Source organism: Cupressus sempervirens, chromosome 3, assembly GCF_028749045.1.
Source record: "Cupressus sempervirens isolate cs-2001-9-10 chromosome 3, ASM2874904v1, whole genome shotgun sequence".
Lineage (NCBI taxonomy): Eukaryota > Viridiplantae > Streptophyta > Pinopsida > Cupressales > Cupressaceae > Cupressus > Cupressus sempervirens.
The window spans coordinates 1,101,651,800-1,101,723,888 of record NC_143120.1 but is presented as its reverse complement, the minus strand read 5'-3'; the positions used below and the strand labels follow the sequence as shown (position 1 = coordinate 1,101,723,888).

At 36.3% G+C, this 72,089-nt stretch overlaps 1 protein-coding gene and 1 long non-coding RNA gene across 2 annotated transcripts; both read right to left on the bottom strand.

The window, feature by feature from the left end:
* Positions 1-16,070: 16,070 nt before the first annotated feature.
* On the bottom strand, positions 16,071-17,341 carry LOC149570639 (uncharacterized). The gene is made up of 3 exons (XR_016362988.1): positions 17,201-17,341; positions 16,846-16,991; positions 16,071-16,677 (listed from the first exon to the last, which is right to left on the bottom strand). It is a non-coding gene; the product is annotated as an uncharacterized LOC149570639 (long non-coding RNA).
* Positions 17,342-65,213: 47,872 nt separating this feature from the next.
* Positions 65,214-69,555, bottom strand: LOC149570638 (cysteine-rich receptor-like protein kinase 42). Its single transcript, XM_089823200.1, has 7 exons — positions 68,030-69,555; positions 67,792-67,932; positions 66,755-66,894; positions 66,452-66,665; positions 66,110-66,344; positions 65,847-65,997; positions 65,214-65,758 (listed from the first exon to the last, which is right to left on the bottom strand). Exons 1-7 carry the CDS (start codon positions 69,471-69,473, stop codon positions 65,447-65,449), a joined length of 2,637 nt encoding a protein of 878 aa, XP_089679326.1. The 5' UTR covers positions 69,474-69,555; the 3' UTR covers positions 65,214-65,446.
* Between the last annotated feature and the right edge of the window lie 2,534 nt (positions 69,556-72,089).

Sequence of the window (72,089 nt, the reverse complement as noted above, 5' to 3'; positions counted from 1 at the left end):
AATGGAGTTGCTGAGAGGAAGAACGGTTCTATATCAGAGGCAGCAAGAGCTATGCTACATGACTAGGACATGCCCCGTTACTTATGGGCAGAGACGTGTAATACAACAGTCTACATTTAGAATAGAGTTCCACGCAAGGTACTATGGAAGATGACACCAGAGGAGGCTTTCATAGGGAAGAAGCCAGATGTTGGTCACTTTAGGATATTCAGGAGTTTGGCATATTGTCATATTCCTAGAGATACACGTACAAAGTTAGATCAGATTGTAGAGAGGGGGTACTTTGTTGGGTACGGTGAAACCTCAAAGGCATATAGGATTTTCATTCCGGGGACTAAAAGAATTATTGTCAGACGAGATGTCAAGTTCATGAAGGACAAGGCATTCAGGAGATCTAGAGATTTGCCAACAGATGATCAGAGTGAGTAGCCAACAGAAGCTCCAAGACCGAGTCAAGGGCAACAAAGCTCAAGTACAGTTACCAATACGAGTGTAAACTCAGGTAGTGAAGATTCACAGAGTATGGAGCAACAGGTGCAACAAGAAATGCATCTAGAGGACTCAGAGGTTGACATTTCATCCTCTACAGTTGGCAGCATGAACCATGAGGTTCTAGATACACAAAGGGATACTCAGGAGTTTGTGGGAGCTACTAGGAAGAGTACGAGACAGCAAAGACAACCAGCTAAGTTCAATGACTATGTGGCATTAGTTAGTCAGTTGGTAGATAGTGAGCCTTCTAGCTATCGAGAAGTTGCAGAACATCAGGTATGGCAAGATGCTATGGTTGAGGAATATTCCTCAATAATATAGAATGATGTGTGGGAGGTAGTTCTTAGACCAACAGATAGAGCAGTTGTTGGATCACGCTGGATCTATAAGATAAAGCATGGTGCAGATGGTACCATCGAGAAATACAAGGCAAGGTTCGTGACAAAGGGGTTCTCTCAAAAGGAGGGAATAGACTATAAGGAGACATTTGCTCCAATTGCTAGGTATACTTCTATACGAGCTGTAATCTCACTTGCAGCACAAATGGGATGGCAGATTCATCAAATGGATGTCAAGACAACATTTCTTAATGGTGATTTAAAGGAGGAGGTATACATAAAACAATCAGAAGGCTTTGTAGCACATAGCAAAGAGACCTACGTGTGCAGATTGAAGAAAGCATTGTATAGACTCAAGCAGGCTCCTAGAGCATGGTATGAGTGCATTGATACATACTTGCAAAAAATGGGCTTTGTGAAGAGTGAAGCGGATGCTAACCTCTACTACTTGATGGTTGGGGGTGAGATTCTCATTATTGTTCTTTATGTGGATGACTTGTTTCTTACAGGTTCACTAGGGCTCATAGTGGATTGCAAGAGGAACCTTGCAGAAGAGTTCGAGATGAAGAATTTGGGACTTATGCACTACTTTCTAGGCATGGAAGTGTGGCAGACAGATGGGGAGATTTTTCTTGGTCAAGGGAAATATTGCATTGAAATCTTGAAGAAATTCGGGATGGAGGATTGCAAAGCCATGTCTACACCCATGATCACAAATTGGAGGAAGGTAGATACATCTAGGGAGAAGGGAGAAGGATGTAGATCCCACTTTATATAGACAGTTGATTGATTCGCTTATGTATTTGGTCAACACTAGGCCAGATATAGCATTTGCAATTAACTCTCTTAGTCAGTTCATGGTTGAACCAAAGAGAATGCATTGGATAGTGGCCAAGCATGTATTGCGTTACTTGCGTGGTACAGTTGAGTATGGGATCAGATATGTTCAAAGTGAAGGTATCAAGTTGATAGGTTATACTGATGTAGATTGGGCAGGAAGTACAAAGGAAGTACAACGGACAAAAGGAGCACTTCAGGGTGTTGTTTAAGCTTGGGATTAGGAGTTGTTTCTTGGTTCAATAGGAAGCAGAAGGCTGTGGCTCTAAGCTCAGCAGAAGCAGAATACATAGCAGCTAGCATGGCGACATGTGAGGCTATATGGCTTTGAAAGTTGTTAGTAGCTTTGTTTGGTCATAAGGTTGAGACTACTGTGATACATTGTGATAATCAGAGTTGCATTGAGTTGTTTGAGAATCCAGTGTTTCATGATAAGTCTAAACATATAGATATCAGATATCACTTCATCAGAGATTGTGTACAATGGGGAGTTATTCAGCTACAGTACATACCTACAAAGGAGCAGGTAACAAACATTCTGACTAAGGCATTGGGGAAGGCAAAATTTATCTTCTTTAGAGATAACTTAGGTGTCATGCAAAATAGCTTCCTCGCTAAGAGGGAGTGTTAGTTTAGTTAGCTTTGGACAACTGTTCGTCCATTTGTTATTATTTAGCAAGTATTTTTTTTGCTAACTAATTGGTTAGGTTAGAGACAAATATTTGTTAAATAATTGACCACTTTTGGAAACAACTAGAAACCAACTTAGTTAGGGTTGTTAAGTTGTTTTAATCTCGACCGTCGATTGTAAATCGATCTTGGCCGTTGGTTTACCAACAGGAGTAGTATAAAAGGAGGTCAGGGGGTATTTGGAAGAACAAGAGATGAAGTTTGGAGAACCGTTTGCAGTGTTAGCAAACAATCTTGCAGTGTTAGCAAGGGCGCAGTGTTAACGTGGGAATAGCAGTGGGGAATATCAATGGGAGAAATTAGGAGGTTGTCGGAGTTTTGCCTGTAAGAGGCAAGAAATTTTGTATCTCTTGATTTGCTTAAGTGTAATATAATTCCTCATCTATAGAACTAGTTTTCCCTTAGGGATTTTTTCAAGGACAATTTGTCCAAAAATATTGTGTTCATTGTGTTGCGCATTTCTTTCCGTATTTTATAAGTGAAGTTGCAGTTGTGTTATTTTTCAATATTAGCTGAGAATTTGTTTTCAGCAGTTTAATAATCGTTTAAGATAGGAGATTAATAATCAGTGACTACAATAGTTAATTTTCACAATAGTTTCTATTTGATGCTTTTACATTTCTACATACTCATTTTGGAAAAATAAAGAGTAACTCTCAAATTTCTATTGCTACTTTTTTGGGCTACTATTTTGGCACACATCAATATATGTACAAATGTAGAAAATGGGTTATTTTATTGGATATCCGTAACTATGAAGAATTAGAAGGTGTAAGTTGGAGGGAAGGTTGTAGTTGAAATTTCAAGTGCTCTAGAAAAAGAATTAGGTGAGAATATTTTACAGTTTGAAAGTTATTGTAGTTTTAAGTTGCTTAGAGACCTCATAGAAATGCTAGAGTAAGATTTGAGATACCAAATGACATTAACCTCAAAAAATGGGGGCTAATTGTAAGTGTTTTTTAGGGCTATAAAGCATCTCAGAGAGCTTTTTAGAAATATAAATGATTCATCAATCATAGTCCCAAATCAAAAGTTATGCCTCCTAGAAGTTGGACTGCTTTTTCTAGATCCTTCTTTTTTTGCATCGACTTCTAATTTGAATTCTAGAACCTTTGTTTTGGTGCCATATGCCAAATATCAAAATGTAAATTCCATTCCTAACCCTAAATCTAAAACGAGTTATTTAAGTCCCATCCTTGAGGTGTAAAGACCATTTTTTGTGGCATTTGGGAGAAGGTATTGTGAGAAGGGTTTTTCTCCATAATCTGATAATTTTGTAGCCCACAAGACATGTAGTTAGATCCGTTTTCACTAAAATGCATGGAGTAGCTTCTTATTTCAAATAATAAAAATTGTCATTTTTTGTTTTGTTAATTTTTTTCTCAATTTGTGACCTCATCAATTACAATTATGTTTCAAGGGTTATTAAGTCCTCAAATAACTACTTTGTATTGTTAGAATAAGAGTATTTCCACTAGGAGTGTTGGGACCCCATAGTGTATCTTAAGTTTCATTAGAGACAATTTATTGAATACAAACTTTATAAATCTAGAATTCAAGCTCAAAAAAAATTCAACAAGGGGGTTATGTTAGGATTGTTTACAAGATCTTGTATAACCTTATCAAAATACTTGACTATGTTTATTTTTGTCCATGCAAAAAGCTAAAAGTCGAGGAATGGAATCTGATCCGATCATGTGCAACCATATCCAAATAGAACAATAGAATATGTTGTTTGAAATGAAGGTTGATTAACTGATTGCAGACTAGCATATGTATATTTCTAAAAATATAAGTAAAAATAAGCTAAGAGAGATCTTTCTTTAGACGTCTATTCGATTTTGTGAAAATTTGATAAAATCTAAATCCTATAACAAAAAATTAAATTCTATTCTAGAGTCACAAAACATTATTTTTAGTTACAATTTAGATTTTCATTGCACTAATAATCTAATATGGAATTCACAAAATGGTTTAAATTTTTTTGTCCACACAAACAATAACTCTGTGATTGTTGGTTTGATACATTTAACTACATGCAAATCAAGAGTTTCTCTAGTGAGATACGAAGGATCAAAGTTAAAGTTATTGTCGATTCTCATGAATGGGGAAACTCTTCCAATTTAAGAATAAGTCCATGAACATCAGAATAACAAATGCTTTGGGCTGTCCCATAATTGTAAAAGAGGAAAGATAAAGAGAGAAATTTATTTTATATGTCAAAGATCAATAATTTTTTAGATGAGCACGCAAATGTTTCTAAGAAAAGGACGTTCATGACGAAATAGCTATAGGTTTTTATGATTAAGTGAGAGATGCACGATTTAAGAGGGAAAGTCACATCTTTCCATTTTTGGAGAAACATCATTATATTGTAAAGAGAACCATGCAAGAATATAAGGAAAGAAGAAGATACATGATAATAATTTCACAATCATAGGAAAATGAAAAACACATCGACCTCTTTATTAAAGTGTGACACAAGTTTGTACTTGTACCCAATAATTTATCCACTATACAAACTGCACAATTGTGATAGATGCCATTTAAATAAATGAAATAGAAAACCCAAAAATGATTTCAATAAATTTCATAAAATACATCATGAAAAGAACTTTATACTAAACCATAACCTATACAAATTGTAAAAATGAATAACAATTGAAATCTCATATAGAAAGATAGAGGGATCATTGTAGAGAAACATGTTTCCCAATTTTTGAATTCATCCATAGAAATGCATTACCCTCATTCAAACAAGCTAATGTGTCATTTTCTTCCTTGTCCTAGTGATAGCTCTAATCATTTTAGACTCTAGCTATAATGAAGTAATCTCTACATTAATCACCTACAATGACTTTTCAAATTCATTTGTAGTTGTCTACCGTACCAAACATTTCTCTTTTATGTCAAGTGACATTAAACATTATTTTGTGTCAAAAAAGTTAAATTGTTTACAACCCAAGTTGATGTCACAAGCTTCTTTTGTTTGTGTTCTATTAGTTCATACCAAATTCTCATTATTTTTTAACATAATTTTTCAAAAAACAATTTCAATATTTAGCCGATAGACTAGGTACTTATATGAGGATCCTGTTCAGGTCAGAAAAGGAGGACGTGGTGGTTCAAGTCGGAATTCGGACCTGACACAGAGGTGCTTGCAGAGGGATCGTTATCCGGCAGGGCCTCATGGGCAGCAGCCGATGCAGAAGAGATTTAAGCTGTTCGGATTTTTTACTGCTGCCATTGTGGTAATTAGCCGATAGACACAGAGGTGCTTCGCATTCAACATCAGCGGCCAGGAGTCCATCACCCGGGCAGATAGGTGATCCAAGTGAAGAATGTTCAGAGTTGTTGGAAAAGTAATTTCTCCCATCTTCGTACCTGCTAATGTGAATCTCCTGAAGGCTGGTTAGATGTGCAAAACATGGCAGCTCTTGAAGCTCCGGACAATCCCATATCCACAACTGTGCAAAGTTACCCAATAGTCCTTTCAAGATCCCACAACCAGTTACCTTGAGGCAAAAGAGCTTTCCGCATCCATTAATTGCAACCTTTTCCAGGCTACTTGAACTACGTATAACTGGCAACTCCTCAAGCTCCAAACACTCACTGATGTATAGCTCTGTCAGCTCTATATGATTATTCATTCCTGCAATCCTTTGCAAATGTTTGCAACTTTGGACAGTGAGCTTCGTGAGTTTAATTGGTAGTGTTATGTTTTGCAGCTTATCACACGAGACAATGTTAATACTCTCGAAGTGGCTAGCTCGGGCAAGGCTTGGAATTCCCTCAACATCCGGACACTCTCTAAGGTAGAGCTCTGCAAGCTCTTCAAGTCCTACAATCTTTTGCAGATTTCTGCGTGTCCGCGCTTGGACTTCCCTGAGTGTTGCTGGTAGTATTATGTGGTGTATATTGCGGCATTCAACAATATATGTCTTATATAGGCAGTTCAATCCAGAAAGATGCAAATCACCCTGAAGCTCAGGAGGATTTATTATATTCAGCTCTACAAGTTCTTTCAGACCAGATAATCCTGCTACATTTTTCAATCCTATGCAACCTTTCAATGTGAGGTCAGTGAGGCTTGATGGCAACGTTATGATCTACATCTTCTCTGATTTAGTAATGGCACTTTTCTTCAAACAGGTCATGCCTGAGAGACACAACTCAAGCTCAAGCTCCTTACACTCAGCAATTTCCAATTCTACAAGCTTGGTAAGAAAATATATTCCTGATACCCTTTTCAGACTTGCAATTGCTGATTTTTCTAGCCGGCTAAGATGTGCAACACTCAACTAGCATTCAACTCAAGAAGCTTCAGAGTCATTGGCAAAGTTATTGAGTCTCCTTAAGGCATGTCACACGCTCAAAACATGGCAACTCTTCAAGCATTTGACAATGCTTGATGGACAATTTATCCAGATCAAAGTTGCCAGATAATCTTCTCAAATTTCTACAATCTGTCAACTCAAGGTAATTGAGCTTCATACATCCATTAATTGTAATTGTCTCGAGGCAACTTGCACCACAAATAACTGGCAGTTCTTCTCAAATTTCTACAATCTGTCAACTCAAGATAATTGAGCTTCATGCATCCACTAACTGTAATTGTCTCGAGGCAACTTGCACCGCAAATAACTGGCAGTTCCCTAAGCTCAGGACAGGCACTAATGTTTACCATTTCAATCTTTCGGAAATCAATGTTCGCACTTGACATGGTTTCCAGATTTTTACATCCCGCCAGCTCAAAACATTCAACCTTGAGAGACGAATCCATTGTTACTCTCTTCAGGAAGTTCAAACCCACCAGATGCAACTCAAGCTGAAACACATCTCAGGCAGAAAACCATCATTGCATTCTTGATATATTGTCGATTGTGCACAGAGACTTCCATCATTGCAGATTGATATTGATCCAATTTTCAGATCAATTATAAACACAATCTCTTGCTGGACCATCCAAAGATGAGATGAAAGAGTTATAAACCTTCAATCCACACTGAAAACAACCCTTATGACACTTACGACATACTCAAATATTTAACACCAACGAATCATGTCTAGGAACCAATATTTCTCAGTTAGACGATGAAAACAAATGATATGGACAACATATGAGGTATAAAAAATTATTCAAGCATGAAATCGAACCATAAATATCCTCAACTACTTAAGATGTGAAGGATTTACTTTCCATTTGCACGTCATTGTCCCAACATAGAGCAAGGTTGGCTCTACGTGAGCATGGCTTCCCAATCAAAGATGTCATAAAGTCACACCGATATACTATAGGATTTCCCAAACAGAGCACAGGCTTGCCCAAACATTCTTAAGTAGAATTTGGGCCAATTTTGTATAACATAGGGTTGCCTAAGCATGGTCCAAGTCCACCCAAATATAAATTACAATAAATTAAGGTTTAATTTAAGCCTAAAAAGAATGTTCCTACATTCATGTTACCAAAATCGCATAAGCACATGGAATTAATTTAGTTCTATCAATATTAGGATCTAATGTTGAGTTTGTGTAGTCCAATCCATAATCATGAGTGAAAAAATATGAAAAAAAGAGTATGATTGATCTTGTTTCATTATCTTCTTGAAAAAAATGGTTATATATATATATATATATATATAGACACACACACACACCCACACCATTTGACTACATGGAATCAAAAGATTTTCTCCCATGTCCTATGCACATGTGTGTGCAACATGTAGGGAAGGAATAACACATCTTAGCACAAAGAATACGCATCATCCAATCACGAAGATATCACAACATCCAAGAACTAAGAATACAAGGCATTCAAGTATGCATCAAGAAAATATCAATGCATTTTTCAGGTGCTACCCAATTTATAAGGGTTAGATGTGTGTGTGTGTGTGAGTGAGTGAGTGAGTGAGAGAGAGAGAGAGAGAGTGTGTGTAGCTTGCAAGTATGTAGTCCTCTCCAAGGGATGAGGAGACAACTGGTACTAAATTAATATTCTATTGGCTAGATCTTCCCAAGTTATCATTAATATTTACAAATATACAAGGCATAAAAGGAGCATCCATTATTTTGATTAGTTACTCTATTCATTAGTTTTCACTTCTTACCGTAACTTCTGAACGATGTTATCCTATTGGCTCCTTTAAACTCTAACCTTTTTTAAATGTCACCCTCATAAACTTCTCTATTACCTGGACCCATTACGTCCTTTGTAGCATAAGATCAACACAACAAAATATTATTCAAAGCATTCAAAGCAATACTTTTTTTGGTGGGGTGGCAAAAGTGGACAAGCCACTATATAATTTTATAAAAATAAACCAGATTCAAAGGCTCGTTAGGGAAAGAAAACCCTAACTCATCACCAATACAATATATATACAATGAAAGAAACCTCCAAATGACTCAAAAAGGAGGATAATGGCCCAAGGCCCAATATTTGTTTCCTGAAACATCCTGAATGAAGTTTATAGCAGAATAGTCCACAAAACCTACATGCCATATTTTCCTTACAATTAATCCGTATAGGAAAATGGCATCAAATGCCCATATACTGGATAGTTCATTACAAAAAAAACATTAGATTACTTTATGTGTCAAAAACTGGCGCCACCCTTGCAAGAAATTCTTTATAATCCAGACATGGAGAGACTCTATGCTGAACAAACTCTACTTCTTTCACGTCCAATACTCACAACAAACATCTATTCAAAATATAATTTTATTCAACATTCATTATTATGTGTTGGTGTAAATAAGTATTTACTTATTACACTTACTTAAGTTTTACTTAGGTTAATGCATTATTTAATTATTTTGCATTATTTAATTATTATTTTAGGTGAGACACTTAGGAGTTTGTTTACTCTCATTGAGTTACGCAACTCTAATTATGCACATGGTGTCTACAACACAGGAGTATGCATCATTCACTGAGTTGTCATGATGACAACACAGTTATCCGCACTCTTCATTTAGCACATGTTGTCTACACCACTGATTTGCGTGCTACACCGTTGTAGGCTTATCCTCACATCATCGCACTTAATCCCATGCTCAATGGAGGATAATCCATATCTGGTGGACATGTGCCTGGTTGTATGACATATCATGATGCTGACTTCTATGCATTCTAGAAGCTCTCCTGAGGCCTTTATATTCAGGCACTCCTAGTGTACTCTGAATCCAGTTATTGAATGAATATCGTCATTCTAATCATATTCTGTCTATTTTGGTCTACTGTGTGCTTGTGTTGAGTTCTTTAGTTCTTGGGTGAATTCTGGCCTAAGCCAAATTCTTACATGGTATCAGAGCTGAGGGAGATTCTCATCACGAAGCCGTTCGAGACCGTTCATGCTTCAGCACCTCGACTCGCATATGGAGGATCTGCAGAAATTGGGAGCATCTAGAGCCAGATCTGACCTCTGTTGCATCCGGAGTGTCGATTCGGTGAAGATCGACTATAAATTTGCATATCTTTGGTGAAAGTTGATCGTGAAGCAAAAAAAATTTGCAAATCGAAACCCGGAGGCCCCGATTTGCAGTTCGGGTATGATCATCGATCTGATTATTTAATTATTTTTCAGATCTGACTTAATTCTCTCTCTGCAATTTTTTGGGTATTTTCGAATTATTATTTTCGGAATTATTAATTACCCTAGGAGAGAAAAGTTTTTTGGCCGAACTGAGCAGTTGCACCCCAGTTCGGCTCTGTTATTTTTGGCGGATATATTATTTAACTGCAGGGTATATTCAATTCATTAGCGGGCACCTCTGAAATAAAATACGGTTTAAACCCGCGAGCCGTACACAAATTTTGTCGTGCACTACCGGAAACATTTCCTCTACATAGCAAACAGTACCAATCTCCCGGCGAATTACCCTTCCATCGGCAGGCATCGCTTTTGGTTTGGCACTTGCGAACTCTTCTCTAAAACTAGTCCGTCGAACCTTGACCCCATGAATGTGGGATTAACCACAATTACTCCGGTGTCGCTAAACTCATATTCCGACAACGCAGTGTTGGAATATTCTGGGTCATCTAGTCTTCTCTGCCGTAGTGTGAAGTCACCAATCCGGATCCGCCACGCGTCGTAGACTGTCACACAATCAACAGACCACGCAGCCCAATTCGTAGGCAATACGTGGCATTACGTGTTTCAGCTTCACTGTAACCCATCCGCCAGCACAGTCCCAGTCAGCGCTAAGCTGTCGCCAAACCAGTAGCTAGCAAACTGATACGTCAGCGTCCAAATCATCGGTGACTGTAGAGACACGTCAATCCACGTCACCTGGACACGTCAATATTTTCCGTACATTATGTACGGATCCGTACAGTACGGAATCCACGTAAGCTGCCATGTCATCCGAGGGCAAGTTTTTGTTGACATCATCATTTTACTTTGCTAAATTTGACGCCCGTCTGGACATCATTTCAGGGAAAACTTGAACTGCTGCGACGATCATATGACCGTCAAATTTACCCTCACATTTCACTGATGCAGCCTCTCTCCAAATTGATTTTGGTTTTTGCAGTCCGACTTCAAGAGGCCATAACTCGCACATACGGACTCCAAATCAGGTGCAATTTTTTTTGAAATTGGGTAAAATTTTCTAAATTTTTTAGTGGTGCAGCTATTTTTTAGTTTTGGTGCACGGATTGTTCAGAATTTTCGTTTTTTGGTGACTGTACCTAGATAATACTGTATTTTGCAACTTCAAGAGCTCCGTACGGGCACATCTGCAGTCGAAAACAGGTTCCGTTTTTTTTTGAAAGTGCGTATTTTTTCGTCTACTTTCCAGATCTGGCATCAGATTGTAGGGTTGTGTGAACAAAATTGTCACTTTCAGCAATAGGGCCTTTCTTTGCTTTGTAATGCTTCAGTATTGTAGCACATTGTAAAGTTTCAGATTTGTACTCCATTAAGAGGTTGTAACAAAAAAAATCATAAGTCCATGAAGGCCAAAATTGGCAAGTGGCCCATTGTAATCGCACTATTGATAAAGTGCCCAAAGCATCTATTTTGGGGGGGTTTCTTGATTTAGTGAAAAGGGGAGGTGTTCTTGGTGTTGTGTTCTCTCTTTTCTGCAATTTTCTTTCATTTTCTGCATTATGGGCAATTTTAAGTTTTCTAAGTTAACTCCTCATAACTATGCTTCGTGGTCAATCAAAATGTCGTATCACTTAATGCATAATGGAGTTTCACAATATGTAGACGGTACTCTTCCTAAACTAGCAGGCAATAATGTTTTTGCAAGTGATATTTCAAATTGGGTAGCCATGGATAGGAAAGACCTAGATGATATATGTTTGGGGCTAGATGATATAATCATGTATCAAATTAAGAAATGTACTACATCCAAGGAAGCTTGGGATACCCTCGAAAGCCTATATGGTAAAGTGTCTGAAAAGGATGTGTTCAAAATTGAAGATGAGCTTGTATCCATAGATCCTAAGTTGTATGACTCAATACAGGACTTCATCATTAAGGTGAATGAATTAAGGACAAAGCTTACTGATTGTGGGAACTCTATCAAAGATGACAGACTGATCTATCTCATCCATAACAAACTGCCATCTGAATATTCCACATTTGTATCTTCATTTAACACCTCAAAGACTACCTTAGGGTCTGCCTACAAGAATGTCACTTTTGATGAATATGCAAAATTGTTGGATGATGAAGAAAAGAAGTTGAAATCAATGGGGATTCTCAAATCACCTCAGTCCAAAGCATTGGTGACCAATGAGGGTTCTCAACATTCAGCTGGACAATCTTCTAACAAAGGAAAGGGTAAGAAGAAATGGAAGAGTAAATCTGAGCATGCAGAAAAGACAACACCACAATCAAATCAACAAGGCAAGTCCTCGAATTCCAACAAGAAGGGGGACAACAATAAGGAGAAGAAGTGTGCCTATTGCAAGAAATCGGGTCATGAAGAGCATGAGTGTTATCTCAAAAAGATTGATGAGTTAACCAACATCATGAAGAAACATAATGTTCCATTGCCTAATGCTTATAAGGATAAAGGATCGTCTTCAAATTCAACGGGCAAAGGGCAAGCACTCATGGCTAATTCCAACTCTTCAAAAGAATGGATATTTGACTCAGGTGCCTCATATCACATGGGTTCTTCAAAGGAGGATTTTTTTTCAATGAAGCATTCAAGGGTACCGCACATCTTCATGGGGAATGATAGCAAAATGGAAGTTGAAGGAAAAGAAAATGTGGAAATGGAAAATGGAGAGTTTCAAGAGGTTCTCTATGTTCCAAACCTAAGTTCGAATCTCCTATCAATATACCAAGTCACTCACTTTGGAGATGGACATAGAGTTGAGTTCCTTCCTGACTCAGTTCAAGTGCACAGTCTTAAAGATGATTCCTTGGTTGCAGTGGGGAAAGTGAATGATCACAAGAGGTTGTACTCTTTCTCGCATTTTGTACCCAAGTCTCTTTCAAAGGCCTTGTTATCACAATCCAATTCCAGCATGCAATTATGGCATGAGCAGTATGGTCATCTTGACTACCGCTACCTTCAACAACTTTGCACATACCAAATGGTGAAAGGCCTACCTCAAATCAACTTTTCTAAGGGTGAGTGTTCAATAGATTCAGTGGATATGCATCCAGAGGGGAAGTTACAAAGAGGGAAGTCTTCTAGAGCAACTGGTGTTCTACAAATGGTTCACATGGTATTAGCTGGTCCTTTTGCATTCAGACAGGGTCGCTACATACTTACCTTAGTTGTGATGACTTTTCAAGGGTCACTTGGGTCTATTTTCTGCATAGTAAGAATGAAGTGTTGGACAAGTTTCTAGACTTCAAGGCTCATGTAGAACGAAAATCCATAAAGGCCATCAAAGTACTCCGAATGGACAATGGAAACATGGATGTGAACAGAAGACTTAAGGACTTTTGCAGACATGAGGGCATTGATCTTCAGGCTCCTTCAAAATTCAATCCGCATAAGACAGATGTTGCAGCATTGAGGATCCAAACTCTTAAGTCTGTGGCAAGTTGCATGATTCATGCCAAGTCTCTAGATCCATAATTAGAAGTCGCAGCAATCTCCAGTGCCACTCACATTCTTAATTGTTCTCCTCATCCAGCCTTAGATGGCAAAACTCCTTTTGAGGCATGGTGCGGTAGAAAACCTATTGTGACACACTTCAGAGTCTTCGGTTGTCCTGCATGGGCAAAGAGATCTTCCAGGGGATGCAAGGCACAGTTATCTCGGCCTTGTACCTTCATTGGTTATGAAGACGGTGTGAAGGCATACAAACTTCTAGATCCTGAGACACATAAGATATTTGTGGAGAAGGATGTACATTTTGAGGAAAGTTCACCCAGCTTGTCCTCTACTCCTCTTCGCAGATCATACAGTGTGGATACTGATAGTGACACCCGCAGTAGTGCTTCAACAGATTCAGACAGGTGGGGTTCTGTCGACAGATACAGTGAGAGGTCACTTCCTCAGTTCAGTCCGCATGCATACATCGCCACAGTGATAGGTCCAGAACAGCAGGGTACTTCCAGTCTTCCAGATACAGGTTCAGTGACAGATTTGGGGGACAGTATTGATGATCTGCCTCTTCTTCTTGATGCAGAATTACCTTCTTCAGTTGTCACGAGAGCTCCATCTAACTCTCTTGTTCATTCTCTACATGATCGATCCTTACAGGTTGAAGTGATTGTGGATACTTATAATCAGCAGTTGCAACAGGGTTCTTCATCAGTTGCAGAGATAGACAGTTCTTTGGGACAGGTTCTTCAGTCAGTTGAGCAAGTTTCAGAGACATCACTTATCCATGGGATTCTTTCCACACATAGCGGAAGCATCTCATTTGTACCCTTGGCATTGTTTCTTCTTAAGGGGAGGAACACCATTATGCAGTCTTGGATCAGCTTCTTTATCGGAGTAGTCACTGTTCAACATTCTTCTTTGGGGGGGGGGGGGGGGGGGAGCCCATCCTATCTCTCTACCTCTTCTTATCATTCTCTTATGTATATACTGGATATATGTCATAATGGGGGGGTCTTGATTACTCCATCCATCGATGCATCCTTATTCATCTCTCTTTTTGGGGGAGGGTTTTTCCCACGAGGTTTTCCCTCTTTCCCCGCTTTATTGGAGATTGCATATCATTATGTACATGGGTACCTAACATGGCCTAGTAGCCGGGACCCATATTGCATTTCATCTTAGATTTTGTAAGCTTAAGGGCATTCCCCTAAGTTGCACTTAAGGGGGGTGTTGGTGTAAATAAGTATTTACTTATTACACTTACTTAAGTTTTACTTAGGTTAATGCATTATTTAATTATTATTTTAGGTGAGATACTTAGGAGTTTGTGTACTCTCATTGAGTTATGCAACTCTAATTATGCACATGGTGTCTACAACATAGGAGTATGCATCATTCACTGAGTTGTCATGATGACAACACAGTTATCCGTACTCGTCATTTAGCACATGTTGTCTACACCGCTGATTTGCGTGCTACACCATTGTAGGCTTATCCTCACATCATCGCACTTAATCCCGTGCTCAATGGAGGATAATCCATATCTGGTGGACATGTGCCTGGTTGTATGACATATCATGATGCTGACTTCTATGCATTCTAGAAGCTCTCCTAAGGCCTTTATATTCAGGCACTCCTAGTGTACTCTGAATCCAGTTATTGAATGAATATCGTCATTCTGATCATACTCTGTCTATTTTGGTCTACTGTGTGCTTGTGTTGAGTTCTTTAGTTCTTGGGTGAATTCTGGCCTAAGCCAAATTCTTACATTATGCAATTTTTATAGTATATTTGGGATCCACCATAAGAAGGGATCAAACTTTTCAAACAGTACTGGTAACAAACATCTATTCAAAATATAACTTTATTCAACATTCATTACTATGCAATCTGTATAGTATATTTGGGATCCACAGTAAGAAGGGATCAAACTTTTCAAACAGCCTCCCAAGTGCCCTATTTTCTGGATAATTCTCAAAAGTTACTACAGTCACATGCAGCACTAGCAAGAACGATATCGTTCAGCCCACTTAGGATTTCAAAAATCAGGTCACTATTTAAAGAAGCAACAACACCATTGATTAGGACTGCCTGATTAGCCCGCATTGAAAACTTAATGGTTTTGAATGAAGTTTGCAGTTTTTTGTACAGAAGCTCTAATTATGAGATTGTCAAACTGGAAGCAATAGTTTATTTATGGCTCGTTCGTTATAATTTGAAATGCTCTTTTTCCCATTTAAATATTTCTGCGATGCCACTTGTAAAGGGTTCACATCCATTGCATTAAGATGAGAAGGTTTTAAAATACCTGACTGCCTTGAAAAGCAGGTTGTATGAAAAGAAAGTGGTATGAAAATGGTTGCATACAGATGATCAAGAATAACACATTAAATATTAAAAGCTACAACCTATTACCCCTGCAGACCCCACCTATACGTACTTGTGAACAACATTCCTACTTTAAAGCCTAATCAAAAATTGCGTACATTGAAATCCTCATTTGTAAGCTGCAATAATGCTATTGTGCAGATCTAGATATGCATGCTAAAGCACCTAACTGAAAAACTCGTAAGATTATGTTGACAGCTAACAAGCCCAAGATCTCAAGCACCAAGAAGGACAATTATCAATATGTGAACAAGAGTAGGCCAGAATGATGTGATGGCCATGTAGACAAATTGATAATTTATGGCAATAGCCATTCATGTAAACTACTCATAAATCAAAATGAGTTTCTGTGCTGTTTCACGGCCTGTTTTTTTAAAGAATACTTTTGGCTGGCTGATTTTTTAACCCAAAGTTTTTAGCAGCCATGTCCTGGACGAAGCTGTACACTGGATTCAGTCCAGAAAAAAATCGTGGCCACCATCATTGGATGGAGACATAGCAAGGATAAGCATATCTGAACAAACTGATACATTCTAGCTGGACCCAATTGCTCTTTTATTAAGGAGAAATTAGATACAGTTTCAGGAAATATTGAAGCATCTTCTTGTGACCGAATCATGGATGTTGATATTGCTTTGACTCCTCCTGATTCAATAACACCCATTACGGAGTCCACTACCCATGCTCAAATTACATTTCCAAATAGTGTTTTATTTTGTTAATTAGATTGCAGAGACAGAGAGAAGTTGCATATGCAAAACAACAACGTGGATGCCATGAAAAGTTGCAATCGCCTATAAGCCAGAGAGATAATGATTAGCAGCTACATCCCAGTTCCAGATGATTTTCCTCCTACGCCCAATACTTGTCTTCTTAGGGAAATTCATAAGATTTCTCAGAACCCCTAGAATTTTTGCAACACTTAGCGGGCATATATTTATTTCCGAAACATGGACTAAATGATTGTGATGCTTCCAATATAGAGTGATGTACGCTAAAAATATTGCTAAACAAAAATCACAGAAACTGAAAATTAGAAAGCATTTAAGCAGTTATTTGTAGTAATTTTTACCAAATTTGAAGCTTCCATCTAAGATTTACCAGCACCATCTACAGGGCGGGAGAATGGAGAGGAAGTGTAGGAGTACTTGATCTCAAAGGGAAACAGCTTTGTCCTAAATGGTTGTCCGCAGCTAGAAAACAAGAGTCGCAGCTTGCCTGCAAGCACAGATAAATAAATCGCACATCAGACCACGCATAGCATGACATGGAAACCCCCTGCAAAGATTTTTCATTTTTTACTTCCTATGTTTAGGAGAATCGTAAGAATATAATTAGTTTTCCCCTATTTCAACTCAATTTGTTCATCTATTCTGCCAAGCATTTGAGAGGTTTTCCTATGACTCTCGTAGTGATCGGCCCCGTACTTGTAGGTCCTTGATTAGCGATCCATCACTAGCCACGACAAACAGCACGCTGTGCATCAGCGAACAGGTTTTCCCAACTTCAATAGAGAAGGGCGGGATGGCTGCATCGCTGCAAGCAAACTGGTGTCCTGACAACTCCATCGCAAGCAGCACGGTGGTGTTCAGGGCAGAAAAGGAAGACGCGGTGGTTCAAGTTGGAACTCAGACCTGACACCGAGGTGCTTGCAGAGGGATCGTTATCCGGCAGGGCCTCATGGGCAGCAACAGATGCAGAGGAGATTTGAGCAGTTCGGGTTTTTTTCTGCTGCCATTGTGGTAATTACCCGATAGACAGTGGACACAGAGGTGCTTCGCATCCAACATCAGCGGCCAGGAGTCCATCACCCGGGCAGACAGGTGATCCAAGTGAAGAATGTTCAGAGTTGTTGGAAAAGTAATTTCTCGCAGCTTTGCACCTGATAATGTGAATCTCCTGAAGGCAGGTTAGATGTGCAAAACATGGCAGCTCTTGAAGCTCCGGACAATCCCATATCCACAACTGTGCAAAGTTACCCAATAGTCCTTTCAAGATCCCACAACCAGTTACCTTGAGGCAAAAGAGCTTTCCGCATCCATTAATTGCAACCTTTTCCAGGCTACTTGAACTACGTATAACTGGCAACTCCTCAAGCTCCAAACACTCACTGATGTATAGCTCTGTCAGCTCTATATGATTATTCATTCCTGCAATCCTTTGCAAATACCTGATAATGTGAATCTCCTGAAGGCAGGTTAGATGTGCAAAACATGGCATATCTTGAAGCTCCGGACAATCCCATATCCACAACTGTGCAAAGTTACCCAACAGTCCTTTCAAGACCCCACAACCAGTTACCTTGAGTCAAAAGAGCTTTCCGCATCCATCAATTGCAACCTTTTCCAGGCTACTTGAACTACATATAACTGGTAACTGCTCAAGCTCCAAACACTCTCTGATGTATAGCTCTGTCAGCTCTATATGATTATTCATTCCAGCAATCCTTTGCAAATGTTTGCAACTTTGGACAGTGAGTTTCGTGAGTTTAATTGGTAGTGTTACACTGTTATGTTTTGCAGCTTGTCACACGAGACAATGTTAATCCTCTCGAAGTGGCTAGCTCGGGCAAGGCTTGGAATTCCCTCAACTTCCGGACACACTCTAATATAGAGCTCTGTAAGCTCTTCAAGTCCTACAATCTTTTGCAGATTTCTGCACGTCCGTGCTTGGACTTCCCTGAGTGTTGCTCGTAGTATCATGTGGTGTATATTGCGGCATTCAACAATATATGTCTTATATATGCAGTTCAATCCAAAAAGATGCAAATCACCCTGAAGCTCGGGAGGATTTATTATATTCAGCTCTACAAGTTCTTTCAGACCAGATAATCCTGTTACTTTTTTCAATTCTATGCAACCTTCCAATGTGAGTTTAGTGAGAGTTGATGGCAAGGTTATGATCTACATCTTCTCTGATTTAGCAATAGCAATTTTCTTCAAACAGGTCATGCCTGAGAGACACAACTCAAGCTCAAGCTCCTTACACTTAGCAATTTCCAATTCTACAAGCTTGGTGAGAAAATATATTCATGATACCCTTTTCAGACTTGCAATTGCTAATTTTTCTAGCCGGCTAAGATGTGCAACACCCAACTAGCATTCAACTCAAGAAGCTTCAGAGTCATTGGCCAAGTTATTGAATCTCCTTAAGGCATGTCACACGCTCAAAACATGGCAACTCTTCAAGCATTTGACAATGCTTGATGGACAATTTATCCAGATCAAAGTTGCCAGATAATCTTCTCAAATTTCTACAATCTGTCAACTCAATGGAATTGAGCTTCATACATCCATTAATTGTAATTGTCTCGAGGCAACTTGCACCACAAATAACTGGCAGTTCCCTAAGCTCAGGACAGGCACTAACGTTTACCATTTTAATCTTTCGGAAATCAATGTTCACTCCTGACATGGTTTCCAGATTTTTACATCCATCCAGCTCAAAACATTCAACCTTAAGAGATGAATCGATTCTTACTCTCTTCAGGAAGTTCAAACCCACCAGATGCAACTCAAGCTGAAGCTTCCATCAAAAGATAATGCTCAGTTCGCAAAGTTTTGGAAGATCCAATTACCGGTCCGAGTATTCAAATTAGAATAGTTTTCAATTATAGTTTTTTCCAGGCAACCTAGATGTTCAAGACTTAACCCATGAAGAATTGAACATCTGCTAATGTTCAGTTCCACGAGCTTCCTAAAAATGGATGTTCCTGGCACACTTTTCAACTTAACAGAGCAACTACTATTTGATCATCCGCATTTTGTTACAGGTAATTTAACTGGCATATGTACACTATGGAACTTCTTACAAGGGGCGAGCGATTGAGAAGCTGGCTTCCACCGCTTACTGTTGCTGCCTTTGACATTCAATGTCTTTTCCCCTCCTTCCTTCTCCGTCTTCTGCATTTGTATATTGAATGTGAAATTGATGGAATCGCAGTCGGAAGCTATGGGTGGAGGGGATGTTCTCCGTAGTATCAATAGAGTAATTGGTGTGGCATGTCAGAACTGGGGTGGTTGCTAAGTGCGCTGCACAGAAAATGAGTCTTCATATACATGGTTGGTGACTGGTAATTTGCTTAAGATGATGTATTTCAGGCCCACTCACAGACTGCCTGGATGACCATCGCCATGTTCATGGTCGTCTCATCTTCACAATGATGCTGACTTAGCAAAATGTGCTCGAAGCTACATCAAACTTTCACGATGCCATTAAACAGCAACAAGTTCATCTGACCCTTCTCCCAATTCATTCATTAGGCATTTAGAGTTTCTGCGTTCTGTGCAAAGAGGGTTTTACAAAAATATTGAAAATGGATTTTATTAGCGCAATGAATCATGTTTTGTTCTTCTAGATTGTGCTAAAAGGTATTCCAAGTATGGCAATTTGTTCAAATGTGGGCATTATACAGTTTAATGGTCCTGTGTTTCCATTGCGGGAGACTGTTTATAGGGACACCCCTGCTCCTTTTCAGTACCCCAACTGCTCCAAATCTGGCCACAATCAGTTTATTACACTGTTGCCCTCAAGTTTACTGTTGATTGTCTTGTTATCCAGTTACAGCTACTATTCTAAAGGACTGCCCTCAACAACTATTTATAGTTGTTGGGTTACGGACAACTACAACCATTATGTTTGCTAGATTAACGTTGCTACCTCTTCTTGGTCTTCGAATTGTTACTTTGGCTGATAAATTGTGGACTTTACCTGCAAATGCCACAAATGTTGACTTCCATTCTTATAAGCAATTCAATTGCTCTCTTATATTTCGTTTTTTAAAATCTATTCAATATTAATATTCTACATTTGTTGTGCTATTCATGTTCACTTGATGATTAAAACGAGTCTAGGAAAAGCTCTCTCAACCAAGGTTGTCTCAATCTCATGACCAACAAATAATGAATTAATCAGCCTACCTCCTGAGCTCTAAGAGCAAAATCAAAAGCAAAGAAAAGATGCAAAGCACTATCCAAGTTAGCATCCAGCACACCAAGAAGACAAATGGCCTCTAACAACATGTTGTATCTGATGTAGTGCTTGTGAACACTGATGAAGTTTTAAGTTAAAAACTTACAGACGTCTTTCTTTGGTGCTTTTGACCTCAGCGTATCTCATACCAGAAACAAAACTACAAAAGTTCTTTTTTATATCAAATTTCAATCTCCTTATATTTCATCACGAATCGCAAGCTCTTTTCGTTTTATCACGAATCTTGATTTTGTACAAATTCAGAGTTTACATATTTTCAAAATACTTCAAGTGCCAATTATTTTAGTGTGAATCTTGATCAAATTTGTTATCTGTGTGGTTGAATTTGTATTACAGAAGGACCATGGCCACTCCCTATTCACACAAGGATGAAGACAACACAAACAACAGTTTAAAAGAGTAGCATTAGCAATATTGCGGAGGAATTATCTCTCCAAGCAAAAAAAAAGAAGGGAAAAATTCCACTTATTAGATACATGTGTAATTGTTGTGCTACATTTTGTCAATCATTCTTCGAGAAGACAATCTCGAACCAAACAATCGGCAAAATCTTGGACCTGCGGGTACAAGTGCTAGTATTTATTAGTCGATAGACTATTATATGTAGGAACTTTGATCCATTTGTGAGATGTCTTACTCGTTTAAAATATATTGCCAATTAAAAATTTGCCAACAAGTAATAAATGAAGGAATTTAGTCCAAAACATGGGAAGATCAGACCGACTTAACCTATTTTCAACTGGGCTCAACTAACATGATGAAAAATGAAAACATCTCATAAATTGCCGCTTGAAGCCGCCTTTGCTAACTCTAAATAGAATTTAGGATTTTGTGTAAATAGTGGTAGGATTGGGTTTGAGAAATGGGTTTGGTGAGGGGTACAATAAAATCTGTTGCTCAAATAGAGGCCAAGGAAAATTAGAATGGCTTGGGAAAGGGCCATAGGAGTCTGAGTCTGCTGATTCATGTTCTATTGTTTGCATTGTTGGTCACACTGCTGAGATTTATGTATTTGATGGTTGGAGAAGGGACCTGTGATGAGGGGCAGTACTGGGTATGGAAAACTACCCTTAACAATGCATTGTTGTGGTAAAAGACAAAAAGGTTAATATGGAGGCGCATATCAGGTAGGTTTTTTTTTTTAAAATCGAGGTTTTAAGTCATATAGGGCGACCACTAGGCTACTCTCTCCAATTTCGCCACTTCAGTAGGAGACCCCAGTATCTCCCCTGCCACTGCTTTTGCGGTCTCCCTTGAATGGTATGCTTTGTTCTAATTTCTATAATTCTCTTTTAGTATTTTGTAGAGGTTGCATTTTGAATTCAGCAAAACTGGAATGTGTACAAATGCATATAAACATCATCCACTTATGTCCCTCACAGATATGTGCAGGCCTTTTAAGCTTATTTACCTCCTTTGTCATGTTCAGGATCTGGTGCATAGTTCTTGGCAGATTGTTCATTCTCGCAAGATTTCTCTTAACAATGGTTGCAATCACACAGTACATAGGTTTTCTTTACAATGGTGATGAATAACAAGGTACAAACAAGAATGTTTGACTGTGGCGGATGTCATTTCTTGGTGAATTAATACCCTCAAAATTGTCTCTCCCTGATTTCTTTCCTTCTAGAGCAAATAATTCAGAGCAAAATCATCCACTGTACAAATCTTCCTGTACAACTGCTTTCCGAACCTACGTTAAGGCATGCTTGATTCTCCAAAGAAAGGGCATGATGTTACCATGTTGTTGAAGTTTGGGGAATGCTTGTAAAGTATTTTCTTGTGAACAATTTAAGTGGATGCCTCAAAGAAATTTAGCGTCATGGGATTTCATGATAGAAAGATGCACACAAAATAGAATTGTTTAGAAGGCCTTCTTAACTGTCAATCAAATGCAATTGGCAAGTGTAATACTAGACTCCACAAGCTATGCCAGCATCCTACCTCAGTGCAAAAAATGGGAGCTTTGGAACAGGTAACAGTTATTTATCGAAGGAGAAAGGTTTGAAGGAATTTTTTCCTTCAAATGTTATAATTGTAATTTCCCTGTTAGATGTATGCACAAAATGTAGAATCATAGAGAAGGCAAGCAAACTATTTGACAAAATGTCTGAAATATGTCATCTCAAGGGACCCCGACACTGCGAGTGCACAAAATGTGGAAGCATGCAAAAGGCAAGCGAACTGTTTAACAAATGCCTCTAGCAAAAGTGTACTCATGAGATGTCCTGGTTAAAAAAAAGATACAAAATAGATTTGTTGATAAGCATTTAGAAACTTTCAAGCAAAACAAAATTTTTACTGACAAGGTTGGTATATGATGTAGAATAATACCAGAGAGAGTGAAAATCGGTTATGATGGTTAGAAACTGTACACTGCTAGCAGAGAATATGGTTTCAGTAATGAGCTTGAACACTACTCATTCATCAGCATCAAAGTAGGGAGCTGAGCGACGCCGAACCACTCATTTAAGGGTTTTACATTTGGTTTGGTTAGTGGTAAGGAAAGATCTGAATTTTGTGCAGATTTGTAAAATAAATTAAATTAACCAAAGGCACGTTTGTATCTCCAAAAATTAATCCAACCACACAAATGGCCTCCTCGGCATGTTTTATAGGCCTCGCTTTGGTAGACTTAACATGTAGTAGCATTGCATTTGGGATTTTATAAAACCCAACTTCCTATGCATGTTTGTATATCCTGGAACTTGATAGTGGGACTGAGAGAGGAATCACATTCTGAAAATACTCGTCATTATTTACATAGGTTAGAAGAAATAAAATACTGAACATACTATAATTCTGTACATATGTGTAATGTCGCTTTTCATCTATAAAATATATTACTTGAACCAATAAGATTCAATTTTTTTTTTTTTTTTTTTTAATAATAAAGTTTAAATATTTTGATTATTTTAAACATAACATTATATTCTAATATAAAAAAGAAAATGGTGAGCAGAAAGCGAACAACGAAAATAGTGAATAGTAGAATCTCGACAAAAAACCCTAAGCCCTTCCATTCGAACAAAGCGATTAAAAACTCAGGGCTCCGCCAGCGGACTATAGATTGGTCTGGCTCGGCTCCGTGCTTCCCTCATGACCAGAGCAAGGCAGGAGTCCTCGGCACTCATACTACAGAGACGATCCCCACTTCTAACATCTATGCACCTCTGGCAGAATGGCAATTGGAGAAGAAGGATATCTCGACAGGGAAATCATGTCTTGTCCAGAACAAAATCTTCTCTGTTACAAGTTTAGACAAGCAAATCAAAATGTTCAACTCCACAAAATATGCCAGGGAAAACCGCTTCTTGCCTTGCCGAGGGATTGAGGATCCGCCCCTCCCTCTTATTACAGCTTGGCAATCTCCTTTACTGTCCAGCTCCTCCACAGCTATGTCTCCACCTTACATTCCGCCGCACCGAAGAGCTAAGGATAACCACCATCCTAACCCTAAGTTTTCCTCTCCTATTCCTCACCCCCCAACTGACCTTGACGACACGGTTCTCATCATTAGTGATCAAATCAGTGAAGAACAATGGGTGGAATGCCAAGAGGTAGGACTATTCGCCTATTGGAATGGCCCTACTTCGGATTTACATAGATTGATCGACTGGCTTGATGATTACTGTGGCACCTAGGTATGTATCTCTAAATTTTTTGATAATATGCTCTTCCTTCGCTGTTATGATGATTTAATTAAGAAAGATTTTATTAACAACTCTGAATGTATGTTCAAAGGCCATGCGGTTCATTTTTTTGACTGGATCCCTAACTGTAATGAAAATAATCTAGATTTCGCAATGCCTTCATGGTATGTTGTTTATTCATTACCCCCAGAATTAAAGAATATCAATATTTTTTTAAAAAAGGGCAGATCTATAGGAAATCTAATAGGTGTGGATTTAGCATATGAAACTAGTAATAATGTGAAACTTCTAATTAGTGGCAAGGTCAATGACTCTAAGACAAAACAGTTAAAAATTATCACAAACAGATCTAAATACAATTTAGAGTTTATTAAATATGAAGGGAAAATCTTGGATATCATCAAATTGGATGATGAGAGATGTCAATCTTTCAACATGATGGATGTAACAATGAATCTCGGTAAGACCCTTCCTTTACTTAGAAGAAGAAAACAGAAAATGCTCCAAGAAGATCAAACAAATGAGGAATGCTTTACAAGAGTTGGATCAGACTGGCTTGATTCATCTCCCTTCAAGGAAAATCACAGGGCAAAACAAAGGGCAAAGTGTCACAAAGATAGAGTAAAAAGTTTAAAATATATAGAAGACAACTTCCCTCCTTCGGATAAGAATTTAATCAGCAACAAGGACGAATTCATCCAAGAGACTGCTGTCAAGGAAAAGGATAGCAAGGGCAATCAGGATGTCAATTCTTTCAGCAGGCCCAGGTTATTGAGCACCATCGTGGACAACAGGAAAAAAAAGAAGGAAGGAAGGTCAAACAAGAGTAAGAAAAACAAAGGTAGATCATTAGTGACATCTCGGGGTCAGGAGCATTCTGAAAACAGGAAAGAAATGTCAGAGGACAATCCCATAGACCAAAAGAGGATTATAGACTCTGCCCATGAGAAGGGCCCAGAATGTTTAAAAAGTAAAGATCCTAATCTAGTCCTGCAACAAACAGACTCCCCAAAAGATAATCAAGGAAGTCAATTAGAGGAGCTTGAAAATTTAATGTTATTCACCACATGCGGGATAAGTAGCAATATAGAGCTGTATAAGGATCCATCATCTCCACAATCAAATTTGCATTGGAAGACAGACAATAAGTGGAGTCCCCTGGTAAATTAAAAAAAATTTGGTAGACTCCAACAGTTCTCCATTCACTCCAAGCAATAGTCTTCACCAGGAAGACACAGCCAGTGTATCAGCAGCTGAACCCCCAGTCAAGGAATTTCAAGAATTTTTGAACAAGGACTACTTTACAAAACCTTCAAATGCCGAACCAGTTACAGCAGAGATAGAAAATCTGGAATTGGAACAACTTGTTGAGGAACTAGCCCAAGTATTTTGTCCTGACAACATTGAGGAATCCTCAATGATCCGGAAGGAAGAACTCATAAAGAGGGTTATCCAATTAGGAGGGGAAAACTACTCAGGTGAAGATCTTCGAAGAGATATATTAAAAATTCAAAGTGAAGATATAGCTTCAGCACTCTCTTATCAATCAGATCTAGCTAAACAAATTCTGTCAAAAGTTGAGCTAAAGGACCAAGAACAGTCTCAAACAGGAAAAAATGATATTGTACAGATAGGGGAAGATAACTTGGATTAGCTAGGTATATACATGTCTCAAGAAGGACCAAAATCTCCAAATTGCGGCAAAGTAAAGGGCAAAAGAGGGAGGAAATCTCTAAAGATACTCAGAGAAGCAAAGGGCCTCAACAAGGAACAGTAGAAGATTGACCAAATCTTCCACAATGGGAAGGGGAAGTACCTTCCTGATTAGGTATGAAGATCACTACTTGGAATGCTAGAGGTCTCAACGCCCCTAGCAAAAAAAGGTTATTAAAAAATATCCTGAATTTTTAAAACTTGAATATTATTCTAATACAAGAATCTAAATTAAATTCTATAGAAATAGATAAGTTAAGCAGGAAGCTTGGAGTATGGCACTCCACGTTTCAGGAATCTTCAGGGGCATCAGGGGGTTTAGGAATCCTCTGGGACCCAAGAAAGGTTAGTTTTAATATCCTTAATAGTTCTAATAATTGGATTAGCGATAAGGTTCAAAGTTTAAAATCAAACCTCAATTTCATTATCATTAATGTGTATGGCCCAGTTAGTAATTCTGATAAAATACTAGTATGGGAAGAAATTGGTCAATTCATGAATAGACAAAATAATGATTTTTTTCTATTAGGAGGAGACTTTAATACCATCCTAGACCTCAACGAAAAAGTCGGTGGTATTCAGGTGCTATCGCAAGCATCTAAAATATTTAAAGAGTGGTGTGCCATTCATAATCTTATTGACATTCCCACCAATAATGGTATTTATACATGGAACAATAGAAGAAAGGACTTTGCTTACATAGCAGAGAAACTCGATAGATTTATAATAAAAGGGGAACTAGATTCTAATAATCTTAACATTCTGTCCTCTATTTTACCGATAGCAGGATCAGATCATTTCCCAGTTAGATTTGAATTCATAGAGCCCCTCAAACTAGCCAGAAACCCATTCAAATGTGAGAAAATGTGGTTCCTAGATCCAAATTTTCTCAGTAATGTAAAATCCTGGTGGGACCAAGAGAGCTTCGTAGGGTCTAAAATGTTTGTCTTCGTCAACAAATTAAAAATGCTTAAGGAACATATCCTTAGGTGGAATAAAGAACAATTTAACAACATTTTCAAAGAAAAATTGGATATAGAGAACCAACTTAAAGAACTTAACTCAGAAGTAATTAGTAAAGGTATGGATAATAAGAGCTATCTCCTAGAAAAAGAACTGTTAGCCAAACAAGAAGACATTCTATCCAAAGAAGAAGCATTCTGGAGGCAGAAATCGAGAGAAAGATGGTTGGCAGAAGGTGAGCGTAATACTAAATTTTTTCATAACTCCACTATATACAACAGAGCAAAGAACAGAATCACGAGTGTCAAAAATCAACAAGGAATTTCAACTGAAAAACCAAGAGAAATCGTTGACACCTTTGTTATTCATTTCAAAAACTTATTAAATAACCATAAAGGTTCAAATTACACAACGCAAATGAGTCTTCTAAAAGTCATTCCTAAAGTTGTGGATCATCAGGATAACATTAATCTGATCAAACCCATTACCTTAGAAGAAGTTAAGAATGTGGTTTTTAACATGAATCCGGAAAAATCTCCGGGTCCTGATGGATTCCAGGCATTCTTTTTCCAAAAGTGCTGGGATATCATAGGTGTTGACCTCTGGAAAGCAATCGAAGCATCCAGAAATGGAGGCTCTCTCCTTGCTGAAATTAATTACTCTTTCAGTGCATTGATCCCTAAGAAGTCTGACCCTGATTCTCCTGGAGATTATAGACCAATTGCTTTATGCAACACAGTCTATAAAATCTTCTCCAAGATTATAGCGAACAGACTCAAAAAGATCCTCCCTAAGATTATTTTGGAGGAACAAACTGGTTTCATGCCGGGCAGATCCATTCTAGATGGTATCATCACCACTCAAGAAACTATCCATTCTGCAAGGCTCAATAAGGAAGCATGTATGCTCATGAAATTAGATATTCAGAAAGCATATGATATGGTAGATTGGAGGTTCCTATGTAAAACGTTAGAAGCTTTTGGGTTCTCACACCAATGGATTAATCTAATCTTCAAATTTCTTTCCACACCTAAAATTTTGGTTCTCATCAACGGAACTCCAAAAGGTTTTTTTGATGTCTCTAGAGGAATTAGACAAGGGGACCCTCTATCCCCCTCTCTGTTCATTATTATGGCGGAAGCCTTTGGAAGAGCGGTTCAGGACGCATACAACAACCAGTGGATATCAGGTATAACAGTCTCTAAAAATTTACCTAATATAACCCACCAACAGTTTGCTGATGACACCATTCTGCCAGGGAGAAGTACGATTGTAGAAGCTCGATATCTTAAAAGCATTATTAATTTATATATGGAAGCCTCGGGACAAAAGGTCAACAACCACAAATCCAAAATTTTCTTTATTAACACCAAGATAGAAATCGAGGTAAAAATTTGTAGGATCATGGGTTTTAAGAAAGGAACCTTCCCCTGCAAGTATCTTGGTACAGCCTTAGAGAAAGGAACTAAGTCAGGTAAGATTTGGGATGACACTCTAGGGAAATTAGATTCCAAGTTAGGTTCGTGGAAGGACAAATGGTTAACTAAGGTAGTCAAATGTACTAAGATTAATGCAATTCTTTCAACCATTCCTACTTACCTGCTTTCTTGCCTCCCTCTTTCTAAGTAGAATCTAAAGAAATTTGAATCCAAGATGAGAAATTTTCTATGGAACGATAGGGATGGAGTTAATAAGTGGGCTCTCATCAAGTGGGAGCATATCTATAATCATAAAGAATTAGGGGGTTTAGGGGTCAAAAACCTTCAATGGCAAAATGAAGCTTTAGGAGCGAAACTTATTTGGCTCATGTATAATGAATATAATCGTAAATGGGCTAAGATACTCTATAATAAATATCTCATCACAGAGGATCCGCTTTCAATTTTTAGAGTTGTTTCTCCTCCCAAAGGATTAGAATGTTGGAACTTCATGATAAGATGTCATAGTCTGATTTGTAAATTTCTAACTTGGGATATAGGTACGGATCAAGAAGCACTATTTTGGGAGGATTCCTGGGATGGTAAACCCCCTCTCTCTCTCTCTCTCCAATTTAATAACCCGACCCTCAAAAATAAGTTAACGACCCTTTGGGGCAATAAATTTAAAGACTACAAGATTCTGAAAGATTTGGAAGGTTCTCCAAAATGGTCTTGAGAATCGCTCAAAGGACTAGGTTTTGAAGACGAAATTACTGTAAGCTTTGATAAGCTATTGGAAGGTAGAAAAATTAAACAAACTAACAGAGAGGATACACTAATTTGGGTTGCTTCCAATGATGGGCAATATACTGTCAGCAATGGTTATAGGGCCATTGTCAAAGTTCAACAAACAGAGTCTGTGGATATCCCATCACAACTATGTTGGGATTCCTCTCGTCTCCCAAAAGCTGGCTTCTATCTTTGGCTAGCTATTCAAAAGAGGATCCTAACGATGGATAGACTATACATTCTTGGTTTTCAGGGTCCATCCAGATGTACCCTTTGCCATTGTAATATTGAAAATGCTGACCATCTCTTGTTTAATTGTACCTACTCTCAAATTTGTTGGGAATGGCTCAGGTGGATGCTGGGCTGGTCTATACCTTTTCCAAATTCATTGGCTGATTTGCTCTTTGGTTGGCCCACGAAAATAGTTAAGGGTGTCTATAGTAAGTTGTGGAACATTTCCCCTTCTATCATTATGTGAGAAATCTGGAAGGAAAGGAATCAACGTATTTTTCAGAACCTGGAACTTGAACTAGTAGAACTCATTGTCAAAATTGAAACTAGTATTGTAGAATTGGTCAACTCCCACTTAAGTAAATCAAGGTTAGAGGAAGGTTCCTTTTCAGATTGGGATGGCCTTATGAAGAAGTGCTGGTCTAACCTGATTAACCCCCCTCTGATCTACATGAAGAAAAGTATTGAGGCTAGGAAAATTTGCAAATGGGAGCTGCCGCCAATTGGATGGGTCAAACTGAACTTCGATGGAGCTGCGCGTGGCAATCCAGGTATAGTTGGCATTGGTTGTATTATAAAAAATGAGGCAGGATCTTGGATAGCTAAAAAAGTGATGCCTATCCAACCCTCCTCTAATAATATAGCAGAACTGGAGGCTCTTCATCAAGGGATTCGGCTATGCCTAAAGCTTAATTTATCCAAAGTTATCATTGAAGGCAACTCTCAAATCATCTTTAATGCTGTTAGAAAAAGATCCACCCCCAACTGGGTCCTTAATTCTAATTTAGAAGTAATTCTCTCCCTATTGGATAAATTGGAAGAGTATAGGATCTGTCACATATACAGGGAAGGTAATTCTATGGCGAATCAGCTAGCAAATTTAGGAGCAGATGGAGTCAATTCTCTCCTCGTTAGTAAGGGGCTAGCTTTGGATATTTCATAAAGGTGTTTTTGAGATTGTATATCTCATGATTGCGTCTAGAAGTTTCCCCTCGTTATTTATAGGAGAGCTCGTTTGAGATTTCTATCCCCAATTTCCCGGTTTAAGCATGGAATCCAACATTTATCTATTCCACACCTCTGAAAGTCGAACGATGGCCTTTTGTGGGTCGGTGAAACCAGAAAGGTGGAGCCTTATTCTATATCCGGTGGATGTTATGATGTGTTTTGCTATCTGTAGAGCTCTGGGAGAGGGAGTGTTTGATTACCAATACACTTGGAGGACCAATAGTGACATTATAGGGTCCTTTATCAGATGTTTGGTAAGAACTAAAGTAGAGGCGAATGACATTGACAGGCTCTGTTGTGATCTATTTGTCCCGTCATGGAGAAAGGGTCTGGAATAAGACGTGTTTAGCATCGATGCAAAAATATAGGATTCCCCTCCCTGAGAGGTATATGAGTCTTCCTTTAGGGCATCCGGACTTGACCACTGCTCCTCGCCGCCAGTCCCTAATCATCTGGGAAAATCTAGCCTTCTATAGAGAATGGCCCAAAATGGAGGCCAACTTGCATTTTCTCCTTCGCTGGCGAGGGATTATTATTGAGGATAATAAAGATTGGCTTCTCAACTATCTGCACTACTTCAACGCCTACATCAAGCAGGGGATGTCTTTCGACAATCTGGATGATCTGGAATTCAGTACTCCAAATGCAGGAATATCAAGCAAGGTGAAACACGACTATGAATTTCCTCCCAATTTCCAAGTGGAGCACCCAAACGACATGGCAGATGTGATTTATGTTTTTTGGAAGGGAGGAAAGGGCGCGGCTAGTTAGATGCTAGCTTCTCTGGTTAAATATAGTTCTATAGAAGTCCTTTAGTGGGTATGGTAGCGGTTTTGATAATACACTTAATATAGCTAAGATGCTTGTCCTTCGGGTTTAATTATAAACGTATGGGCTGTAAATAGGTGTGATATACATAAATGTTTGGTTTGTAAATTGGTGATAAACACTTTGCTGAAAATTGGTGTGATAATACTAATGAAATATATTATAAAGGATAGTTGGATTAAATTTTGTGTATTTTGTGATCTCGGATGCTTCAGGTTCCTATTGATATTAAGATAGTCTTAATTCCTTAACTTCGGATTAGGCTTGTGATAAATGTTAATTTCTTGGCCGTACAAAGCTCAATTTGCGCTGTTTTATTTTTTGTTATTACCTTTCTCAGCAGCTGTAAATGCAATATCTCTAAGGTCAAAATAAATCTTATGATACTCGCAGACATTAAATACTCAGAGATGTATTAAAATGCTTAGTATTCACTATAGAGAAAGTTGTAGTTTGCGGTAATTTCTATGAGGATATCTTTAACTTGACAGTGATTTAAATTTAGGTATTTTATAGATCTAGTACTTAGTAATTAACTAGCTATCACAAAGTTGCTTATTGTCTTCCATCTCTATGAAATTTTTTCGAGTTTATGCAAACTAGGTGCAGTAACATTGTTTTGAATTCTCTGTAATTTAAGGATAAAGTAGTAGATCTTCAAGGAGGTTTTGACTCCATTTCCCAATTTAAGACTGATTATTTAAAGTCGGTTGGATTTAACGTGGCTAATTCATTTGATAAGCCCCCTCTTTCATCTTTAGGACACTGATTTAACCTCCACTCATGATGGGTAGGCACGTAGCCTCATGATATGGGCTCTTTAAATCTGTAGATCTTTAGTAAGCCTCCTCTATCAATAATATCCAGGCAAACTCATAGTAGAGGCTCACCTTCGCTATACTTGGTTAAGTTATGATTTTTTAAGAGGTTCAAGTAATGATTTTTAGAAGTGGATTTAAGGCTTGGGTCTCCATTCTCCCCCTTTTTACTAGTTATTAATGATGTGATATTTCTTCTTATGTTGTTGGCTAATATGACGACATTCAGATTACAGTATAGTGGACATCTAATAGATTTGCCCGCTATTCCCTATCTAGTTGAGTAGCTCGCAACCCTTTCGGTCTCCTCTCTTTCCCTCCTTACTTCTTTATTAGTTAGGTTAGTGTTATTTGTCATTTTTCTTTGCTCTCTTTCTCATAAGCTCCTAACTCTTTGTTTGAGTGTTTAGCATAATAAATGTTTGGATGCAGGAAGATAGAATTGAGAGAGTATTATCTACCCTTTGTTTGCTATTCGAGTATCACTTGGCGGAGACTATGGAATTTTCTGTTAAAGTTGTAATTATCAGGGGTATGCCCCAGATTATATGTAAAAATTAGGTAAATAATTTCAATGGGGAATGCCCTTTTTAATTTGTAATAATATAGGACATTTTGTCTCGGGCAAGACTGGAGATTTTCTTCTCCGTTCTTTCCTACCAGTGCCCGCTTGAATGGAGATATGATACTGTAATTTCTTTTAATTAATAATATAGATCAAGGCCTTGGCTGTTTACCAATCAAAAAAAAAAAAATGATTATTTATTGAAATGGAAAAAAGCTAGTTAACTAAAATCTTATTGGCCCTCGCTAATAATAGTTAGGGAGAATTAATTTTTGAAACAAAAAAATCAAGAAAAATTTAAAGCGCTAACTTTTAGCATTAATTGTGAAATTAATGAATGAAAATATCATAAAAGATGATGTGACACTATATTTACTTTATCATTTCAAGAATTTCAGAATTTAAATTCTTTATTATGATTGAAAATACCATAAAAGATAATGTGACACTACATTTACTTTATCATTTAAGAATTTGAGAATTTAAATTCTTTATAACGTTTGAATATTTTTATTTTATTTTTTGAAAAACCAGAATAGTATTTAATTAAAATCTTATTAGATCTAACTAAATAGTAATGGAGAAATTCAATTTTTAAAATAAAAAATCAATGAAAATTTAAAATTCTAACTTTTTCTATTATTTGTGCAATTAATATAATTATTATAAAAGATATGTCACACCACACTTCACTTTAGCATTAGTCAAATTAATAATAATAATAGAATGTGCTAACTCAAAAAAAATTGATTCATTTTGTCCTTAAAGCACTATCTTTTAAAATAATTAAAAGTAATAAAAACTAAATAATGTAACAAAGAATTTTAAAAACTAAAAACTAAATAATGTTACAAAGAATTTGAAAATGGTAGTTATTGTAAGTACAATTATGTTTATTGTTTCTGTATTTAAAATTTAAAATATCTTATATCATTTTTGGGTGTCAAGTTGTTCATTAAATATTTTTTTATAAATAAAAACTTACAATGCTAATTACTAATGATATTTTGCAATATATATTGAGAACTATTAAAAAAATATTCTTTGATTGAAATGTACCTATTTTCCCATGTGAATGAGTATAATTATATTTTCAGTCATTAAATATAAATTTTAGTTCTAATATTAATTCAAATTATTTAAAATATATAAGCTTCTCAATTCTGGTAGGTAAATATTCTTTACATTTTTCAATATTTTTAGTTAAATATTTTTTATTATCAAATACAACCTTTTACCATTAGATGAAAACGTCCTTCAAATTTTCAATAGTTCTCTTAAAAGTTCAAAAAGGATTATACATACACAAATTTTGTTTTTTTTTCCTTCAAACTTGTACTCATATTTACAAAAAAATAACATATCATGCTTAATTTCTATTTATGAATTAAAGACCAACACCAAAAACTTCTTTCCATGTCCTTGTGCCAACAACACCACTAAAAACAGGAACTTTGGCACTTGCGCCTCTTGTTATAAATGATTATTCAATGAATCTAAATATACATATTAGTTATTTTACAAATCAGATGATAATATTATTTGGATTTATGATTGAAAAGTGCCTATACACCATCTATGGATTCTCCAAGCTCATTTCACAAAATTTTACACTAGGTTGACCCCTAGCCCTATTGGATAATTAATGTCGATAGGCATTCTACAATGGCAGAATGGGTGGAGCGGGATGGTGTGAGCGTGTTAATGTTAACTTTTATTCTTCTAGGTTATAATTTGACAACCATCTACATGTCAAAAGTTTAAATCTTATTATAAACATAATATACTTTTAAAAATAATTTAATAAATACCACATAAAATATATATTTGTTTAAATTATAATATTTAGAAATATAAATCATCCATTTTTTGGAAATTAAAATAAAAAGTTTAAGTTAGTAAAAAACTAAATAAAAGGAGATAAATGAAATATAAATAATTTTAGATGTGGTAAATTAAATTACAATTATTATTATGTAGTGGATATCTATCGACATTTCTTTAGATAGATTTAAGGTTAAATTTGACAACCATCTACACATCAAAATTTTTAATTTAATTATAAACAATTTTTTTTTAAATAATGCAATCAACACCACATTAAATATTTGGATCTTAAGAGATATAAATTGTCAATTTTTTAAGAAATTAAAATAAAAAGTTTAGGTTAGTGGAAAAAAGTAAATGAAGATAAAAGGAAATATAAATAGTTTTGGGTGTAGTAAATTAAATTTTAATCATTTAGTAGTGGATATTTATCAACATTTCTTTAGATAGAATTTTTTTAAAGATATCTAGTATCCATTAAGTTAGATTTATACAATCCATTGTTAACTTCAGATCATAAATCAAATATTAATAATATTAGAAAATAATTTTATTTTCAATAATAATAATTCCATATAATAATATTAGATCATTCAATATAATATAGATTAAATGTATATCCAAGTAAAATGTATATTTGACTATATAAAATAAATTTATAACAACATTAAAAATATCTCTAATATTAATATCAATTCAAATATAAATTTAAATGTAAGCATTATTGCAAATAATAATTTCATAAGATCCTTAGTATTAATTATTCATTTAAATATAAATTTATTGGGAATTACCTATATTCTATTATATTCTAATAAGATATGGTCTGACTTCGTATATGTGAGGCTGATAAATACTATGTAATTTAATAGTTCCATATTATAATGAGTCCTTGGCTTAGAAAGGGGTAGAAATGGTAGAAATAATGAAAAAGAGGGAAGAAATATGGTTGGAATAACTTCCTTTTTTATATGAAAGCATAATATAATATGGAAGAATAAAATTTGCTAGCTTAAAATTCTATTATTAGTGAAAATTTGATTGAAAAATAGGACAAAGACTATCTCATTTGATATATTTGGATGTTCTTGCATTTGCATGCCTATAGATATGTTAGTTGCAAGTGCAATCTGTTTACTAACTTTATGCTTGCGTAATAATACTAAATAGATAGTGAAACAGATTATCATATTGAATATTAAAAAAATTACAATCTTTAAATTTGTTAATCACACAAAAAAATTTAACTTAAAATATTTGTTTTAAACTTGTTGATCTCACATTCTGATATTTTATCCTCACATTTGAATTTGAAAGTATCTTTTATTCATTTACAAATAATGATTTCTTATTTCTAAGTTTACTTAAATAATAGATAATTAATAGAATGTAAATTTTTTAAGAATAATGACATGTTTTTGTCATTCTATTATTTAATGATTTGAATAAATATTATGTATTAAAAAAAAAATTATGAGAAATTTGTGTATTTAGCCTTGAAATTCTATCTTAAACTAATGAAAAATAAACTAACTTCCAACTATTTTAATTACTTCTTTAATATTTTATATTACCAAAAACATCGTCTTAACATAATAAATGGAAAAATAAAATTGTATAAACATGAATTGATTAACTCTTAAAATAGTTTTTGAACATATCATAATATGCATACAAAACAATTTTAAAATAATTGATTAACTGAAAGAATAGTTCTGAATTAACAAAATTAGATCTCATAATCATAGCTGCCATTCAGCCCATTGTAGGACTAGATCATTATCCAGTCAAAATTGAATTAAAAGAACGTATTAAACCTAATAGGAATCCTTTCAATTGTGAAAAGATGTGGTTCCTAGATAAAATATTCATAGAAAACATTAAACAATGGTAGGTTGAAGGTAAGTTTATAGGATCAAAGATATATTGTTTTGTATCAAAACTTAAAATGCTCAAAGAAAACATATAAAAATGGAATAAAACACATTTCAATAATATATTCTAAGACAAGCTAACTAATGAAGAAGATCTTAAAAAATTAAATAATGAAATAATTAGTAATGGTATGGACAATGAAAAATTCATTAAAGAAAAAGAACTATTAAACAAACAAGAAGACATTTTAGCAAAAAAAGAAGTCTTATGGAGATAAAAGTCAAGGAAAAAATGGTTAGCAGAAGGAGATGGAAACACAAAATTCTTTCACAACAATGCAATACACAACAAAGCTCTTAAAACTATTACTCAAATTAAAGATAATAATGGTAGCACTATTGATAATCCAACAGAAATTGCTCAAACCTTAGTCACATACTATGAGAATCTTTTAAATAATTATGACTCATCCAATTTAACCAAACAAAAAAATATGCTCAATAATATACCTAAAGTTATCATAGAATTCAACAATGTGGAGCTTAATAAACCATTTACAAAAGAAGAAATCAAATTATCTCTTTTTAAGCTTAGCCCAAATAAATCTCTACGGCCTGATGGTTTCCAAGCATTCTTCTTCCAAAAATGCTAGGAAATCTTATGGGAAGAATTATGGAAAGCAATAGAGGCAGCTAGAAATGAGGGTCAATCTCAATTGAAATTAATCATACCTTTTTAGCATTTATACCTAAAGAAGTTGTAGCATAGGCACTCTCAAACTTTTGCCCCATAGCATTATGTAATACAATATATAAAATTTATTCTAAAGCAATAGCAAACAGGATTAAAACTCTTCTACCAAAAATTATCTCAGAAGAACAAATTGGGTTTGTACCTGGTAGATCAATATTAGATGGAATGTCTATCATTTAGGAAACCATACATTCAGCAGTTTAGAATAAAGAAGCTTGTCACTAAGAATGTTTTAAATATTACCCATCAACATTTTGTTGATGATACCATTCTTCCATGAAGTATTATGAAGGAAGAAATTAAAGCCAGTATATCAATATTAGATTGAACATCTATCATTCAGGAAACTGTACATTCAACAATTAAAAATAAATAAGCCTACATGTTTATGAAGTTAGATATACAAAAAGCATATGATGCAGTAGATTGGAGGTTTTTATGTAAATGCCTAAAAAAGTTTGGATTTTCCAAACAATGGATAAATATAATTTTTAATTTTATATCAACTCCAAAAATTACACTACTTATTAATGGTACTCCTAAGGGTTTCTTCAAAATATCAAGTGTTATCCGATAAGGAGATCCCATGTCACCTTTCCTTTTTATAATTATGGCAGAAGCATTTGGTAGAGCTATTCAAAAGGCACATGAAGTAGGATTAATTAAAGGCATAACTATCACTAAGAATGTTTCAAATATTACCCATCAACATTTTGTTGATGATACCATTCTTCCAGGAAGTAGTATGAAGGAAGAAATTAAACCTTTTAAAAAAATTATAATGGATTATTTAGCAACATCAAGACAAAAGGTTAATGAAGAAAAATTAGAAATTTCCTTTTTAAACACTCCAACGAATATGGAGGAATATATATGCAATTATATGGGATATAAAAAGAGTAACTTTCCGTGCAAATATTTAGGGATATACTTAGAAAAAGAAGTTAGGAGTAAAAAAGGTTGGGACAATATCTTAGAAAAAGTAGAAAAACAAATAGAATCATGGAAAGGAAAGTGGCTAACCAAAGTTAGGAGAGTAACAAAAATTTAATCAGTTCTGTCAGCTATTCCCACTTATCCTCTATCTTGCCTTCCACTACCGAACAATGTTGATAAAAAATTGGAAGGAAAACTTAGAAATTTTTTCTAGAGTGGAACAGAAGAAAAACAGAAACAAGTACTAATAAAATGGGAAAAGATATGTTTCCCTAAGAATAAAAGAGGATTGTGCATAAAAAATCTTGGTTGGCAAAATGAGACATTAGGAGAAAAATTAGTATGGCATCAATACCTAGAAAAAGATATATAAAAAAAGGGAAAAAATACTTTATAATAAATATCTTAATCCTTTGGACCCTTCCTCTCTCTTTAGAATCAGAAATCCACCAAGTGGTTCAGAAAATTGGAATTTTATGATGAAGTGTAGGCCTCTGGTCAACAAATATCATACTTGGGATTTAGGTAGAGGTGATGAGGCATTATTTTTGGATGATTCATTGGATGGTCAACCCCCAATTATTAGTTCTAGAATATCCAAAAATAACATCAATGTCGTTACTAATATCTAGTTTCTGATGCCAAAACACCTATCAAGATTGATTAGATTGAGACTTGGGTTTGGAAATCTTTGGATAATATTAACAATCCAATTAGTGACAAATCTATCCTTGAAAATATCCTTAAGGGTAGATCTGTGAGTCATAATAACCGAGCAGATAAACTCATTTGGGGTACATCTAAGATGGAGGATACAAACTTAAGCTAGGATATGATCTTATAATTAACTCACAAAGGTGGGATAATATTGCAATACCCTTGGAACTATGTTGGGATTCAACATGTCTACCCAAGACTACTATCTTTCTTTGGGCGATAATTCAAAATTTGGATTCTTATAGCTGATAGATTCTCTAAAATGGGATTTGAAGGACCATCAAGATGTAGTCCATGCAAAAATGAATATGAAAATATGGAACATATTTTGTTTAAGTGCCCCTTTACACAAGATTTCTAATATTGGGTTAAGAATAAATTGAATTGGACATCCCCTATACCTCAGGATATTGAGGGATTTCTTAGGGGATGACCTATTAAGAATGGGGTTAGTGATTGTGAGAAATTATGGAATATCACACCTGTAATCATTATGTGGGATATATGGAAGGAAATAAATATGTGAATATTCCAAAATTTAGAACTTAGTAGGATTACTATGTTCAATAAAATCAAAGCAACCATCACAGAAGTTATGAATAGCCATCTGAGGAATACACTCAAGGTGGAAGGTACATTCTCAGCATGGGATGAGAATATGAGGAAAATATGGAAATATTTGATTAATCCTCCTTTAGTTTATCCTAAAAAGATGATATAGCTAGGAAAGAATTTAAATAGGCTACACCTCCAAATGGATGGAAGAAATAAAACTTTGATGGAGCTTCTAGAGGGAATCCTAGGAAAGCGGGATTGGGTTGTATAGCTAGATTAGAAAATGGAGATTGGATTTTAAAACGAGCTAGACCATTAGGTAATGTAACTAATAATATAGTTGAATCGGAAGCATTAAAAGAAGGATTAAAATTAAGTATAAAGCTGAAAATAAAGAAGTTAATTATTGAAGTAGATTCACAAATAATCCTAAATGCAATTAGCAAGGGATAAACTCCGAATTGGATATTAAATGCTAAACTAGAAAATGTACTTAATCTTATAGATCAATTTGAGGAAATTAGAATACAACATATTTTTTGTGGAGGGAATTTAGAAGCTGATAAATTGAAAAATAAAGGAGTGAAGGGAGAAGACTGTATATATTTAGCAAAACAAAATTAAGCTTAGTAGAAGACTAAGGTTGGAACAAAGGACAGTTTAGTAAAATCATGAAGCATTTATATAAGAAGTAATTATTTGAAAGAAACTCGAAGCAAGAAAATCTTTTTACATTTATAAGGCATCTGAGATACAATCATGAAACATTAAAGTATAGTCTTTGGTAGTATATTTCAATAATTCTCACACATATGAGTAGGCATCAATCAATGCCTAACTATCTGAGAGTCGTCATCTATCATTTAAGGCTTGGAGTACTATATCTTTTCATGACTCTTCTTTTTTAACAAAACCTTTGGTATCTCTGTGAGCATGGAGTCTTGCATTGCCCTCCTTCACACTCTGGAAGTGAGAACAATGACGTTCAGAGGGGTTGTCAAACATGAGAGATGGAATAGGATCCTTAACCCAATTGATGATGTTTCTAGATTTGCTATCTCCTAGGCAATAGGTGAGAGGATGTTTAATTATGATCATGCCTGGCATACCAATAGCTCTATCATAGGTTCTTTTATAGGATGTTTGGTTAGGGCTAGAGTTGAGAAAGGGGAAGTCTTTAGGCTTTGTTATAAAATGTTTGATATCACCTAGTTTGTGGGTTTGGAAAATGCAGTTATGAGTATGGATGAGAAATTGTGAATTCCACTTCTTGAGGTTTACATGGCATATGAACCAGAGGAGCTTCAACTTGTAAAGGTTGTAAGCAGGTTGTCAATGTTTATAAGAGATAACATTAAATTCTTCAATGCATGGCTGAAAATGGAGGCCAGTATTAATTTTTGCCAAGGTGGAGAGGAATTCATAAAGACCCTAACAAGGACTGGATTATGAATTTTCTTCAAGTGTTTGAAGCCTATGTTGAACCAGATACCAATTTAAATGATCTGGGAAGATTAGAATTTGTACTGTCAAATTATATTAAGTCCAACAAAGAGCTCAAGGTGTATGTGTTGCCACCAGGATCTACAACAGATGATGAGAATAAAGCCAAGGACATTGTAATGTTGTGTTGGAAAAAAGAGGAGGCTTAGCGTTAAATCCATATGGTGGCTCTAGAGAATTTTCTCATTTAGGTTTAGGGTTTAATTTCATAGTATAGTATAGGCCTAGGAATGGCCCTTTCTAGTTTTTTCCTCTATTTCTCATATAGGAACTATTTTGTATAACAGGGTTCCTTAAAGATTAGTTGTTAGAGTATAATGATTAATGGTTAGTGTATAGGTATTATAAAGATGGTTTGTAAGCTTTATATAATGTAGCATTTTGAGAATAAGCCAGAGTTCTATTAGTATGTCAAAAACATATGGTATTTTAATAGAGAAAAGGTTTTATAAATATATAAATGATTTAGCTAAGAATTTAGATTTGTTTCTCTTGGGTCTTATAGGATTGAGTTTGATCTTTGTTATTGTTATCAATACTAAACAAATGTTGGTAGTTTTTAGCTATTGATAATGATCTATGATTTGTTATTTTATCAAATTTCATCTCCTTAGCAATAATTATTGAAGGAAACTTAGATAGAATAGTTAGCCTATATGTATGTGTGAGGAATTTAAAATAAACATTTGGGCCCATGTGCCTGAATTTAAATTATGTCCAATGATCAGTGCTCTTCTTTTTCCACTTTCATCATTTTGGTTTGCTTGATCTTCATTATGCTTTTAGCTGAGAATGGTATTTATCATTTTCATTGTTTCTAATTATTTTAGAATCTAAGATTGACAATATGAATGTATTGAAGTTGATTCTTGTTTCAAACTTCTCCTCTTAATCGCATAAACGTACGATTAGAATAAGATGTATTAATATAGTTAGCATAATCCCAATTGAACTATTCACTCGAACTAGATTAGGAATCTAAATATTTAATCTACTCTAAGTATAAAATGAAAATTGAATTAGAATTGGGATGAAATTCTGGATAAAAAATCACATAAAGTATATTATTAAATTCTTCAAATTTACGTCATTGGCACAATCAAGGATTCTTATGAGATATAGAGTCTCTTAGTTTGTTGATTGGTTCTTTTTTTTTTTTTTTTCATGATCACATTGTTTTGGTTCTAACCACAATTTGGAAGAAAGTTGTATTCTATCATGCAGATGGGTGGTGGATCAATTCCTCATGGTAGGATCATCGCTGAATTTTGTTCAAAACCCTACCTCTTCTTAGTATTTAGTTCCCTTTTTCAAAGGAAGTATATTTGTTATTAATTGCTTTATCAAATTTGAATTAATCTGGATGAAGTTTCACATAAAATTGGGGTATGCCCTGTTTAAGTTGTATAATATAGGACTCCAATCTCAGGCAAGATTGGAGGTTTTCTTGCTCCATTCTTTCTTACCAGTGCCTGTTTGAATGGAGAATTCTGTAGATTCAATTTTATTCAACTTAATATAATAAAAGGCTTCGGCCATTTATCGATAAAAAAAAAATCATTTTAGATAATTAAGATGTCTAATAATTATTTTATTCTTCAATCAATTACTTATTTATTTCAAATCAAGACATCAATTATTGTGATTTAATATTGACTTTTATTGTTAGAGGGGAATATTACAATATGTTAGAAGAAATAAATATTTTTTGTTGTTGACAATGCTAAGAACTATAGTTATCCACTAGTGATTGATTTAGGTTCAAAATTATATTATCAATTTCAAAATTAACATGTTTTACATTTAATTGCATATTTTCAATTTAAGTATATTTACTTTGATTCTTTATTGAAGTAAAATTATATAATTTGATTTAAACTATTTGCAAGTTTTAAAATTAAAATTACTAAATTTTCTACTATTATTAAAATTATATTATTTTTAAATCAAATGTAGATAACATCTAATATTTTTTTAAAATAATTATAATATACTACGAGTTAATCTACACATTAATCTTAGTATGTTATTTATAGATATACTTCAATAACTTCTTAAATATATGTCTAAGTGGACTTTGTTACAATAAAGTTGTAATGCCCCGCCAAGGGATCCAAAAGAATTACCTAAATTTTTACCAAGTTTGGCAAAGAATTTTTTTAAAGAACAACATACACATCAATCATGATGTAGTGCCTATCCCTAGTTTACATTTTTGCTATCATTGCTGAACTCTTTTAGGCCAGTTTTATGTTTAATGATTAGTAGTATTGTTTTGACATTATTAGATATTGTTTTAGATTCAGTTGATATATGATGAGATTACTTGATACTCTATACTTCATGTATGCATGATGATTATTACAGTGTTTTTAGTTATTGATGATGTTTAGTTAGATGGATTATCATATGTGTTTTCTTATGGATACTTACCCCTTACTGCATGTGTATGGTGTATGTGTATGTTTTCTTTATATATGGCATTTCTAATGTGGTTAAGGAAGGGAGTCATAGTCACCAGCTAGTCGGGATCTACACGATGCACCACTTCTTACCATTGCCTATTTAGCTTAGAATATTGTGTTTGTACATGCGTGAATTTTATGCAGGTTGCAGGTACTGAGTATCAACTTCCCTGAATTATCAGGATGAGTGTACCCTATTGCATTATCTCAATGGTAAGAGAGGGGAGATAAATTCTTAAGTCCAAATCTTAAACCTTTAAGCCATTTGTCCTAGAAAATTAGGACAAGTATCTGAGTTGAGTACCTTTCGAATACGTTGAATGACATTAATTCGTGATTATAACCCTTTAGTTTGATTTTGTATGTGTTTTTCTATGATGAGTTTTCATATTTTATTTTATGAGTCTTTGGTGAATTTTCTATTAATTAAGTCTAATTAAAAGATTAAATTAATGATTTAATTTAATGAAAAATTATTATGATATTTTAATATTTAATTAATTAAGAAACTAATTAAATAAAAATAATTAAATTTTAAGATAGAAGTTATAAGAATAAATTTAGAACGTGATAATATTTATTTAATTTAATAATAATATATTTAGAGTTCATTTTTAAATAAATGTTAAATAATAATATTATTTAAGTTAATAAATATTTTATCAATTAAATGTTTGAAAATAATTTAAGAAGTGGGAAAAGATATTAAGTTATGCAAAAGTTTTAAGTTCCCATGATGTGTGCCTGAGATTTAGAATTTAATAAATTAATTAAAAGGAGAAGTCAAGTAAAAATTAAATAAAGTAATTTAATACTTAAATAAACGTGCATGGAAAGGAAAAAAAAAGATAAGGGCAAGATAAAGAAAAAGTTAATAAAGAGTTGAAGTTTGGTGAGTAGAGAGTTCTCTCTGGTGAACACATAATTAGTGCCCTGATTTTAGGAGAGAACTCCATATCACAATTTGGGGGTTCATTTTCGAGGGACCGAAAATTTTGGAAGAGGAAAGAATTTTTGGAAGGGAGAAGGTTCTAAGAGGAGAAATTCTCTACAATCATCTTGAGCATAGCGATTAGCATCAGAGTCCAAGTAGACGCCTATGATTTTCATATAATCTATTACGCTATTTCTTTCCTGTCTTCACCATGTCTGTCGAATGGTTTCCTGAAGAATTCTTGTGATGAATGTTTCAATATTGTGTATTTCTAATATACATGTTAAATCTAGTGTTTACGAGAAACTCAAAAGATTAATGTTACCCTATTTTAATAGATTAAAGAAATGAGAAATTAATCAGGAAAGGGTTTGATTTAAAATGGAAATTTTCTTTATACACAAAAAATTAATAATAAATTGGTGGGTTCACTATAATTTCCCCATCTCATTAATATTGGGAATTGTGAATTTAAAAAAAAATGTATTAATTGAAAGATGTTATTTTAAAAAAAAACACGTTTTAATTGAAAAATGTTATTTTAAAAAAATAAAGAAAGTTGGGAGGGGTGGGAAAAAACCCCATACCCCCCCTTTATGTATGTTGGCAGCCACTACTGTCGTAGGCCTGCGTAAGTAGGTGGTCGCCCATTTAAGGGTCAGCAGCTGTATTCAATGCAATGCCTAGTTAAAATTAAATCGCAGGTACTTTTTTTAATTAAATTTTATTTTATTTTAAAAGTATTATATATGATATATGATATTAATGTTATATATTATTTATTAAATAAAACATTTATTAATTATTTTAAAAAATTTAATAACTAATTAAAATATAATTATTTTGTATATATATTAATTAAGTTTAATTCATTTTAATATTAAGTATAATTAAAATTTAATTCATTTTAAATAATGAACTTATTTTAAATTTGTTAACTTTTTTCTTTTATTTAGGAACGTTAATATAGAGAATCCATTTTGTATGATTATGAATTAATTTAATTAAGTTTAATTATTACAAAAAGAGGGAGTATTTAATAGAATTAAATTCATTATATAACAATAATGTTTAAAAAAAATAAAATGGAATTATTTTAATGATTTAAATAAACAATATTTACCCTTAGAGTATTTTAAGGAATTGATCTAAAATATTATAGGGGTAATTCTTTAATTTATTCAAACTAATACATGGGTTAACTATAGGGTAAACAGAGAATCTTCTTACTTGAAAGCATACTTTGAAATGAAAAATTGAAACCTTATATTTAACCAAACCATGAGATTTCAAAACAAACCAAAACATGAAACTTAGACCTTGTTTTTTGTGTGATGTCTATGTTTGGGGTTGGGGGTTTGACTAAATTGTTGACCAATTCTAGGATGTCTACCAGAGGTTTGGGAGTTCTGTGAGTGTGATAGTATGCTGACTCGATCTTGATTAATTTTACTTAACCATGGTAATGTGTTGGTATGCTCTGTGATGAGTGTGTTTTTAGTATTGGTTATTGTCTTCAATGTCTTTGTGAGATAGCGAGATTTATGGTATGAAATATTTGACTTAACTATTTTGAGTCTTTGATTAGTATTATTGGGATACTTTCTAGTTGCTCGTTGAGAATCGATGGGTATTGTGATTTATCTTTTGATGCTTTCCAATCACTTGTATAGGACTGAGGTGATTTTACTATGATTCTTTGATTTGTTATTTAATGAGCTTAGAGTAGGTAATCTATATGTAATGTTGGGAAGTGGCTTGCAATGGGGGCCAGGGCACTAAGTGGTTCCTGGGGTAAGCCATTGTAAGTTATTTAATAAGTGAAAACACTACACTAAATGGGAGTAAAATGAACCTAATAAGAGTCTTTGTATGTTCTCGCCCATGCCTCAAGTGCTAGTACAGACTAGGATGGGAGTAAAGAGAATGCTTGGTTGTGACCTTGCATCGGTAGTATGCTTTGTCAGTACACCAGAGGATACTAGTGGCTGCATAGGGATTACTAGGGGGTCGGGTCCTAAGAGACTGCTAGGGTAACTCTAGCATGATTTGTGCAATGACACTTGCTCGCTTACATAGTAGGTTTCCTACATGTCTTATGTGTCTTTGGGTATAAATGTTGATCTATCTTGGAGCCCTTGAGTTAGAATACTTTTAGGATTTCTTAGACTTAGAGAGTACTTTTGATATGTGGTTTGGTATCCTGTTTAGGACTTGAGACTATCTCCTTAGCATGGTGGGAGTGGGTCATTTAGGTTCCACACAGTCGGGTGGTAGTGCTTTTTACTCTTACCATTGAGATCCATTCGTAGTCACTGTGGCTGGAGCTTCCTTGTCTGAATTTATTTTGATTCTATTATGATGGATGGTTATATCTTGTGATGGATGTTTATATCTTTATGATGGATGGATATACCGTGTATGGTAGATGGTTTTATTTATTTTATTGTACTTTGTATCATGGATCCAAGGAGGATGATGTAATTCTATTTTCATATATGTATATTCTTTTAGCCTTTCATACCCTATGACATGTATAGTGGATGATTGAGCATTCCGAATTTCATTTGCCAAGAGACATTTGGAACAAATGTATATTATTTAAATGGACATTGGACTTTTTAACTATTCTTTCATATGGATGTGGTATTTGATGGACTTAGCATTAATTAAATTTTAATGTAATTCAACATCACGAGATCCTTAAGGAATGTAACATTTTATGTATGTTTATAGTTGATTGTATACTATTGCTTCCGCTACTATGTGTTTGATGTGTATGATTAATCTTTCTTGCTTTAAAAAAAAAATTGTTGGGCATACTTAGTAAAAATTTAGGTTAATTCTTTTGGATCCCTTGGCGGGGCATTAAATCCGGTATTAGTGCCAAGTTCTACATTGGGAGCTCTGGGTATTTTGGAATGCCACTAGTGGTTAACTAGTTGAACAAAAACTAAAATTTAAACTTATACATATATATATATATATATATATATATATATATATATATATATATATATATATATATATATATATATATATATATAAAACTGAAACTATTGGAATTATGATATATTTGTCATTAGTGCAAACACTTATTCGTTTCTGAATGCTTACCGAGCTCATCACTTAGTCTACAGTATATACCAAGCATTCAGTGGTTACCTCATAAGTTCAGCAGGTAAACAATTCTCACCAAGCATTCCAGAGGTTATCGAGTGAATGGGCAGTTCAGTAGTGTTCACCGAGCAAGGCAAGGTAAATGAAGAACTCAGTGTTCACCGAGCAAGGCAAGGTAAATGAAGAACTCAATGTTCACCGAGCAAGGCAAGGTAAATGAAGAACTCAGCGTTCACCGAGCAAGGCAAGGTAAATAAAGAACTCAGTGCTCACTGAGAAAAGGAAGGTAAATGAAGAACTTAGTGTTCATTGAGCAAAGGAAGGTAAATGAAGGACTCAGTATTCACTGAGCATAGCAAGGTAAATGAAGAAGTTAGCTTTTACCGAGTGACACTATATCTACCGAGTCACCAATGGTTACCGAGTCTCAAGTAGTATTGTGTGGCTAGTATGAACCAAGCCTCTACTTCTACCGAGTGCATGACGATGCCAAGTAATATAGTAGATGCTGAGTATCAGAAGGTCACCAAGTCAACTTGAGGAACCCGAGTTTTCTACTATCTGGCCGACTCAGTAATGTTTTGTTCACTTATGTTTTAGCCGACCTTGTAGTTGTAAATATTGGAATGGTATATATGAAATGTATGATATCATTTGTAGAATGGTATGGTGTGTGGAAATAAGAGTAATATTCGCATATGAAGAAGGTATTGATATATTTTGAGAAAAGTAAAAGCGAATCAGCAACATAATAAAAGGGAATATAGCAAGGTCAACATAGGAGCAGAAAAGTTGTACCTATCACATTAGGTGATCAATGCAACAAGGATCTTATCAGCAAACAGTTGTAGGCAGATCCACTGCTTCATCCTAACAGGTGAATCAATTCATAAATCTTTTAACCAGGTGGACCTAACAGTCTTTTTGTAAATCTCCTAACAAAGTGCATACTTCACTGTATGTTTGTAAATCCTCCAACAGGGTGGATCTAGCAGTCCTACTTGCTCCTCATAGGGCAGATCACTAGAAGTGATCATTGTCAGCCTTAACAGGCCAACTTTATACTGCAGTATTGAAGTTTTGTGGGTATCATCCCCACCCCAGTTTTACTTTCTATTTGGAAGGTTTCTGGGTCACCAAATCTTTGTATACATGTGCAATGAATGTTTGTTTATTCAGTTATGCAGTAGTTTAGATGAATGAATGGTGAATGGTTAAAATGTTGAATAGGATAAAAAATTTATAAGTTACTGATTCACCCCTCCCCTCTCAGTAACCTACCTTATCCTGAATATTTCCAACAATTGGTATCAGAGCTTTGTGGTTCTCAGGATAAAGTTTGATAGCTTGAGCAAAGATCAAGGACAATGGAGATATTCAAACTTAACAAATCTATTGAAAATGAAAAACTAGATCTGGAAATGGCCATGGCTCAACTCAAAGAACCAAAGGAGCATCTTTCTCAATCTCTAAAAAGAAGGAAGGAACTTGGAAGACAAATGAATGATCATCAATATGTTGAAGAAAAGATTGAAGACCTTTTACCATCAAGCAGTTCAAATGAAGCTAATGAAGCAATCAAGGAACTCCTAGCTAAAAATGGTTCTCTGCAGGAACAAGTAAGGAAGCTTAAAAGAGAACAAGAAATCCAATCCATTAGGCTGTGTGAAGTTTTGGAATAGAGAAACAAGGCAAATGAAGACCTGGAGGCAAGAAATAATCAATTCCTTCAGCATGAAAATCTTGTAGGTCAACTATCTAATGCAAATGAAGAAGTTATGAATCTAAGGTCTGAGAATGAAAGTTTAAGAAATGATTTAATCACTGAAAGACAAATCAATGCAAGCTTACAAAGTGATCTAAGATCTGAGAGACAAATCAATGAAAGCTTGGAAAATGACTTGATCACTGAAAGGCAAGTCAATGAAAGAATGATGAAATCTCAAACAGACATCAACCAATTGAATCAACAACATGAGCAGAATCTTCATAGACAAAAAGGTAAAGCCAGTCTCGGATACAAGGAAGAAGGTGAATACTCCAAACAAGGTGCCCAAGGGAATCAAAGACCCACTTGCAATCATTGTGGCAAGATAGGTCATACATCAAACAAATGTTGGAGTAATGGAAAAAGAAAATTCAATGGCAAATGCTTCAACTGCAATCAGCATGGTCACAAAGCCAATGAATGCAAAGAAAAACCAAAATTTGAAGGCAAATGTCACAAATGCAAGAAACATGGTCACAAGGCATTCCAATGCAGATCCAAATCATTCAATCCAACTAAACAACTTGTCAAAGCAATTTTTGGATCGGACTACAATACTTGGTGCAGATGTCATTATTGTGGAGAATATGGACATGTTGGCAAAGACTGCTCAAGGCATCACTTGAGGAAAAGAGACACAACAGTAAGATGTTATACATGTACAAAACTTGGTCATATAGCCAAGAATTGCGTGAATACTGAAAGAATTGAAGATGAAAAGAAAGCTAAAGCTAATAACATTCGAAAGCAGATGAGACAACAATGGATTCCTAAATCTACCAAGCAAGACAATTCAAATGATGGTTATGTCACTCAAGAAATGGGTGACTCCACCATTTCCAATTAGATGTAAGAAGAATCAAGAATTGCATCATCAAGCCATATCTCAAGCAGTTCCAGAATGAAAGAGTGCAAATGATCAAATCAGTATTTCAGGTTCCAAAAAAAGAAAAATAAAAAAAGAGAGAAAGTTATCATTTACCGAGCAAGGTTGGTTAAAGACTTTACCAAGCTAGGTCAGGAGTATCAAAGATTTTGTTTGATCACCGAGTTGCAAAGCTTTACCGAGTAGAGCGATGACAGACTGGAAAGCACTATGTCATCTCATCTACCTTTGTACTGAGCATTAATGACAACATTTTCATCAAAAGGGCAGAATTCGATTTCATTTTTCACCGCGACTTAAGAATACTCAGAACTAAAAGATTTCCAGTGAATCCAGAGCAAATCCCAAGCGATTCTAAGCGAATTTCAAGCAGGGAATTTGTTCAAGATTTTCTTATATTTACCGAGCGGCTATGGCATCCGCAAGGCAAAAAGAGGTTCAGAGATGTTAGTAAAGGGTACAGAATGGAAAGCGTCCAATTTCAAGATTGTTTCGACCATTGCAGAATCCCTCAACCCAACTGGAGCTCAATCACAAATACCCCCTAAGGTACTTCTTATCAATGATATTTGTACTCATTTCAAATGTTCTATTCAAGAAATCAAAAACCTAGAAATGGACAGTGCCCTAGGTGAAATGAGTGTAGATGGCTCTTTGAAACCTGAATTCAAACATCTTGAAACCAAAGGATTGACTCATAGCTCGCATATGCCTAGAAACTTCCAAACCAAATGGATTAAGTATATCCTGAGTCGGGTACATAATGGACAATTATGGTTAGAGAAGCCAATACTAATCACTAAGAAAATGATTCAAAAAATCACGGGTCTCCCTATGCTCAGCAAAGCCAAAACCAGCAAAACCCTAAGTCAGGAGGAGTTACAAAGGCAAACCCTAGCCGAATGGGACAGTAGAGGTTTAAAGGTAAACACTATATCTGATGTCGAACTAAGATTCGACATTCATGTAATTGCATACAAATTATAGAGTTCCAGTAGATTGATGTCATGTCCCCAATTTTTTGGTGACAGTTCAATTTAATTAATTTAATTAATGGTTGTCCAAGGACGACTAATTAGTTATTTTAATTAAATAAATAAATATTAAAAGATGACCTTTATATTTAATAAAGTTACTTGGAGTATTTAATAAAGTCACTTGAGGGATAAGATCAAAAAGGTTCTAGAAGTCTCTGGAGAGGATGGAGAAAAAGAATAAATAGGCACCCCGGGGCTCCATTCGAATCAGGCAGTTGATTATCTCTCTTTGATTTTCAGATTTGTGATTCAATCACAGGTGCATTGTGGAACCTAGGGTTTTCGCAATTGTCACAGTTGGCCATTGAGAACGATAACTCTCAATTGGTACGCGATTTTGAGGGTGTGAAATATCATCCGAATTATTGCAGATTGGAGGTGACATTTAGTCATTTCATCAGGGACAAAGTTTTTGACCTAAGGTCAAATTTGTTGTCCGAAGAAGGAGGTTTACTATTGACAGATTTGGGGGTACTTGAAGCAAGAACGACCACAGTCCTGACTTAATACAGAACCGGTCAGCATCGTTGGAGAGATAACGTTTCATGAGAGCACCTCCAAGCTTGTTTGTGCAGGCACAGGAGCATCTACCAATAAAGGGCCATTCAATTCATTTATAGACAAATCCAACACCTGGAGTGAAATCCAGCTGGGAATCGGGCCTCCAATCCTACAACTCCTCAAATTCAAGCTGAAAAGGTGGAATCCATGGCGCCGAGTCAATGTTGATATTCAACCCACTGCGAGACAAATCCAATTCTTCCAGCCTCGAACTGTTCTGCAGGAGAACACGATCTGATACTGTTCCTGTCATGCTGTTGTTGGACACCCAGTAAGATTGCAGGGAAGAGGGTAGCGTGAGCGAGGAAGGGGCGACGATTTACTTTGATGCAACATCAAGATCAGGCCGAAGGCGCTAAGAAATAAACAGAGAGAGGAAGGTTTGCGCAAGTCGTTATTTTGGCCACTCGAACTCAGCATCGTTGGGGAGGACATACCACTGTCCGAACCCTACACAATTTAAGGTGAATTGTCAAGGCCGGCGATAAAAAGCAGCTAGTCGAAGAGATAGTATCAACCCCAAAAACGCCTCAGACCGCACCAGGATTGGGCAGTTTTGGTGATAAAATTGAAAGGAGGACAGATTGCGTGGAAAGACAACCAATCCAAACTCTATCTTCTGTTCTAGCAAGCAAACATATGGGAGACATATAATCGCAATCGTCGGATTCAGGGCACATCATCTCGACAAAGAGGAAGTGCCAAATGCATCGGGTCAGGAGTATCTGAGCAGGACCCATCGAAGGTTGAATACTCAGACATGACCAACATTCGCCATTGCATTGGAAGTCTAGGGAATTAACAGACCAGTATAGCTCGCCGCCGGAGATCAAGATGATCCAACCGCAATTCAATTTGTCTGAGGTGACTGCAGAATTAACTATGGGAAACTAGCGCACCAGACTTGAATAGCAGATTACTCAGGGATTGGCGGATGACCAAGGAGGCGTTCCAATTCAATTGCGACTCAGTGGTATCCATAGGAGTCGCGATCCTGAACAAGCTGTGAGTGGAAGGAGATGAGAGCGACCCGTGTCAGACCCATATAGTAGAGGAGTTATTTCAGTGGTATCAGAGCCGAAGGATTAAGAGTTTTCAGTGGTATCAGAGCCTGTTTTGCAAACCATTTGATGAATTGCCACAGTACATTGTTGGAATTTAGTGACCTTTATAGCTAGGGTCATCTCAGTGGTATCAGAGCGGTTTTCTTGCCATCCTGTGGGGTGAGAACTGACTTACATGAGTGATCAGCACTCTACTTCAACCAAGATGGACAGGTACAGCACAAAGTCTCCAAGGACACAATCTCGGACAAGTAATAGACGCAGTATTCAGAGTCAGAATTGTGGAAAGGAGGACTATTCAGGTATTCAGGATGAGCTCAGAAAAATCAAACATAGCATGTCTGAACTGTTGGTTAAACACCACCGTATGCTTGACAGGCTGTCCGTCCTAGCTAATGTGAATAAATCAACTGGATTTCGTTTTGACAAATCTTCTCACAAAGCGTTGACTGATACAATGAGAGATGCTACTAGGAACCTTAATGAGGAGTTCGAGAAACAAGTGTGCAACCAGTCAGAGGTTTCAGTTCGGTCATAGGAAGAAGCGGTGAAGGACATTACGCTGATGGATAGTAACTGTCAACTTGACACTCAAGTTGAGACAATTGAATACGAGCTTTCCAAAGGTGATGTCTCATGTACTCAGGGTAGTTTGGTTCCGACAAGCAATGATTACAGTGAAGTGAGTTCAGATGATGATGAAGATGTCATTGTGCATGGTGATGAGATACCTGGTGAAAATGAGCAGACATCGAGCATTTATGATTTTGCTGACAAAGAGTACCAGGATCAGTTAGAAGCTTCGTCACATAAGGATGAGAATGGCAGTACTTCACATGATTTGTCCAGCCAGCTGAAGGTAAGCAAAGATAGTATTGTGGCTTCTTTATCTCATCATAACAGGATGCGGGAGATGTTAGAAGAGCACATCCAGATGATTCAGTTACAAGGAAGACATAAGAGAGTTCAGGCAAAATCTTCTTGTTGTGACTTACATGCAATTGGTGAAGGAATGGGGACGATGAAGCTGAGCTATTTGCATCTTCTATCAGACCGTGATCATCTTCTTAGCCTTACCAAAGATTATTCAGATGCCTTGAGGAGGAAGGAGGAGGAAGTTGTCAAGCTTTCTTGTGAGCTTGAGGACACTCGAGCAACTTTGGCATTACAGGACTGGGAGAGACATGGAAATAAGCATGGCGTGGAGCTGGGCTTAGTTTCATGTTACGTACCTAACATTCAGCTCCCTGCAGCAGAATGATCATATATGGTAGCTGATAATGTTACGAGTTCATCTTGCATTCACATCCAGGATACAAGGACAATGGCAGACAGGTATGTGAAGTTAATTGGTATTGGTCACATTACTCAGGTAAGGAGTTTGCTTGAGTTACCAGCTGTTCCTTGTTTACGGATATGGACTCAAGAATGTTTCAGCAGCGTTTGGGATTCAATTGACTGGAGAGCACTTAATAGTAGCAATGTTTGTTTGAGTACTATCATGGATTTGATTAGCAGACTATACGGTGTTATTTTCCCTTGTGCCAGCAGAACATCCGATGTTGGTATTAGTTTTTATACACCGGTATTGGGCTTGGTTCATATATGTAGACGACCTTTCTTGCTGAGAGGTGTTGAAGATTTTTCATATTTGCCAGTGTGTACGGATGAGTCCCAGGATCATTTTGGCCTTGATGACATCCAGGAGGATGAAGTGGACAATTTTGAAGATTCAGCCTCCTTGACAGTTTCTTTAGGTACAGAAGAGCTTGACAGCAGAACTACAGATTTTGACACTCTGGATGTTGATATGAGTTTTGAAGTTGATTCGGAAAATATAGATGGTAATAATCCAGAGACCAGTATCTTTGAAGACATTCCTCCAGACAATGTGTCAGAAGGAGTTTATAGAAGACAGTCTAGCCAGAGCCATCATGTGATTAGCCAATTGAAAGTTAGTGAGCGAGACATTGCTATCGCTTGTGAGCATTTTGATACTGCTCGTCAGTTGTTGGCGGTTACTGGTTGGGGTACTTCTATGACAGATGAGTCCAGCGGTGGTTACTTTTCTTTGGCAGAGATTCATGCCTTGCGTGAAGCTGTTCGAATTTTGAAGCAGGATTACTTACGATTGGTAGCCGACCGTGATCACTTGGTTGAGTGGGGGAGTACAGCCTATGAGGCACTCTTGGATCGTGAAGAGGAGGTGAGTGAGCTTTCCCAAGAGCTCATAGCGACTACTGAGGCGTTAGAGGACACACAGCGGGATCTACAAAAGTCGCAGTTTCAGTTGAAGGAGGTGACCGTGGAGTTGGAGCATTTGCGGTCAAAACCAGCCCCAGACCCAGTTCATTTGATTACTGAGGTGGATGATGGTAAGTACACTTCCGCAGTTACTACTAAGGAGCATATTGTTAAGGCTGACACACATATTCAGGATTTGGTAGTAGCTGGTCCTAATGAGTTTGGGATACTAGTAGAGTCAAGTCTCCAGATTGATTCTACTAATATAGTTGATAGTGTGGTACAGTTGAGTACGCCATCCTTACAGGAGGACTCGTTGTGGTGTAAAGGGGAGTATGTTAATGCCTCCTCATATAATTTTTACTGCACTGAACCGTTCATGGAGTATTTGTTGGATAGTGCATGTGTTCATTTGGACCCGTATAAAGTGACAGAAGGTGTTCTTATCCATGATACTAGTGTTATTTGCAGATTGGTTGAGAAGATTATAGGGGTCCTTTCAACTATGCTACCTTACAGGGATCTCGAGGAAGGGTTTGTTGAGCAGAATGCACGGGACCCTATCCAGCCTACAGTCACTCGGAGTCAGAGATTGGAGCCATATATTGATTACCAGCTCAGTGATGATGAGCTAGCAGCAAAATTTGGAGGTTCTTACCGGCATTATACGGTAGGGTACGCTCATCATTTCTCTTTTGACACAGAGGTAGAAGATTTTATTTCACGCAGATGTAGATTGGCTCCAGTTTCTTATCATCCATTAGGGGATAGATTGGCACCATCTTTTGAAGATAAAACTGGTAGTAGCAAGTTACTCGGCTTGCCGCATCGACACGCCCGGAGCAATTTTTCAGAGATTGGAGTTGATGGCAATGATTCAGGTACCTATAGCTGTTGTCATATCTACAGTGCAGTTGGGTGCAAGTGTCATTCTGATGGGGGCTTGAGTTTTGATAGAGTTGATGTTTCAGTTGGCTTGAGTTCCGCAGAATGTTTTCTTCTACCGACATCTACAGTTGGTTTTCAGATGATTTCATCAGAAGTGTCAGTTGTTTGGATGTTGAGTACAGTTTCTCAGCTACTGGTATTGATGATTTCTCCACGGGAGTATGATGCGGATTGGGATGATACACAGGTTTACATTTGGGATCCAGGCAGACTGATTGGTTCATGATTCAGCCATTGCTTGGGGACAAGCAATTTCAGGAAGGGCGGACTGTCATGTCCCCAATTTTTTGGTGACAGTTTGATTTAATTAATTTAATTAATGGTTGTCCAAGGACGACTAATTAGTTATTTTAATTAAATAAATAAATATTAAAAGATGACCTTTATATTTAATAAAGTTACTTGGAGTATTTAATAAAGTCACTTGAGGGATAAGATCAAAAAGGTTCTAGAAGTCTCTGGAGAGGATGGAGAAAAAGAATAAATAGGCACCCCGGGGCTCCATTCGAATCAGGCAGTTGATTATCTCTCTTTGATTTTCAGATTTGTGATTCAATCACAGGTGCATTGTGGAACCTAGGGTTTTCGCAATTGTCACAGTTGGCCATTGAGAACGATAACTCTCAATTGGTACGCGATTTTGAGGGTGTGAAATATCATCCGAATTATTGCAGATTGGAGGTGACATTTAGTCATTTCATCAGGGACAAAGTTTGTGACCTAAGGTCAAATTTGTTGTCCGAAGAAGGAGGTTTACTATTGACAGATTTGGGGGTACTTGAAGCAAGAACGACCACAGTCCTGACTTAATACAGAACCGGTCAGCATTGTTGGAGAGATAACGTTTCATGAGAGCACCTCCAAGCTTGTTTGTGCAGGCACAGGAGCATCTACCAATAAAGGGCCATTCAATTCATTTATAGACAAATCCAACACCTGGAGTGAAATCCAGCTGGGAATCGGGCCTCCAATCCTACAACTCCTCAAATTCAAGCTGAAAAGGTGGAATCCATGGCGCCGAGTCAATGTTGATATTCAACCCACTGCGAGACAAATCCAATTCTTCCAGCCTCGAACTGTTCTGCAGGAGAACACGATCTGATACTGTTCCTGTCATGCTGTTGTTGGACACCCAGTAAGATTGCAGGGAAGAGGGTAGCGTGAGCGAGGAAGGGGCGACAATTTACTTTGATGCAACATCAAGATCAGGCCGAAGGCGCTAAGAAATAAACAGAGAGAGGAAGGTTTGCGCAAGTCGTTATTTTGGCCACTCGAACTCAGCATCGTTGGGGAGGACATACCACTGTCCGAACCCTACACAATTTAAGGTGAATTGTCAAGGCCGGCGATAAAAAGCAGCTAGTCGAAGAGATAGTATCAACCCCAAAAATGCCTCAGACCGCACCAGGATTGGGCAGTTTTGGTGATAAAATTGAAAGGAGGACAGATTGCGTGGAAAGACAACCAATCCAAACTCTGTCTTCTGTTCCAGCAAGCAAACATATGGGAGACATATAATCGCAATCGTCGGATTCAGGGCACATCATCTCGACAAAGAGGAAGTGCCAAATGCATCGGGTCAGGAGTATCTGAGCAGGACCCATCGAAGGTTGAATACTCAGACATGACCAACATTCGCCATTGCATTGGAAGTATGGGGAATTAACAGACTAGTATAGCTCACCGCCGGAGATCAAAATGATCCAACCGCAATTCAATTTGTCTGAGGCGACTGCAGAATTAACTATGGGAAACTAGCGCACCAGACTTGAATAGCAGATTACTCAGGGATTGGCGGATGACCAAGGAGGCGTTCCAATTCAATTGCGACTCAGTGGTATCCATAGGAGTCGCGATCCTAAACAAGCTGTGAGTGGAAGGAGATGAGAGCGACCCGTGTCAGACCCATATAGTAGAGGAGTTATTTCAGTGGTATCAGAGCCGAAGGATTAAGAGTTTTCAGTGGTATCAGAGCCTGTTTTGCAAACCATTTGATGAATTGCCACAGTACATTGTTGGAATTTAGTGACCTTTATAGCTAGGGTCATCTCAATTGAATAGTGTACCTTGTGAAGCTGTGGATTTAGCCCTCAAGGTTGTAAAGAAAAACCTTGAACTTGATTTGTCTGAGGTACTGCTGAAACAATTGAATAAAAATATGGATAGTATAAGGACTTCCAAGAACAACTCTCGTAAATTCGGTTCTCTGTTGATTTGTCTATTTTTCTACATTCAAAAATTCTTTCCATCTAAAGGAATTATCGTATGGAGAAAAGACATTCCAATTTTGTATTAAATAAATGAGTTTGTAGCAGAGATGGGTGAAAATTTTGATAGCATCATGGACAACTATTTTGAAGATTTCAAGGAGAGAATGAATAACAGGTTTCGGATTCCACCAAAGTTAGTTGAAGATTAAAAAGATGATGTATGCTTCATGGTTGACTGTGATAAGGTGTACATCCAGGCAGTCAGACCCCGAGTTGCATGGGTAAAACCTCTTCCCTATGAGGTAAATATTGATGAAGCCAGAGACATCATAGAAGCACTGGTAAATGAGCCAGTAGACCCAAGGCAACAAATTTTTGGAACCTATGATGAAGCAAAGGCCATAATTGAGCTTGAAATCAAGCTACCACAAGCCATAAGCAAAGGTAAGAGGAAGATAGCAAAATTGAAAACTGCATCTGGCCCTCCTATGCTAACAGAAGGAAAAGGTGAGGATGAAGGAGATGATGAAGAAGAAGGAGGAGAAGAAGAAAAAGAAGAACAAGAAACTGAAGAAGAACCTCTGAAGAAGAAAGGTAGGGTAATAATTACCAAACCTAAAAGGAAGCCTACTGTAGTATTTACCAGAAGGACTAGAAAAGGTAAGCAGGAACCTATATTGGTTAGGCCTGCACCTACATTTGAGGAAAGGCTCAAAAAATTGGAAGAAGAAGCTGGCATCACAAATTTCAAAGCATTGACATTTGAAACTAGAACAGATGTTGAGAAAATGCAGATAGAGGAACTGGTATTAAGCAAGATGGGTAAACGAAAATACTCCCTAGACCAGCTTGCCTCCCAAATCTCAAAGGAACTACTGGAGAGATTGCAACCAAGATGGGAGTCAGCAACCCAAACGGTAAAAGACATATATGAGCAATCTCTGAAGAATCTTCAACCAAGTCTCACTAGAGCAGAAGTAAAAACTGCAATGAAAAACCATGAAGGCAAAATGATGATCAGATTTCACACATGTTTAATTTTGATCGAAGACATTGAGCATGTTGTAAATGATGCTACAAACATGTGGAAAAACATCTATCATCTGCATAAGCCCAGTAAAGACCTAGTAGAAATCAAGGATGATGACAGTAGTGACAGTGAGGACATTAATGCCACTCCATCTATCACAGTTTCACCAGGTGAGCTACATGCACTAATGGGAGAAGACAAGGAGGAAGGAGCTAAAGAGGAAGATAAGGAGGAAGATGATTCAGTAAAAATTGTAGCAGCAGTCATTGCATCCCTTCCTCACTCTCGACCTAAAACTGTCACATCATCAAGGTTGAAGTCAGATTCAGTAGGTTTGATAACATCCACATTAGATTTATCATCTGCACCTGCCTCATCACAGCTCTAGGTATCATCAATGGAAGTGTCTACCACTTCATCTACCGAGCTGCAACCCTCTCCTTCAGCTACCGAGTCAACTTCCTCAGCTCCATCATCTTCAGTCGGTATAGCAGTAAGTTCCACAATTTTGTCAGCTACATTAGCACCAATTTTTGCACCAGTTAGTCCTCCCATTATAAATATTCTAGCTTTTTCTACAATTTTGTCTACATTATCTGCATCTACTTCAAATCCAGTTAGATCATATACTCAATTACCGAGTGTACCATCATTTTTGGGAAATGTTCTAGTTTTTTATCTGATAAATACTCCTATTGGCACTCAATCCTCAAGTATCCCAATTTTCACTGCTAGTCCTTCCATCTCCACTATTGTGTCTGTTCCCAAGGTCAAACCAGTCATCACAGAAGCCAAACAAAAGAAACCATTAAGACTTCTACTCACTAGAAAAGAAATTTTCGAGGATATTGACTTAGACACAGAGATAGTGATTCCAAAAATTGACTACAAAAATGCTACCAATGAAGAGATGAGGTATGCTATTCAACTAATAGAGATGAAGGCTACGCAGAAGCAGTTAAGGTCTAAAAGGGATAAGGAGTACAGAATAATTGAGAATGCCAGGAATATAATTACAAAAGCTATAGGTGTTGAAGTAGATTCTACTCAACACATTTTGATTCAATTAGAAGAGGCTGTAAATAAATTCAATGAGGACACCTCTGGGCAAGAAAAATTGATTGAAAAGGCTAAAAGAAAATTTGATAATAAGGTGCTTGAGCACATTGCTCAGCACATTGCAATAAAACAGGTAGAATTGTCCACAATTTTGATCAATCTTGAAAATTCTTTTAATAATGTAACTTCACTTTTTGCCAAACTTTGTGATGTTACCGAGTACACCAAGGAAATAAAAGAAAAATTAAATTAAATTGATGAGGATATGAAGGTCAGTACCCAAATGCTGCAACTTGACCCCAATTCAAGTTCATCCCATCATCTCAAAATTAGATTTTTGTTAGAAAAGCAGGCAGAATTATTGAGAGAGGAAGCAAAGATCATATCTACATTGATTGACATTTAGAATATGATTCTTCCTATCATGGACACAATGTAGAAACACATTGCCTACTCCAAAACATTGATCCATGACAACAATTTCTCAATTGCAGATCATGTGATTGAACTTTCAGCTGAAGTTCAGATAGCACTCTCCACCTGCAAAATTTTGCAAGAAAATTGGGATAAGACTTTGGCTCTTATTCTCAAGGTACATTCTGAGTTTATCTCTCATTTTGGTGTTTCTATGTAAATACATGTTGTTTACTTTGGCATTATTGTCAAAAAGGGGGAGATAGAGTACCAAAAGAAGAGATAAAGACATATGTAAATAAGGAAGCCATGTGTAAAGATAAAGATATTTGCAAATACTATGTGCATATTGTATAGGGGAGATATATGTAAATTAGGACGTCAAATTTTGCACATAAGCTTTGGCTCATAAGTGTTTTTGTCACTAATGCCAAAGAGGGAGATTGTTGGAATTATGATATATTTGTCATTAGTGCAAACACTTATTCGGTTCTGAATGCTTACCGAGCTCATCACTTAGTCTACAGTATATACCAAGCATTTAGTGATTACCTTATAAGTTCAGTAGGTAAATAGTTCTCACCAAGCATTCCAGAGGTTATTGAGTGAATGGGCAGTTCAACAGTGTTCACTGAGCAAGGCAAGGTAAATGAAGAACTCGGTGTTCACTGAGCAAGGCAAGTAAATGAAGAACTCGGTGTTCACCGAGCAAGGCAAGGTAAATGAAGAACTCGGTGTTCACCGAGCAAGGCAAGGTAAATGAAGAACTCGGTGTTCACTGAGCAAGGCAAGGTAAATAAAGAACTCAGTGTTCACCGAGCAAAGGAAGGTAAATGAAGAGCTCAGTGTTCACCGAGCAAAGGAAGGTAAATGAAGGACTCAGTATTCACCGAGCACAGCAAGGTAAACGAAGAAGTTAGCTTTTACCGAGTGACACTATATCTACCAAGTCACCAATGGTTACCGAGTCCCAAGCAGTATTGTGTGGCTAGTATGAATCGAGCCTCTACTTCTATCGAGTTCATGATGATGTCGAGTAATATAGTAGATGCAGAGTATCAGAAGGTCACCAAGTCAGCTTGAGGAACCCGAGTTTTCTACTATCTGGCCGACTCAGTAATGTTTTGTTCACTTATGTTTTAGCCGACCTTGTAGTTGTAAATATTGGAATGGTATATATGAAATGTATGATATCATTTGTAGAATGGTATGGTGTGTGGAAATAAGAGTAATATTCGCATATGAAGAATGTATTGATATATTTTGAGAAAAGTAAAAGCGAATCAGCAGCAGAATAAAAGGGAATATAGCAAGGTCAACATAGGAGCAAAAAAGTTATACCTATCACATCAGGTTATCAATGCAACAAGGATCTTATCAGCAAACAGTTGCAGGCAGATCCACTGCTTCATCCTAACAAGTGAATCAGTTCATAAATCCTTTAACCGGGTGGACCTAACAGTCTTTTTGTAAATCTCCTAACAGAGTGCATACTTCACTGTATGTTTGTAAATCCTCTAACAGGGTGGATCTAGCAGTCCTACTTGCTCCTAACAGGGCAGATCACCAGAAGGGATCATTGTAAGCCTTAACAAGCCAACTTTATACTGCAGTATTGAAGTTTTGTGGGTATCATCCCCACCCCAGTTTTACTTTCTATTTGGAAGGTTTCTGGGTCACCAAATCTCTGTGTACATGTGCAATGAATGTTTGTTTCTTCAGTTATGCAGTAGTTTAGATGAATGAATGGCGAATGGTTAAAATGTTGAATAGGATAAAAGTTTTATAAGTTATCGATCCACCCCTCCCCTCTCAGTAACCTACCTTATCCTGAATATTTCCAACAGAAACTTGAACTAGTTGAACTGAAAGTTAAACTTTTACTTGTATATTTTCAACTTGAACACACTTCAAAACTGAAACTATATGTAAACCTAATTATAGGCAAAACTGAAAATTGAAACCTATTCTATTTGCAAAACATGTGTCATATATATGCTTTACAGTAGTATGCCTTATGGTTGTTGTAGTATCTTGCATATTATTGTAGGATGGTATATGGGATAAGATCTTCTGTTAGAGGCCATAGCCTTGGCCGTGGTAGAGGTTGTGGATGAGGCAGAGACATCAGTATACATGAGTCTGTCTATGAAAGCCCTATTCAGGAAGGAACTAGGGAAGAGCATGTCAGTAGGCATCAGGAGGACAACCATAGAGAGCAGCAGGCTGACTCTAAGGAGGTTAACCTATGGCAGATGATGAAAACCATCATTTATTGCCTACCTCTTGTTCATGATCAGGATGGAGCACATCAGGCATGACATGAGTACAGACCTAGGACTAGGAGTCCTTGGAGGGATCATCAAAGATCCATTGTATCTACTCAGATGAAGGACCTTCAAAGGTCAAAAAGTCAAGCCCTTTAATGGGCATGGTTCAAATTATGTAGCCAAGCAGTGGCTTACATTAAGAACCTTAAGCTATGAAGGAGTGTCATGTTTTCTTTTACATCTATCACTGCTTCTCTACCTTGAAACCTGTTATGTCATAGTACTTTTTTTAGATTGCTTATGAGATTTTATAACCCATGAGATCATGTGTCAAGACGTCTTTCGCAACATCGCAACCACTGAGCAAATCGTGTTGCAACTTCACAACCTTAAAATAGTTAAGGCTCACTATACTAGAGATGTAGCTCTTAAGTAGGAATCACAACATCACGATTTAAAAAGGTCAACTTTCTTCAAACGCAAAAAGGAACACATAAAGGATCGACTTAAGGTTTTTAAACCATGAGGCACACATAGACAAAATTTAGGGCTTTTATAGAAAAACTTCTACAACAAAGATATGTAAACCCTATTTCCATAAATTTAACCATAATTTTCATTATAGAATTTTCAAAAAAAAATTTGAATGGTGAGAATACACGACATAATCTTCTATGCTCGTGATAATATGGCGACTTCAGAAAAAAGAGCAAGTATCCATTGAAGCATAAGGAGTTTTAGAAACTACTAAAGTCATGTTGTGAGAAGAAAGAATTGTTGAAGATGGGCATTAAATACATTTGTTGAAAAGACTTTAAACCAAGACCTTCTATTTGTATTAAGGAGTGTGATGCAAAGTGTTGGATTAAGTTTTAAAATTTGGCCATTACTATCAAAACAATATGAGGAGTGCGACTTCTCCTCAAGAGTATAGGAGGGCCAATAGTTTGCCAATATATTTGAATTTGTAATTTCTGTAGTTCTAACAAAGGAGATGTAGGTGCATTAGTTTTTGATTAGCCAATATGTTGCTATGCTAATAAAATGAGGTTGGTGAAAGGAAATAATATATTGATATATAAATATCCCTCAATGAAGCATTGTAATTGCTTTCAATTACATTATCACATTGGGCACTTAAATAAAACACATTACTTCATCAAACAATTACCACTATAAACTAATGATGTTGTATAGAAACATTTGCTTGATGCCTATTGCCATATCATAATACAAAGCAAGGCGAAATTCCATAATAGAGCTTTGGCTCTTAGATCTTATCTAAGTATGGTAGAAACATGTGAAAATGAAAATGATCATCTCATCTACATTATGGGTGGAAGAGCGTGTGGTCTTGATGGTGGTAAAGAACATGTTTGTTGACACAAAAAGTTAGAAAATGTCACTACTAGAGCAAGAATTGAGAGCTAGAAATATAACATTCAATTTTTTAAGTTGAGGACTATTATTTTATATTTTTGGGCACTCTCAATGATGTTACAAAATTTAATATTTTCCAATCTTTTGGAAGACTCTAGAATTATGTTAATTACAAAACAAGCCTACAAATTTAATGTTCTCATCTCCATTAATGATCAAATGATCACAAGTACAAATGATGTGGATAAAGATAGAAAATAAAATTCCTCAAGAAATATGATAGTTGGTTGAAGACATTGATGAAGGCATTAAAATAAATCATCCCTTTCATGTACCTACTAATATGCATTTAACACCAAGAAAAATAAATAAATAAACATTTATTTTTATACCTGTTTATTATATTTAGGATGATAAAAGATATTGCCATTTGTATATATGTCTCTATCGATGTAACTATTAGGAAAAAGCTATGCAACTGATCAAATCAACTGTATTTGAAAATTTAATTGCAATTATCAAATAAATTAAAAACTGTATGAAAACTATTTTGATTTTTGATTTAATTATTAAATATTATAAAATGACCAAATTTGGTAGATTTGATCAGCTGCATAACCGCTTCCTAACTGTTGCACCTCCTTTAAGTACAAATGCTAATTAGTATAATTTTAATAAAATATCTTGCTATCTAAACATAACTGCAATGAAGTACAAGATACAAATTTTTCTTAAAAATTGTCCTTTGCTACATTTTTTTTGTGGAACTTAAACCATTACAACTTATTGTGTAGCTAATGTTTTTTTCAGTAAAAAAATTGATCTTCCGTTACACTTTGCAATGGTCGCCGTTATACAGAGCACAATGAGTAGCCCCTCTCCCATAGGTGTTTTTGCAGCGTCAGAGCATCGACGAAATGTCTTGAGTCAACCCATGCTGGAATCGCACAGACTATTCGTGGAGCAACTAAATCGACGGGCTTGTCTGAAACCAGAGGACTTCCTGAATGGGGTGCACAAGAAAATGTAGATTTAGGTGGCCAAAAATGCTAATGGTTTAACAACGATTGGTTTGTATCAGTTGTCTCCCTCGTAAAATCGATTAGAAAGCGGTAGCAGGGGCTATTTCGGCAACTCCATTATCTTGGTTCAAAACTGCCATAGCTAAAGTTATTGAAAGAAAGAGGGTTGAAGGCTGCTGTTTCATGTGAGCCAACGTTTAAATCCATAAAAGGAGGCTGAGCAGGGGCTGGAAGATTACAAGGGTTGTGAGAGATGAGCATCTGCACAACCTGGGCCATTGATGGACGCAGTGCTGGAGAAGCCTGTGTGCAAAGAAGCCCAACGTGAACTGCACCGTACAACTCTTTCTCACTTTCTTCCCCGCAGCTTTCCAGTATGATCGGATCTACTGCTTTGGAAACAGTATTAGACATGAAATGCTTCCATATCTGAAACCCATGAATGAGGAACAAATATTACAACTGTAGTATCGACATTTACAAATTGAAAACCAAGCAGGAATAAGAAGAAAAATACTTGCTGGGGAAGAGACTGGATATCTTGGGCAGATTTGGACTGATTATTTTTCCTGCCGCTCATGATTTCAAGAACAAGCACTCCGAAACTGAAAATATCTGCTTTCTCAGTCAATTGACCAAGAACGATATATTCAGGAGCCATGTAGCCTCTGCAAACATGCAAAATATTCTAAAAATTGACTAAGATACGAAGGAATAAGAATAAATTAGGATACTCAATGAGAAAAGAAGTCGTGGGATTTGTGCTTTAGATATACTTACAGAGTTCCTGCAATTCCTGTGCTCACATGAGTTTGACCTTCAGTAAAATGCCGCGCTAATCCAAAATCTGCAATCTTGGGTTTGAAATTCTCATCTAACAAGATATTGCTTGCTTTGATATCTCTGTGTATAATACGAATTTCAGATTCGTGGTGAAGATATGCTAATCCTGCTGCTACTCCTTGTATTATTTCCATTCTCTTTTCCCAGTGGAGTACGTTTCTCGAGATTGGATCTGCTTCAAAACGAAATTCACCCCATAAAAATAAACACAAGGGTAGGGCATTATAGTAAATTGTGGCCACATTAAAATTTCAAATTGGGTGGAGATAGAGCGGAAACCAAATAGATGGTAGTCGAGGCTTTTGTTAGGAAGGTATTCATAAACCAAGAGCCTTTCTTGTTCCTTGACGCTGCATCCCAGTAATTTTACCAGATTCTTGTGCCGGATATTGCTTATCATGTTCACTTCGTTTAAAAATTCCTTCACACCACGATCTTTGTTGAAGAATAAAAGCCTCTTTATGGCAATCTCCTTGCCGTTGGGTAAAACTCCCTGCATTTAGATAGATTTGTATCTGATTATCCTGTCTGTGTTAACAAAGGAACGTGCATGAATATATAGATATTATCAGTAGATATCACCTTGTAAACCGAACCGAAAGCCCCCTGACCGAGTTTGTTTTCTTGATTGAAATTTCCCGTGCAGCTTTGTAAAATTTTGAATTTATATCTCACCCTCAACTCGAGCATAGCTCCAATAGTTGCATCGGACATGTCTTCATCTTCATCATTGGAAAAAATCTATAGGTTAGAATTCTTGCATTTATCGAGATCTTTATTAATTTAGTCAACTTCATGTGATAGTAAGTTTTTGTTGTGTTTGATTGAAGCGATACAAAAATATTTTTTTGGTTGATTGAATCAATAGAAAAGGGAAAGACCTTAAATTTTTAGGAAGTTGAATTCAACTTTAGAAAAGGCTATAGTGTTCAGTTAAAAAATTGAATCTCTGTAGGAGGAGAGAGCTTGTCAAATAGAGATTGTCATCAGAGTTAAGTCTGATGTAGGCGACCACATAAATAAATGTTTCTGTGCTGAAGCAATTCGTGGTTGAAAGTAAAAGAAGAGAATGTTTGAACTGTAATTTCCCTACATTGCAGACCTCTATAAAACCCCCGAACACTTTCTGGCTATCCTAATTTCTTCAATCAAACCAGCAACAAAGAAATATATAAATAGATTGATTTCAAAATCTGTTTGTTGAGATTGTTGACTTGGTAGTCAGCACTTCTTTGAAGGATTAGATTAAATCTGGTATTTGTATTAGACACTAACAGTTTGAGCTTCTAGTGTAACATCATATGCTTCGAACTAGTGATATCAGAGCCTTGGGTCATGGGTTTGAGTCTCCCTTCAATAATTGTTGAAGGTTCAGTCGGTGCTGTAGGAGAGATTTTTCTGATTGTTCTTGCCGTGGATCGAATTAAATCTGACATTTGTATTGGATGGTACAACAACAAATGCACCTAACACTGTTATCTTTTACAAGCGAGGAGCAGGAGAGATGCGGTGGAAGTTCAATATGTAGTTGTTACATTATATTTGGTGCATAATCTATTATTCATATGAACATAAGGAAATTGTATTAATCTGAATGCCAAGTAGAAAGAGATACTGACCATTCTGTTGTAGATCAGCATTCCTGTTTAACCAATCTGTTATCCTACCCTTACGGAGGACCACTGCCAATACCATGAACATGCTTGCTGTTCCAGACATACTGGTGAACAGAATTATCAGAAGGGTTCGGCGTTTGCTTCCTGCAGGGGAAACATTTAACTCGTTTAGGCATTCAAGAATCAAAATCAAAATTGGAGGCAAACATTAGGACAACTATTAAAAAAGAATCCATCTCACCTGAAGAATCATCCCCATGAAAGAATTTGACAGTCAAATAGCGGAGATAGCAGCAGCCAGAGACGAACTGTCCCCCAAGAGCGCCTTGGCTGCAATTATTGAGGTAGTTGGATGCTTCAAGTAGACACTGCTTGCAGGCTTCCATGTCGATATCCCTCGCACACTGTGCAAGGGAGTAGATTCTTTGAGACAGGCTCGTCTCATCATCTACGCTTTTGCTGAAACCTCTGTTAGCGGTAGCTTTATCCACAAGCTTAGGAAGAAGAGTGAAAAGGGCTAAATCGAACTTCCTCTCGTCAGGGCTGTTCATGTTCTGACACTCGCGTGTAGTGCCTTTCTTACAATCAAGATTAGCATAAAAATTGTATGTGTCATACCTCACAAAACACCCACTTAGAGCATTGACTGCAGAATTTCCCCTACAAGTTTCGAGCAAGTTTTGTCCAGCAAGCAAAACGCAGTGGCTACATTCATCGGGGCTCATGTCTCTCCGGCACTGAGCCATGCCATAAATTGAATCTCTGTATGAAAAAGTAGCATACCCTGTTTTAGCGACGCCTATTAACAACGAATCAAGAACTAATTTCACATCGCTTTTAGACGCGCCCTTCATGAGTTGCTCGTTATTGCAGAGATTTTTAACAACTCTGGACTCCGACTGAATCGCCTCCGAGGAAGAAAGCGCTGCAAGATGAAAGAAGTTGTAAACTTCAACACGTAAGAAGCAATTCAAGTTAAACACTCGGCCTCCAGATATTTGAGCAGACGACTCAGAAAAGAAGGCATCATAAAGATTTGCAAGGCATTGTCTACAGTCTTGGAAATTCAGGTCTCGCCAGCATTGCGCCAGAGAATATATGGTCCAAACAGGAGATTCCACGACCTCCAAATTAACACTGAAACTGTTCTCAGAACTTGCTGTTTTAGCAATGAGGCCAGTTAAGGAATTTGCTAGCGTCGCGTTAGGTATCTTTGGATGTCCAATAACATTCAAGTACTTTTGAATGTTATTTGTTGCTAACGTTGAGTAGAAACTGTAATTCGCGTATCGGAGGAAGCACCCATCCAATAAAATGGATGCGGAAACATAGGAAAAACACTGATTGAGGAGAACCTGCTTCGCAAATGAGACGCATTCTCTGCAATCAGAGGGATTCATGTCTCCCCTGCACTGAACGAGACCGTAAATTTTGATACCCTCGGATTCATCTGCAAACTCGGAAACATTGAAGCCCGTCGGAGGAGCATTTGCAACTAAAGAATCAACAACTTTCTGCCGGATTATTTGAAAAGCGATCCCAATCCCGTATGCTCCCTTTTTCTCGCATATTGCTCCACTCCCAACAATCATTGTCTGTGGGTCTGCTCCTGCTAATGGCGCCAACAAGAGCAGGGAAAGCAAAAACATCTGCCGAATACTGAATTTGTACAACATATTCACCATCCCTCAATATCTGCAACAGGCCTACAGAGATGAGCGAAAACGCAGAGTTTCTTTTCTTTTTTGTTGGGATCGGCAATTGACATTTAACATCTGCATTTTGTACATTGCATGTAATTTCGTGACAGAGGAAACGAGTAAAACTAGAGCGTTGAATTGTCGTTGGTCCTTTGCCGAGGCGTGCTCCGGCCGGCAAATTGACTTGACTTTCAAGGAACAAACCACAAATTGGATAAGGTCTCATGTAAGCCCGTGGCTATACAGCCACGAAAATGCACTTCCTTTACATTGCTTTTTCTAACTTTTTAAAAAATTAACTAAGTCCTCTCCTTCGTATGGAAGTGCATTTTCGTGGTTGTATAGACATTGCCCTCATGTAAGGTGACTTTTAGAGAAATTTCAAATGAAAAAATTATTGATTTAGGTTGAGGTCTTATAAAGGCGAGTTTTTCAAACAAATTAATGACTTGGATTCAAAATTTTAAGGCCTATTTTAAAGTGGATAGTCTAGTGAAATTTAGTTTGACTCTAAAAGTTTAAGTTTTAAAATCTATGAAAGATAGTGATTTTATAAATTGTATTATTTACTAATTTAAAGTAATAATAAATATTAAAAAAATAAGAAGGAAAAATTAGAAAAATTTAAACGATTGACAAGTGACAAAAATAATTTTAGATTGATGGAACAGTTTCTAGTTGTCATTTTTTTACACTTGCTTGAATTAATTGTCATCTTATAAGTTGAATCTCTTGTAACAACTTATTTTCTTCCTTTAATGAAACCTCCTAAAATCTCAATATATTTTCTTAGGTGCAATTAATGCTAAAGATGTTCCCTTTAAGATCTGCATAGCTTGGTGGCATTAGGTCAAGGCCACTTAGATGGGTAGTGGGATGACAATACTGTACAATAGATCGCCAATTAAGGATAGGAAGTGGTGGTAGAATGCAACACATTAATCAATGAACAACTAAATGCACAAACTTGGTGGTTGCTCTGAGTTTCCCTATATATGTTGTAGAAACCTCTATGATGATTCATGAAAAGCAATTATGACCTCTTGATGGTGATTCATGGCCAAGCATTGGACCTCCATACACTATGGACCTATATAGGTTGACAATTGATCTGCTAGCCTTATATAAGTATTGTATCCTAAAACATGAAAAAAAATTAACCTACTTTTAAAATCTCATCTCTATAGTCATGATGTAGGACCTAAACATCAGTGGGATTGTCTGTAAATTAATAAATAATTGATATAATTCAATGGCATGATGATTGTATAGTTATACAATCTATACTAACTATATATGTACGTGTGTATATATACATACACACATATACATGCACACACATATATTTATATTTACTTATTTATTTATTGGTACATTTTGAGCTAAATCACAAGGTTAGTTTTGCTTCAGAGTGCACCATTTAAAAGTAGATGACTATAACCCATGCAAATTTGTGAGAAATTCAAGAAAGAAAGGGAAAGGTCTCAAAAGCTAGCTTTCATATCACATTGGAGCTATCAAGATTAGCTTGAAAAATCAAATTACACTTTTTAAATAACAAATAAACAATTCATATGCATGTATGTCATAGAAATGTACCCAAAAAATTCCCCTATGAGGATAAGGATAAGGACATGAGAAAATACGACTTAAAGTTTGATTACCCCTCTAGATGTGATACTCATGGAGGAATTTAGGAACAATTACTACAAGACATGTGATGAGTCTACATGATGCTAGATAAAGGTAAAATTTCTCTTTAAGGGGACTTAATAATAGTGTGAATAAGGCTAAGTACTAGGTAAAAAAAGAATTAATACCTAGTAATACCACTTTTCAATATGACAAACCAAACTCAACAAGGAAGATAAGGGATACATTCTAATGCAACAATCTTTAAAAGGCTCATTAAAATTTTGGTGTACACTTGCAATGACAAGTTATAATTAATGTATGGTATTCATCTAATTTGAAGAATCACAAAATCGCCACAATATACTCGATCTTGAAAGTTGGGAAGAGGATATTGAGATATATATTAGTAGGAAAAACTTGATATATAGAATAACTAATTATATTGACATATTTGTTACAGGAGTCGATTGTGAACTTTGTGCACCTTAGGACTCTGTACAAAATAAAAACAACTTTCTAAAAAAGAGAATGACATGAATAGTTTTTTTGATTATGGATACAAATCTAATTGAGTGAATATGAAATCGACATAAGATTTATTTCATGTAAAAAAAGGCTGAGAGATTAGAGTATACAAGATTATGACATTTGCCTTAATCCTATGTTATGAGACAACTAATTTAACAAATACCAAATGATTGCTTAGGTAAGATCACATGACAACAAAGACTTTGAGAAAATCTATATAGGACCTAAGTATTCTATGCAATGTGAATAGTCCACCTACTATTATACGCACCAACAAATATTTATACTACAATTTTTTTTTTAGGTAACGCAAATGACAAAAACAATGCTTCAAGATATGTGTTTGGTCTTTGAATGGTGTAGTCTCACATATGCCAAAAAGCAATCTATTGTGACAATTTTATAGTTGAAGACAGATATATAATAGCATTATCAATA

What these genes read in the sequence shown, in the direction of transcription:
- LOC149570638 (XM_089823200.1), bottom strand. Translation starts at nt 69,473, where the DNA reads ATGGTGAATATGTTGTACAAATTCAGTATTCGGCAGATGTTTTTGCTT. An exon ending in CCTCGACTACCATCTATTTG is followed by an intron (nt 66,345 to 66,451) that starts GTTTCCGCTCTA and finishes GTTTTGAAGCAG; the next exon opens with ATCCAATCTCGAGAAACGTA. An exon ending in ACAGGAATTGCAGGAACTCT is followed by an intron (nt 65,998 to 66,109) that starts GTAAGTATATCT and finishes GCATGTTTGCAG; the next exon opens with AGGCTACATGGCTCCTGAAT.